At 40.9% G+C, this 72089-nt stretch overlaps 3 protein-coding genes across 8 annotated transcripts; 1 reads left to right on the plus strand and 2 right to left on the minus strand.

The window, feature by feature from the left end:
• Positions 1 to 17843: 17843 nt before the first annotated feature.
• On the minus strand, positions 17844 to 30618 carry tfap2c (transcription factor AP-2 gamma (activating enhancer binding protein 2 gamma)). 3 transcript variants are annotated; one of them, XM_080025375.1, is made up of 8 exons: positions 30558 to 30618; positions 26215 to 26679; positions 25593 to 25644; positions 24338 to 24409; positions 23506 to 23728; positions 21708 to 21826; positions 20149 to 20290; positions 17844 to 19460 (listed from the first exon to the last, which is right to left on the minus strand). In XM_080025375.1, the coding sequence occupies exons 1-8, from the start codon at positions 30585 to 30587 to the stop codon at positions 19166 to 19168; spliced, it is 1398 nt and encodes a 465-aa protein (XP_079881501.1). In that variant the 5' UTR covers positions 30588 to 30618; the 3' UTR covers positions 17844 to 19165. The 3 variants fall into 3 exon arrangements, with proteins under 3 accessions (XP_079881501.1, XP_079881500.1, XP_079881502.1); XM_080025374.1 differs by lacking the exon at positions 30558 to 30618 and adding an exon at positions 27392 to 27811; XM_080025376.1 differs by lacking the exons at positions 24338 to 24409; positions 30558 to 30618 and adding an exon at positions 27392 to 27811.
• Positions 30619 to 32408: 1790 nt separating this feature from the next.
• On the minus strand, positions 32409 to 51767 carry rtf2 (replication termination factor 2). 4 transcript variants are annotated; one of them, XM_080025367.1, is made up of 9 exons: positions 51626 to 51767; positions 51181 to 51275; positions 50806 to 50899; positions 49722 to 49861; positions 49260 to 49338; positions 38573 to 38683; positions 38409 to 38469; positions 37062 to 37115; positions 32409 to 33981 (listed from the first exon to the last, which is right to left on the minus strand). In XM_080025367.1, the coding sequence occupies exons 1-9, from the start codon at positions 51692 to 51694 to the stop codon at positions 33776 to 33778; spliced, it is 909 nt and encodes a 302-aa protein (XP_079881493.1). In that variant the 5' UTR covers positions 51695 to 51767; the 3' UTR covers positions 32409 to 33775. The 4 variants fall into 4 exon arrangements, with proteins under 4 accessions (XP_079881493.1, XP_079881491.1, XP_079881492.1 ...); XM_080025365.1 differs by having other exon boundaries at positions 37041 to 37115; XM_080025366.1 differs by having other exon boundaries at positions 37062 to 37118.
• Positions 42802 to 47198, plus strand: gcnt7 (glucosaminyl (N-acetyl) transferase family member 7; the record flags this gene model as incomplete). Its single annotated transcript, XM_080025780.1, has 5 exons — positions 42802 to 42971; positions 44197 to 44452; positions 44832 to 45573; positions 46206 to 46301; positions 46957 to 47198. The coding sequence occupies exons 2-5, from the start codon at positions 44246 to 44248 to the stop codon at positions 47196 to 47198; spliced, it is 1287 nt and encodes a 428-aa protein (XP_079881906.1). The 5' UTR covers positions 42802 to 42971; positions 44197 to 44245.
• Positions 51768 to 72089: the final 20322 nt, after the last annotated feature.

Consider the following 72089-nt stretch of genomic DNA (forward strand, 5'->3'; position numbering starts at 1 on the left):
TTAATTAATCCTTACAGAGCTCGTCTGCAGGGCCAGGGGCGCCCGGCGTGGAGAGGGGTAAGGAGGGGTTAGGAGAGAGGGCTGGAGGGATGCGGGGTAGTGTGTGTGTGTGTGTGTGTGTGTATGTGTGCGTCTGTGTGCGTCTGTGTGCGTGTGTGTGTGTGTGTGTGTGTGTGTGTGTGTGTGTGTGTGTGTGTGTGTGTGTGTGTGTGTGTGTGTGTGTGTGTGTGTGTTTGTGTGTGTGTGTGTGTGTGTGACGACAAGGGGAGGAAGTTTGACAATGACATCAGTGGCGAGAGAGCGGATAGTATCCCTTAAAGCGCCATGTGTCTCATTGAGTACAAAACAATCTGTGTCTTTTATGAGATCTCCGTTTGATTTCAGATTTTGACTTTTTTCCTATTTAAATTTTAATCACAGCGATGTAAACTTTCTTTTCTCTTTCTTTCTCTCCTTACACCCCCTCTGTGTCACTGTTTCCACCCTCCCTCTCTCTCTCTCTCTCTCTCTCTCTCTCTCTCTCTCTTGCTCCTCTTCTTTCTGTTTTGCAGAGAAGGGTTACACTGGGCTGGAGGGAAGGGCAGCCATGTATAGTGTTTGGCTGCATGATACTCACTGAAAGAGACAAGTATGTAATTTGCCCTTAGATGCAACACAACACATAATCCACTCTTGCATAATAGGCTGGTTGCGTGGGGCCGAGCGAGGATTGTCAAGTGTACGTGTCGCTGCTCCACTCGAGTAGGATTGATACGAAATTGTCCAAAGTCTTTCACTTCACCGTCAATGAGCATTTATGCACAAACAAAAGTCAATGTGTTGATTTCATGGACTCCTGGCCAGCAGTCACTGAGATGGGAGAGCGTTTGTTATAACAAGTAGGGCTTTTGTATGAGCTCATTTTATTTTTGCCTTTGTATTCATCGGTTTATTATTACTTTTGCGTCTGCCTTTTTTTTCCACAGAAAATTGTGTATGGGTTTATTTCATTCTGTTTTGGCCCGCATTTTTGTATTTAGAATAGTACAAACGTCTGAGTATTGACAAACCAACTGCTTTGCGGCCAAGCATCCATAACGGGATTAACAGATATTCCAGAGTGTGATTAATCATGTTTTGTGACTCACTGTGCTATACCACCTAGCGCTAATACCTCTAAAGCAACACGCAGGTGATGTTAGTGTTTGCTGCTCATACCGTATAAAATTCCTTCAAATTCACAGAGAGGGAAGAGGAGTCAACACATGTGCACCTGCACACACATAAACGCACAAACGCTCGGATACACAAACTCACACGCACTGAGGAGAAGCCGTGCACTGCAGAATCAGATGCATACAGGAAGATGCAGCTCACACACACACATCCTTTCTTTGAAACACACACACACACACACACACACACACACACTCATGATTGCACACTGGGGAATGTAGTCTGTACGCAGCCTTGTGTAAGTGAACAGGTTCATTGAATACAGTTAAAAGGCTTTGATGACTGAGGGAGCCTTTGCACACACTCTCTAATCCCATTCACACTGCTGCTAAAACAAATAATGTGAATTATGAGCACACGCAAAGTTTATACTGGACATTGCTGTAGGCAGCATATCATCGACAGGGACCTCAATGTCTTACTAAATTACTGTCATCTATTATTTGTGCAGTGACCAAAACTAAAGCAAAATTAACTCAAATATTAGTCAGTTGGGCAGCTTTTGACAAAATGACCAGGTCCAACAGCTATTGATTTTAGGGTATCCTTATTTTTACACAACAGGTGTGGAGTGGAAGAGGTTAACAGCAAAAATAAGAATATAAAATAAAAGTAAAAAGCAAATTGCTTAAAAGTCTTAAAATTGTGTTGCATCATATTTGTAACTTAAGATCCAGCATCTCTCGCATTTTGTGTCTGTTTGTGTGAGAGTGAGTGACTTGTGGTCGGGTGGGGTGGGATTCGGTTAACAAAAAAAACACTAAATTGCCCATAACAAATGGCGACGCTCACATTTTAAGTCATCACCCAGATCTCACTCTCCCTTTCAGGTTGTGAATGCAGTGTGACACAATAAGCAGCCTGCAGGCCTTGGCACGCTCATCACTGCTGAATCAACGATCACTTTACCACCTAGTACAGTACTGTTTTTAATTTTACGCTCGGGTGAAAAAGTCTTTGTTGGAGGCTTTGGTTACATGGAAAATCTTACTTTGGCTTTACCCTGTGTTTATTTACTCAACTCAAAGCCAGGATAAGAGTTCATATGCAAAACCTCTATACTTTACTTTACAATGTCAGGCAAACAGTTTTCCTTTTTTTTAAATAACTACAATAACTTTGAAATACCAGCTTTTTGAAGAAAACATAAATTCATATATTCTATCAATTAGGTGCAAAGAGTTTAGAATGATTTGGTGTAATGTAGACTGATAGCTTGTAACCCTATAGAGAGTGTACTGGTAGAAAGAGACCGACAACAGAGTTAAGAAAAATTAAACTCCCCTTACAGGAATCAAAGGATACTACACCGTATGTATGACTAGTTATATATATTGATTTTTAAAATATATATCATGCTATGTAAATTATGTAGGGTTTATTTCTAAACTGTTCTTCGAGCCCACTCGTTGTGGTGTGTTGTGGTGTTGTTTTGTTTCACTTCCCTGCATCCCTGGCTCATTTTGGTGTATTTTGTTAAAACCTCTGGGTGATTCCCCCTGGACATTCAACTATAAGGAAAGGACCCTTGTCAGTCAAAGCTGAGATCCAAGTTGAGTTAGGATGAGCCATGGTGGTGTACCAAAATACATGGCCCCAGTCAAATCAAGTGCTTGTCTTGGACGAGTCCACCCTCAGGCAAGGACAAGAGCAGCACCGAGCAGACTGTATGTGACAGGACAGAGTTTCAAATGAACCCAAATGGACACACACTGACTGCCCAAGAAAACTGTTGTTTGTGTGTGTGTGTGCAGTTGTGCACACATATATGGTCATCGGTGGCAGACATCAAGCAGTGAATGATGACACACATGCACCTACTGTATGTTGTATGAAGCCATGTCCAATATATAAATGCCAAAAAACATTGAGCAGTATACAGTAAAAGTATTGCTCCGTCTGTGTGCACTCTGTCCCCTGACAGCCCCTCTCCCTCGGGCCCTCACATAGTGCAGGTCAGGGATGTTAAAGTAAAACACATGTGGAGTAAATAGATACAAGTAAATGAAAGCAAACAGAACAACCAACTGTCATGTTTCTACTTTGGGAGACACTGGAGCATCAAATTTTCCATTGAATTTTCCATTATAGGCACTCGAGCTAAAATGCAAAACATCTTGTCCAATGTCCCCATTTCTCTGTGCACACATGTGTGTTTCTTAAGTGTGTGTGTGTGTGTGTGTGTGTGTGTGTGTGTGTGTGTGTGTGTGTGTGTGTGTGTGTGTGTGTGTGTGTGTGTGTGTATGTGTCCTCTTGTCTCCTCAGACGTCAGAGAACAAGGCGAGGAGTGTCAGAAGTCATTTGGCCACGATGGAGCCACACGGCACGCTGCCATTCACTTCGAATCAGCCACTGAGAGATCCAACACAGCCTAGGGGGTTATGGCCACTACCACACACACACATACACACACACACACTTCCATCACCCCACCTTATTCTGCCTCACAGACACACCAAACACAAGATCCCTACCACGCCTCATCACCCAGCCCCTGGCCACCCCTCTTGACCTGCCTGGACACACACATGCACAAAGGAAATGCACGTAAAACACAGACACCTATAATCTCTAAGCACACACGGCGGCACACAGGGATGTCAAGTAACACACACATTTAATACACTCGCACACGCACCAGACAAGCCCTGTCTCTCCCATTTATGCTCCCTCCGTCCTCCACCTCCCTCTAAGATTTTCTTCCCTTCCCCACCGACTTTGCTACCCCCGCCCCCTTTCCTTTTCGGAGATTTCGGAGAAAATAGCTGAGGGCCAGATTAGAGGTTGGCTGCCTCTTTGCGTTACCAGCAAAGATAAATATTCCCAGGATGACTCCCATTGCCTGGAGGATGTTTATGTGTGTACATGCTGCTCCAACCCCCCACTACCTCCCCACGTCCCTCCCCCCCCCCAACACACACTGACACACGTATGGGAGCACATGTGCAATTTTTAAACACACAAACACTCACTCTGCCGCATTTCCCCTGTGCTCAGTCCGACACAGTAGATTAAGCAGACAGAGATCACCAACATTTGTCTGCCTTTTACCGGCTTAACTCGCTGTTACCTGTTGCCTCAGTTTGAAGTGTGAGTGTGTGTGTGTGTGTGTGTGTGTGTGTGTGTGTGTGTGTGTGTGTGTGTGTGTGTGTGTGTGTTTGTTTGTATTATCCAGGTGAAGGATGCCAACAGCTGAGCTTTGATGTCACTGTCACAGCCTGTGGGAAGAGTATGACAATGAGGTTGAGCGGGTCTGCTGGGTTTGCAGAAAAAGTTCAAATTTTTCAAATTTGATTTGGTCACTTTGAAATCACATTGTTTGCATCAGCAGTTATGATAAATGAGAAACGCAATTAGTTGGTGCAAGATTACTTATTTGACATTCAATTTGTTTATTTGTTTATTCAGGTCCTCATTGGCTGCCTCTATCATATTAGCCACGTTTACTTGGTTCCACAAATAATAAAAAAATAAAAAAAATAAGATAACATCAGATATATAAAAATATATACTCCACCTGTAAGAAGTCTGAATAAAACATACTCACACATTAAAATTGACCATCACAACACATACATTCACGTGTGTTTCCGGATGTTTCACTGATTATAGCTGGTAACTTGTTCAACATTGTGATGATTGTACATAACAGAACTGCTGCATCTGTTCTAGGTTTGGATAGATAACCCAAAGTGGCTTGTCTGGTAGTGTCTCTATGTTGATCTCTCACATCATTTATGTGTGAGTGCAGACAAATTGGTTGTTTACTTTAACAGATATTCCTTAAGATTTCAGGAAAACCTTTCCTCTACCCTGAGCCATGAGGGACTGCCATGCATTCTCTCTGCACTCAAGCCTCACTCATAACAGACAAGTCAACCTCGCAGCTTGATTCTGAGCTATTTGGAGCTTAGACACATGGCTGCACCCATGCACTGCTGAGCAGTAATCAAGGTGAGATATGTAACGGCGAATATTGCATATGATCTCAAATGATAGAATGCTTATATCTGATCTAACTTTCTCACTACAGATACAACTACTGTCTGTATCAGGCTAGTAGTTCAAGTACAGATAAGAAAAAATGAAAAGTAAGAAAAGAAAAGAATAAGTGCTCCACTTATTCCCAGAGGCCATTCTCTACTTAATCTATCTATCTAAAGATCAATTATCAAACTTTAGGTAAATAGAACTTGTGGCTACAGGTTATGAATACAGTATGATGGCGCTTTGAAGTGACATTATTTCTTAAGATACTTACCATTGAGTAAATAACTTCATTCCCTGACAACCTGACTGTGAGTCAGTGGAATGCATGGATGTATATGAACTGGATACTGTACTTGGTATGGTTAAAATTGTTTGCCAAGTAAATAAAGTTGGGATGATGGCTTACATAAAAAAAAATCTATGTTCCAGCCCTAGGGCCTGTTTTGCAAATATAAAGCAATGGTTTAAAAAAGTATTTTAATACACAAGGCAATAATAGACCTTGTTTGCAGATCAAAGTTTCCTATAAACAGGCATCTTTTTAATGGTGGTGGTCTATGGTCTAAGCTTTTTGGGAACTTTTTTCCCCCAGCATTTCCTCAAGTGTCCACTAGATCCAATGGGTAGCAAAACATACCAGCAGTACTGTATGATGTCCTTATACTGTGCATCCATGATGGACACGTCCCCATGATCGGAAAGCCATTTAGAGCCATACACATGTGATATTTCTTTTAAACCCTTTCTTCTCCACCATGGTATTTCCACCAATACACTGGGAGTTCATTTATTACCTTTTTTTTATTTTGGGAAGCACAGTGCAAGATGTTTGTTACATTATCTTTACCAGGGATCCAAAACATGAAATCCTTCCTGGTTTCTACCTCAGAGTATCGCAGAGAAAGAGAATGACCATTTTCTAAGAAACATTACAATGTACAGGCAAAATATTGAAAATACTTTGTTTTTGTACTTTGTGTCCTAACCGCCTTTTTTGATGTGCATCTCAAAAATGTACATTGGGGCTATGTGGACAATAGAAGACCACAAGCACTTCTTGGTCTGAACACCACTTGTAGAAAGGCAAATCTTCTCTCTTTTTCAGTAACACTGGACAAATTTAAATTTCATTAAAGCCCTTACCGGAGAAAATGTTTTTTGCACCGCAATTGCCTCTCTCTATTATAAACTGAACGCGAGCCTGTAAACACTTTGGATGAATAATGAACGCACAACTGTGCCTGATTACACAAAACACCGCAGTCTACAGTCGCATAGCCGTGTTACAACATTTAATGGTTTAAATTCTATGCTCAATTGTAACTTAACTTCTGCAAGCCTTTATGGTGTCACCACTAAAAAACCATGATGTGGAAGAATCATTTATCCTTTGTATCTTTTTGACATCTATAAGGGAATCTAACCTCACTAACCAGCTTGTCCCGAGCCTCGCCCAGGGTGAACCAACATCTTTATCATGGCATCCTCCCAGAACGATAATTACACAGAGGAGAAGGGGCTGGCAAGATTCAATCCACAGCCAGATGCCAAACGGTCTTAACCATTTTTGCCGATTGAAAGTAGTGGTGGGATCTGATCACAGGTCAGCAAGGACACGTGCTGCAGATTGAACTGCTCCACTATTTTTAAGCAAGAGAGGGGTAAACCTAAATGGAAGGTTAGACCTTCAGTTTTACAATGGAGGTCCACAGGCTTAAAGACATTGACACTGACCACGTTTACATGCAAAACAATATGCCGATAACAAGATCACGTACCGAATAACACAGTGCCATGTAAACAGCAGTTCCTGCTCACCTTAATCAGAATAAGCTCATATTATTCAGAGTAAGCAATAATCGCATTTAGACAACTTGAGTGTTCTGATCTTAATCGCATTATGTAGATTATAATCACCCTAATCGCACTTAATAGTCCGACTGGAGTTTTCGCTGCACTTTTCGGCAATTGCTCCAGTTTGCGACACATGCCCTGGTTTATGGTTGCAAAACTAACGTTAACAAAATGAATGCAAGACAATAATGTCATAATGAGTTTGCATTTTTTTCTTGGACGGGACGGGAATTATTGCCGCCAAAGGACAGGCCTACATCTGACGTCATGATGCTTCTTCTATCACTAGTGTGTACAGTGCTGGTTTATTCATAACATGCTAACTAACATGTTAACAGGAATATTCCTGTAGCTGTAAACACCTTATTTGGATAATTCCTTAACCAGAATATGGACATTAATCATAATATGCTGAGCATCTCTGCAGGGGGACGCAGCACTCTGACCCAACCAGAATGCAAGTGAACATACGACTACAACACGTCTCACATTATTACCATCATTATTCCACCACCGTAACATGACCTCAGATTTGACCTCTCACATTGTAAATGACGCATTGCAAAGTACAAACAGATAAAGAGAACATGCACAGGGATAACATAATAAATCCTTAAAGGAAACTGCTTTGGAGGAGACACTTAGAGGAAATTGGTATCAGATGGAGATTAGACAGTTCAGAATATGTTCCCCTCAGAGGTAAAGTAAGGAGAGAGGACGGTATATAGGGAGAATGGGGGGTAGAGACTGCCTTGTTTAGCTCACGGCAGCAGCGACCTGTGAACGGAGGAAATGGCTTCTCTGGAGAGCTAATTTACCTATTTCCCTTTGGACATTTACCTTCATCTGCAATAAATCAGTCAATACTGACCGGTTTTCACTCTTTTTTTTCTTTATTCATTGACTTTATTTTTGTCTCCAGTTTCCAAAAAGACCACCTTAAAACCAAATATGTTAACTTCAACAGATACTTTACAATCACACACGTCTCATATTTCCCTTGCTGAAATGTCGCTGGAGAGGTGTCTGAGCTTTATTCCCTGCTATTTCTTTCACACATGTAGAAACCTTTGGTGTCATATTTTCAATCCAGACTTCTTGTCTCATCTTGTTTTTTTTTGTTGAAAAGCTGAAAAATTGTGCTGAATACAATTGTGTTGACTACATAGCAATGGGAGTAATAATAATCTGTAAGAATAAGATTATATGATATTTTGAAAATTGTTAGCTTTTTGAGATAGTTTTTTGTTGATCGGCTGGTGGGGGTTGCTGCTATGTCAGGCTGTTGAGTACACAGCAGTGCTTTAAGTGAGGTGGTTGGTGTAGAGCAGAAAATGATGAGACGTGTCAGAACAAGACTGATATTTTCAAGCTGCACATTTTTCTCGATGCCTGAGACTTCTGTCTGTCTGTTTGCATAGAGAGCGCTGGATACACACACACACACACACACACACACACACACACACACACACACACACACACACACAAACACATAACTCAAGTGTAGCACTCACACGCATGCTAACACTGAGACTTATACAATTACACAGTGTACACTCGTGTAAATATAAAGGCTCCCATTCTCATGCAATGATGACGCTACTAAGGTTACTAAGGGGTAGATTAATTTTAAGAGTATCCACATTTTTATTTCTGTATTAAATACATTTGTTGCCGATTATTATTCTGCATTTTCGTTTGTACTTTATTCTGAATATAATGTATTTTCCCTAGAATAAATAAAGCATTTCATTTTGAATTTAGTCATCACACTCTATATTACATTTCATGTCATTTAGCAGACGCTTTTACCCAAAGTGACTTACAACTGGACCACACATTCATACACCGATAGCAGCAGCTACCACGCAGGGCGCAAGCTAACTATCGGGAGCAATTTAGGGTTCATTGTCTTGCCCAGGGACACTTGGACATGTGGCGGGGAGACAGGGAATCAAACCACTGACCCTGCATTTGCGGGTCGACCACCCTACCCACTGAGCTACAGTTCCACACTCTACATTGTACAACGTACATTTTCGAATTCCAGAAATGTTGAGAAGATTCTCATTACTGCATAGAGTGTGGCAGTTGTCAAATTGTTGTGATGTTGTATGAACGGCATGTAGATATGTAATGTCTTTTACACACATGCGCAATTGCGCGTACACAAACACCCAAACCGTTTGCACTGTGCCGATTTAAAAAAACTCCCTGTATCTGATTTCCTAAAACTGTAATGCTTCCTTTTTTTAAACACAAATGATGATGTCACCTGCTTTGGTCTTTACCTGCTTTGGCAGCGCTAACTAACTGTTCATACAAACTTGTTTCACATTGAAAAATATCAGTGAGGCTTACTCAGCCTCCCAGGCTGGACACACATGGTGTGAGAGATAGTTGTGTCACAGCCCATATAGAAGCCACACACTGTGCCTATCAGTTGCATCAGTATTTCTAAAGGGATACCAGGGACATTGTTGGTCTGAAGGGTGTTAAGAGAATGTCTCTCAACAAACAATCAGATAGTAAACAGCATCAGTCCTTCGAGTTTAATACGCTGAGATATGAGCTTTATCACCCTCATATCACTGACATCTGGGATCTCTCACTCTCACTCTCTCTCTCCCCTTCTCCCTTGCTTTATCTTCCTTTTTCTTTTTTTCGTTTTATGTACCAGTTTATTCAGCAGTGGTTGCATCAGCAGAAGGCAGTCACGCTAATTTAGCTTCTTCTCTTTTTTTATATCCTGGAAAGCAGGTGCATGTTAGTGTACACACAAACACAAACTTATGTTAAGCTGTCACCCACTTATTTCCCACTCACGAACACACGCACACACGCACTGCACACACACAAACTGCCATACATTAACAGAGGAATACAGAACTAAAGCAGCACAGACCCTGAAAGCTTTTTTTTATGCTTTTTACATACTTGTGTTTAGGGTTGATTTACCATTTTTAAACGCTGTTCAAACATCTAAAACAAGCACATCTCACCTAGTTCAAACATTTGAGATTTTATTCAAATGGGTGTTTGCCTGATTGACATGCAGACACTCTTCACTTGACACAAATACAGCCCGGAGTCATAATTTTTTATCTTTTCATTCATGCAGAGTCCACATCCCATTGTGCCTGTCTAAAACCACATCACAAAAATAGCTGTGCCGTTTCAATCTCTTTCTCCCTATGTCCCTCTCTTGCTTTCTCTCTCTGTCCCTCTCTCTCTCTGTTGTTTAAAAAGGAGGTACGGCAATCTGACAGTGGACACTGACACCTTTCATCACCAACCTTCCCTCTCTATGCATAAGCAGCGTCGTGGCCGGATGCCGAGGGTAGGTACTGTAAACACCACTGCCGTTCTCTCTCTCTCTCCCACCAACACAATAGCGTCCAACATAATTGAGGCATGCAAGTCTGTGGCTGCCATATGCCAAACATGGGCTGGATAAATTGCTGGGAGCGGAAAGAAGTAAGCAAAAGGGAGGGATGCGGCTCGGCATCTTTGATTTAATCGTTCATGAGAGATTTATTAAAACAAAGGAAGAAAGCTTTCCATTACAAACACTTTCTTTATGTTCTTTAATATTGCTTGAAAATGATTTTGCACTTTCTAAAAAGATAAAGATTGAAAAAGGCGCTTGTTGCGATCCATTCATTTCTTATCCAGTAGCAATGAGGCTGTCAAACTTCTATTCCTATAAGTGTTACTACGAGTTGTTTAAGTATGGCCTTTGCCTGTTTGAGATGAGCGCATCTCCCTCTCTGTACACACTGGTTCTGCACACTGCAAACAAGTCTGGACAGCTTTGTATCTCATCCCTCTGTGGATAAACACAGGCAGGAAATGAATGTGGTTTTACAATGATTCACCCCATACTGGAAGCATTTGCTTTCAAAGAAATCCATTCAAAGCAGCTTTTGGCTTCACATGTTTATTATTTGCTCTTGCCTGGGCAGATATGTATCTTTTTTCATTTGGCTATTTCCTATATACCTCTGAAACGCACCTTACCATGTTTGATTTTTTTTTTTGCCCTTAGTTGTGTCTGAGTTTCAGAATGTTTTTTTGCAAGTACCGTTTTCTATAGTTTCTATTCAGTGGAAACTATGCAAAACTCAAGTCTCTCATCCTCTCGCTCTCTGCCCTCTATCTGTCTTTCATTTTGTGTGTCTTTTTTTTTCTCCTTTTTTCATTCTTTCTATTTTTCCTTTGTATCGTTATTTATTTCAGGGAACATGTACAAAATACATTAATCTAAAAAATAAAAAATAAAAAAAGAAGAAGAAGAAGAAATGCTCAGTACCAGATTTGGCTTCTAGCTAATTTCCATCTGCAGTCCTCTCACCGCTTCATCCTCTCCCCCTTTCCTTTCTGCAGAATCCCCACATTGCTACATGCTTCTCTTCTTCTTGCTCTGCTATCTTTTTTAGTGGAAAGTCAAAGTGCCCGAGGCCATAGCTTAAACCATGCAGTACAGCTGGTTAGGGACTGTTGGTCGGAGTAATGAGCTTTACCTTTAGCTGAACCATAAAGGCTGGTGCCTGCCTATGGGCATTCCTGCTCTGGAGTGAGGACAACACACAAACACATGCACGTGGATGTAGCGCTTGACGCCCCCATCTCCATGATTGTTGTAACCATTCTCCATTTTTTTTTTTTTAATTTCCCCCTCATCATGTTCAGCTGGAGACAACAAGAGCGGTGGTGTGGCATTTTTTTTTTGTTTTTTTTTATTGTCTTGGCGCCCTCAGTGAAAAGCTGTGAAGTTGATGCATCTTGACAGAGGTCAGTGTGTGAGAGTTTCAAAGTGTTCTCTTTCCAGAAGATGTTGTGTTGGAGATGTTACGTCAGCACAGCCACATAAATGTGTCCGGTCTGGATGACACACAGTATGAGGTGAAGCACCACCAAGAGCTGTATGTGGGATGCAGTGTGAACATACAGTGAGTTCCGCAAGCAGAGCGTGAACGAAGCGGTGCAACTCTACTGATTCTGATGCCATTACAGTCCAGTCTTGTTGTTGTTCTTTCCAAGCAGTTGCATGTCATTTTTGCACAAAGTATACGCATGATACTCTGACAAGTAAAATAAAACAGAGGTACCAATTCATGTCATACAACAAATGCCATATACAGTATCTAATAGATCGTCTTGTCGTTTAGGCTGTCATGTACTAAATTAATCGATCAGGTAGCAATATGTGCTAAAAAGCTATGTGGCTTACCGCCTCTGACAACTATTTCCAGACAGAAACCATGAATTGTGTCATCCACAGTGAAGTGATGAAGCCAATTAAATGTTGCACACACAGGCAGAGGCTTTCTACACTCACATCCTGTCTTCAGCATTTCTTCAATACAAAAAACTATTACTCAGAAGACATCTGATCATGAGCTCTAAATGCTTCACCAATGGGACGTGGCCTTGACTGTGGCATTAACCCCTACTTTAGCCATGCAGTGACAGGCACACATTCATTGGCCTTGGGAATCAGCCATGTGTGCGCCAATGATGAGGCGAAGAAATGGTGAACAGTGAGACACAGACGGATCAATAATCCCTGCTAATCCCTAATCCCATTAACAGTAACAATAGGCGACAAATGTTACTTTTCTAGACTTATCCCTTTTCTATTGATCCATGTTAGACTTGTAATAATTGTTGTCTGTACTAAAGCTCTTCGGAAACAAAACCGGAGACTGGAGACGCTACGTGGGTTAGGTTATTTTTTGTTGTTGTACCCCTCGTGAATTCAGTCTCTGGTAAACCAGTAAGGAAAAACTGTATGCAAAGCACAGTGCATTTTGTGTTTACAGGGCTGTTTGTTGACCAAACAGCTTGTTCCCATTACTGTGCTCAGGCACTAGGTGAACAAGACTTGCTTGTATGTTGGTGAGCATGGGGAGACAGCAGATGCTTTTCATTAGATAGATCAGCGGCGGCAACCATCCTGTGTAATTTATCTGTTTTTGTGTCAGGGTAAATAAGAAAGAAGAAGGGGTTCCCACTCTGTGTTGGACTTTATGTGTGTGTGTGTGTGTGTGTGTGTGTGTGTGTGTGTGTGTGTGTGTGTGTGTGTGTGTGTGTGTGTGTGTGTGTGTGTGTGTGTGTGTGTGTGTGCGTGTGTGTGTTGGAAATTAGTTTGGCCTCCCACTATAAGCATCAAAGGTGGTCGATAAACTCGCTTAAAGTAATTGATTCTGTGAACGCTTGTTGTCAAAAACACCTTTTTTGTCAAAATCAGTAAATATCTCCTCACGATCTGCTACCTGTCCGTACTGTGTATGCGCTGGAAAAAAATCTAGTGTAAATACACAGCCAAGGCTCTGTAAACGGGCATGTTGCTAGCAACAGAGGGCCCCCTTTGTTTAAATACACTTTGTTAACATACCAGTTTACATAGCCTAGGCTGTGTATTAACACCAAAACATGTATCAGCTTACACACAGAACGGACGGTTCAGAACGGTTCATGAGGAGATATTTACTGATTTTGACAAATAGTGCTTTTGACAAAAAGCGTTCTCCAGAATCGCTGACTCCACCTTTAAATCTCTTTCCAGTTTGTGGCAGGTTTGGCGAGACAGGGGAAGAAGGTTTTACTGTGGCAGAGGCTGCAATAGGCCGACCGAAGTGTTCCCTGAGAAACCCAGACATCTGTTGTCTGTGAGAAGTGAGCACAGGGAGGAGAGAGCAGGGATTGTGAGTGGACCCTACAGTCCTGTCCACGCCGGCAGCGGCTCCACTGCTGACTAATTGGTGAGAGGGGCCTTTGCGTGAGCCAGTGAAGGAGGGGCGTCTGGGTGGCAAGCCAAAGAGGAAGGAAGACAGGCCACCTCATTCCCACAGGATGATGGGGGGGGGAAGACAGAAAGAAAGAAAACGGCGACCAAAATCCAGAAAAGGACAGGAGTAATGGTTGTTTCCCCTCTTCCTCCCGTCTCACCCTCCTTCAACTTCCCTCTGTAGCCCTTCCAGACCCAGACTCCAGACTAGCCTCATCCTTGTAATTTAGATTAATTTCTTCCACATTTTCCTCAGGGATTAGGCTGTGACCTACCCAGTCCCACCCCCCTCTGCCCCCCCCCCCCTCCTCCACACACACACACAAACACACACACACACACACACACACACACACACACACACACACACACACACACACACACACACTCAGCTCACCCCCTGCCATAGTTGCCTAATGCTCTCATTATTGGAACTACGTTCGCCTCACAGCTAACCCCACCCCCCCAAAAACCCTCAACACACACACAAACATGCTCGGGAAAGCAATACTCCCCAGCTTGGATGAGTGTTGATCTTTAAACACCATAAAATGATTCCACTGAAAATATGAATGAAACGACTTTGTCTAATTTCACTAGATTAGAGTGACATTGACATCATCTGAGACATATCAGAGTTATTCTACTTACATCAAACAATAGGAAATATCACGCTCAACTCACCATGAAAAAAGCTCAATAAAGATGAGGACAGCAATCCAAGTTCAAGACTTTATTACTTGCCACACGGACGATTAGGGCCAGACGCCTTTCCTCAGTGTGCAATGGCAATGAATCCAGGTGTTTGCCAGAGAGCACCTAGTCACGCTGAGAGACACAACTCAAAAAAGCCTCTTAGAACTCAACTTCCTTGGCTTTGTCTTTCTTTGTTGATTCGTACGTTCAGTTCTGCTTCCTTTACATTTAGTTTTTGCTGTCTCTCTCAACCCCTTTCACGTTGTATCATTCCTGAAAGGTTTATCATTTAAATGCTTTATTCCATTAGTGAGTGTGTTTCATTATGTAATGAATATACAAGTGCCAAGCCAATTTATAAGGCAAGCACTGTTTAACGTGTGAGACAAGAACATACATTTTAACATATCGTTTTGCATTGCAAACAAAGAACTTTGTCTTCTGTCCCAAACAGTTTGTAATACTCATCCTCAAAGTAGGAAATGTACTGGAAAACTTTACAATTAAAGACAGACCGTTTTTAAACCCTCACCAACAAAATAACAAGAAAAATATTGTTTTAACCTTGCCTTAATCACGTCACAAATTGTTCTGTTTCCCAAGAGACCACTTGCATTTTTCTGTACCATTTCCTATTACTGTTCTTCATTTACTAATTTGTCCGTTCTTGATTTATGTCTTCATCACGTCATATCTGAGAGGATCCAAAATGGAGATCGGATTGAGACACAGATTCTGTATTCAAATCCATGGTCTGCCTCCTGTGTTAACCGAGCTGGGAATGACTCGACCTCCACTCCTGATTTACACATGAGAATCCAGTGTCGCCGGTATGTGACTTGTCGCTTGTGACATGGGATGTTAAGACTATGGTTCAACTCATAAAGTGGTTTCAGTGGTTAGGGACTGCAACCGAGCGATTAGTCTGACTGCAAATGAGTCTTAATTTACAACAGATTTTAAAGGCAGTCGTTTGAAGGGAAGTGGTTGGACTTAATTGAAAGGGTGAAAGCAAAAGCACTAAGTATCTGGGAAAACTCTGGGCAAAATGCTTTGAAAAAATGTTAACGGTTTGGATGTGCACTAAAGTCAATATATTATCAGATTATTATGAGAAACTGATTCATAACGATTTGTCTTCATGTAGCTATCCCTCTTGAGTTTTCAGATTTGATATGATGAACATATCATTTGATTTTGATCATATTGAAGTGCTGTCATTCTGTGCTAAAAGTGATTGAAAAAAGGAGGGAAAAAATGTAGAAAAATGTAAGTCGAGATTTTCCTCTTTGCCACATTGTTCCTCTTTTCTGACAGTTCCGGCCGTGACCTACATAGAAAAGGTCATTCATGATACCGACTACAGTTCAGTGAATCTGGAGTTGACAAGTGGCCCTGGGCTTCCTAACGAGATCAAAAGATCACATTAGCACGTCAGATATAATCTCCGAAAATAAGAGAAGTATATGAGTTTTTTTTCTTATTTTTTTTTTAATTTAAGAGGCAGAAGCGAAGGAAGCAGGTGAGCCCAACAAGTCTGCGCTCGCCTCCTTTTCCCAGCTTTATTAGGTGTGTCTGCAGGTGAATTAGTCATAGCGTCTCACAGTTGATATGAAAATGTTTGACCCGTTACCATGTCACCTGTGTTTTGGTAAACAAGAAAATTGCACAAATTAAACAGGTGCGTTGTGGTCTGACTAAAAAACATTGTCTGATAGGGTATGACTAAATCATAAATATTAGGGTTAAGGTTAGGGTTAAATTTGCGCTCAGCTGTGTCCAACCTCAGGCACTCTAGATTCTCATATGACAAGCTAGGCACACATGCTCCGAGAGGATCCGCCACTGACAATACAGGTGAGGAAAGTGAAAGGGACATGTGCGTGTTTGATAGCTCACGGCTGCCAAAACAAAGCCACGCGAAGTGACACTCTGACATGAAAGAGAGCCGAAAGAGAGAGAGAGAGAGAGAGAGAGAGAGAGAGAGAGAGAGAGAGAGAGAGAGAGAGAGAGAGAGAGAGAGAGAGAGAGAGGAAAGAAAAAAAGAGAGGGAGATAAAGAGAGACACAAGGGACAGGGTGAATAACCTCCAATCAAAGCCTCAGATGCTGGGAGGTGTTGTCACAACCATGTTCAACCGGTCATCAAAGACACTCATATCCACCTCCTCTCTCACCTACCCCTCCTCCTCCCATTATCTACTCTCTCTCTCTCTTTCTCTCTCAGGCCCAAGTGCAGAAGCTAATAACTGAAAGCAGTTAAAGTCAACCGCTGCAGTGGGACACCAGGTTGACAGGTCTGGTTGAACAGGTTCTGAGGGGAGAGGCTGATACTTGTTTAACTGCTAGGTCTATGGCTCACTGCTGCTGCTGAAAACCTCCACATACAACACGGTTTGCGAAACACTATAGTTTCACCCTACTGACCTCCAAAAGCAGGATCTATGGACGTAGAGAACATGTATGTAGGTGTAATACATGGTTGTGGATTACACATATGATGTTATGCTCATGAATCCAGATCTGTGTCAGAATGTGAATGCACTGCTTTTAGTGTTACTATGGCTCAGACCCTTGCCGTAACAGTGAGCACCTGAAACACACAACAGACAGAGCACATGAATCAGCAGGGACTGGCTAGGCAAGTGATGATTAAGCGAACCTTGCGTCACATGTAAATCCCATCTGCAGTTTTTCTACCACTTCTTTTGGGTCACACTCACATCGAAGGTTTTGTCATGTGTTGAGTGTAAATGTACAGCGCCAAATACACCTTGAAACTAAAGCAAGATTGACACCTTATATGGTATGACACCACCTGCTCCAAAATCAGGAAGTACAGAGGGAATAGGAAATATCAGTGAGCGAGGGGGCATACTGAAGCGAGCTTATGAAGGGAGGATGTTAAGTTGTAGGGGCTCTTGAAACAATCCATTCAGTATAATGTCAATAGTTTTCTAAGTTTAAACATTAACAAGCTGTGTGACCGCTCTCAGCTGCATCTTTGTTCATCACATGATGTACTTTTTTGACTTGACTGAGCCCCACAGCCTATCTATGTGTGAAGTTAAGTGAAAACAGATAATGATGGCTACTGTTCCCATTAGTTTTGGGTGCGGCAGGGGGTGGGGGCTGTTTATTAATAGGAAAATCTTCCAACACATGACTTAACCGTCGCCTGTGAAATACGGCTGAGGACGAGGCAACAAAACTGTGTGTGTGTGTGTGTCTTTGGTGTGTGTGTGTGTGTGTGTGTGTGTGTGTGTGTGTTTCACTGACTCACTGAATCAGGCTTGAGTCTTTCTTTTTATTTTTTCCTGAAACTTTTGAAACGTTTTTTTTTTTTCTTTTTACATATTTTCAAAAAAGTATATCATGCCCACTTCCTAACCTTCTACTTTATAAAAAAAACTAACCCATTTATAAAAGTTTAACACATCATAAAAAGTGAAACCGTACACCAGAAGGAAACCATTATTTACACAAGCCCATTAAATTACAACATAAATTAGAAAATATTTACATCCAGGACAAGACACTGGATAAAATTCTATGTTTGGAATTTAATGTCTAATTAAAAACATATTTAAAGAAGGACATATATACATTTACACATCACATTCTCACAACATAGGTACATACAGTACACTCTGGCAGGACTGAACTGGTTGGTAGGTTAATGGTTACTTGGGTTTGTTTTCTTTTTAAATACAAAGAAAGATGAATACCTAACGTGGTCACAGCAATAACGTGTTCTTGCTTCCGGGTTTGGAAAATCGAGCAACAATGGAAGCATTGCTACGCCTGTAATCCACATGAACACTGAAGAGGCTTTCAAGTCTCTGGTTTCTGACAAACCAAAAAATGGTATTTTCTCATCCAGGCCCTACATAAGATTCAAATCATCTTTCATGAACAAAGCACAATAACACTGGAGCCATTTTGAAGTGGTTGTACAAATCAAGCACACACACACGCACAGAAAAAAAATGATTTTCTTCTCTCTCCTTCTCATATAAAAAAAAGTGTCTTTTGCAAGTCCATTGAGACACAGGAAATCAGTGGATTTGCCTCCAGACAGAGCAGGAGGTGGAGGGAGGGGGGGGGGGTGGGGGGGGGGGGAGTTGAGAGGAATTCACAGCCACAGCAAGTCATCTTGAAATGATGTCCTCCAGGGAGGAAAAGAAAAACAATATGCACTCTGTTCTTTTCCTTCTCTTGTCAACTGAGTGCAGGTCCCATGGTTGTAGCATCAGCTCATTGGCGACTGTATGGAACTGCACAGTGGTTAGTTTGATACGGTGTGTGTGTAAGGCCCTCACAAGGAGGGCTCCCATTAGGACCAGGAGACCATGCGTGCCAACGACGACTTATTTGCAGCCAGCTGTCAGGAACTTACTAAATTGTCATCTTCTCTAGAAAGATGTGAACACACACACAAACACACACACTCGCACCCCACAAATTCAGCTCTCCAAATAAAAACACTTATCAATTCATATTGATTTTTTCTTTTTAAAAGTCCAAAAAGGTCAGACAGGGGCGGCAAGATTAAGGGAATCGTGGAGTGGGGGGGGGGGGGTTGTCAAGTTCATAAGGATTCTCCTCTGAGCTCTCATTTCCTGTGCTTGTCCATTTTGTCGGTCGATTTGCTCCCACTGTCTGAGGAGCCCTGGGTGTCGCTCCCAGAGCTCATGTACATCTTGTCCACTTGTTTGAGCGCCTCGTTCAGGTAGTTCTGAAGCGAGGTCATGGCGGCGCAGATGGCCGGAGAGCCGAAGCCGTGAGTGATGAGGCTGAAGTGTGTCAGGCAGCCCTGGATCCCTGGCTCCATGATGGGGGCCGGCCGGGAGTTTCCCAGAGGTGAGCGGTCCTGAGTTAGTAGATCCGTGAACTCCTTGCAGATTTGCCTGAAGGTAGAAAAAACAGAAGGATTTAGGAAAAAGGCAATATTGAATCAAAAGGCCAAAGGCTATGTCTTTTGATGTGCAACAATAGGAACACTAGGGCTGTAACTTGCACTTATAGCTCAACTCATCAACATTGGTTAAAGATGGAGTCAGTGATTCTGAAGAACGATTTTTGTCCAAATTATGTTTTTGGCAAAATCAGTGAATATCTTCTCACAATCCGCACGTGTCAGTTTTGTGTGTGCGCTGGAAGAAAATCCAGTGTTTATACACATCCTAGGCCCTGTAAACGGGCATGTTGCTAGCAACAGTGGGCCCCCTTTGTTTACATACCCTTTGTTTACATACCAGTGTCAAGAGCCTATAGGCTGTGTATTGACACCACAATTTATTTCAGCGTGCACACACAGTATGGACAGGTAGCGGGTCGTGAGGAGATATTAACTGATATAGACAAAAAGTGATTAGACGACAAAGTGTTCCCCATTATCGCTGACTGCAATTTTTAAATGACCTACATTTACTATGTCATCGTGCTGAGAACATAGTCTTCAATCTGCCAGTCCTTAATGAATACTCACACCCACAAGCCACAAAAGATCTAGATGTGTCACATTGCTACATCGCACTTTACCTGAGGTGTATTTCTATGCAAATTAAAGGCAATCATCCAAGACAAGACACTTACTTGGCAGCAAGGAGCATGTTCTTGCGAGAGTTAACCTCGTTGCGTTCTACGTGCGGCCTGCCCAGGTATTCAGCAATTGCCTTTGCGGGAAACTCTGTCTCACACACGTAACCAAAGTCTCTTGCTAAATGAACAGCCTCACCTAGGAGAAGAAAAGAAAAGAAACGTCGTAAGAAGGAGAAGTCACCTGTAAATCTGAGTAAGACAGCAATATAGTTTAACACTTGGTTCTTGGTCTCAAACTAACATAGTATATTTATAATGTCTTTCTTATCTACACAGACATTAGCGCTCCACATGCCCTATGATACACTAGTGAAAGATCAAATGCTAAGCCGGTCGCAGCGATGTATCAATTCATAGCATAATACTAGCATCCTCTTTACATACAAGCATCAAGGCACTTGAAGTGAAGCAACTGAACTACAAAATAATCAGCTGTGCTCAGTCGTGTAGCCCAGGGGAACAAGAGCTAGTGAGATGAATATTTTTTTTCCCGTCTTGAGGCTGGTTTGACTTGCATGGTCATAATGGGCTTAGTGGATAAATTAGCAGAAGAGAGAGAGAGAGAGAGAGAGAGAGAGAGAGAGAGAGAGAGAGAGAGAGAGAGAGAGAGAGAGCAAGCCCGAGGTGCCAACAGCAACCGCTTATTGATAGTAACGCACAGCACTTCAGGACATGGACAGCTATTCAGAAGCACAAGATTTAAGGTCAGAAGGCCCTCCTGGCGAGCCAAACACGAGATAACAAGGCTTAATTCAGCTTTGAAGGTCTCTAAATAACACCAGCCTCCAGACATCCTCCTGCACACAAGCATCAGACCATTTATAAAAAAAAATTAAAAAAAAAATTAGGGGAGTACGGAGCAAGATAGGGGGAAAAATATTCTACTTTAGCCCGCGGCAGTTGGATGAGATTAAAGTGATAATAACATGATCATGGATACAGTGTCACTGTCTGGCAAAGGCATCAATGATGATGTTGTTTGAGTATGCCAGGCATTGACAAGGGAAGGTGAGGGCGTTGTGCTGTTTCGTCATTGAGACTACGTGGCCACATAACGTGACGCAGAAACAATATATCAGACCGTTTACAGCTTTATAGTTGAAATATAGGAATTTTAAATACAATCATTGCAATATTAGTTTTATGCAGACCCTTACTAATTCACAAATATCAATTTTCTTTTTGACAGATCCAGACAACCAGCTTGCAGACAACATGTATGTGCCTTCTGGTTTTGGCCATAATGGATATAATCACCACGGCAACAAAAGGACAATTAACGTGCAACAGTGAGGCAGGAAATTAAAATATAGTTCTTTTAAATAGTTATTTTAAGAAAGTAAAGGAGATTTCACCTTTACTGAGGAACTTTGTCTTTAAAAACGGGCATATGGGTTTTTGGAGTGCGGCTTGAGATACTGTATGGTGCTTAAAACGTGCATATGATGTGAATACCACTGACGTTCTCACACTATTACAGCGACATTCCAGCGTCTCCAAACAGCAATTACACCTGACAATGTGCTATGCAACTACTGAGTGAAATGTCATACCTTCCACTAGTGAGGTAAGTAGAGTGACATTGGCTGCCTTCCGTCTTCCCGCGGGCAGGTTGAGCCCAATCTTATCCAGCTTTTCTCTCAGAGAGCGCCCTCCATTTTTCGACTTGGCTCTGCAGACGGACGAGAAGAAATGACACATTCTACATTAGTCTAGAGTTGAGAAGTACAGTAACTCAGATAATACATGATTACAACCTTTTCTCACACAATGTGTAAATGGAGGATTAAGCCATTACCATGAGCGTGGCCTCTCTCTTCACTCATTATCTCGTTTATTTACCTTCATTTGGTACCCACTTCAGTACATTTTACTATAAATAAATTAGGAGTAAAAGAGTATAGTTGTATGATTATTATTAAAAAAAATGATTAGTTATTCTCGTGCTTTCACACAATCCAGAGCTTGCAGAACATTTATGCCTAAATAAACTGTTATGTCGCTCCTGTAGAAAGTCTCATTGTGCACTCTTGATAGCAAATACATAACACAAACACGCTCTCTTCTGACCCAAAAAAACACTAACACAATTGACGCTTCCACTTGAAAGGCGTAGAGGACAGATCGCACACATGCACTTTTGCAGAAACACTTAAACTCCCCACTTGCCATCATGGGCGATTCAGTTTTCTGCATGACTGGCGGGCAAGCTCTCCCTCTGCATGGCGGGTGCATCTTTAGGGAGGCATGTGTGTGTGTGTGTGTGTGTGTGTGTGTGTGTGTGTGTGTGTGTGTGTGTGTGTGTGTGTGTGTGTGTGTGTGTTTGAGGGCCCCCCACCCCTTCATCCCCGTCTCCCCCTTGTCCCTCTGCTAACGATTCCCCTCCTATTGCTATATGACCTACTTAAAAATGTCTGTGATTGTGCATGTGTACGAGTGTGTGTGCGTGTGTGTGTGTGTGTGTGTGTGTGTGTGTGTGTTTGCGTGTGTGTGTGTGTGTGTGTGCATGTCAGCATTAACACAGGCACATGGGAAGTGGCAATCGTGCACTCCCAGCACAAAATGCTCCGGTTAAGGGGTGTTGAGACTATACGTGCTGTAAGCTGGCAGTCCCTCAGCAGACTGCCACACTAACATATGTGCCATAAGGTCAACTGCTCTGCCACAGATACAACCTACCCAAGCCCCTGACATACACACAAACACACACCCACAGAGTCTTTAGATTGGTACTAACTGTGTTGATGTAACCTCTCCCCGGAGGAAGCAGAGAACCAAAATTGCAGACCACACAAAGAATGTCACGAACTTCACGCAAAAAAAAAACTGATGAGCCAGAGCAACTGAGCCAAGCTGTGCCTTTAGAAAAAGACTTTCCCATGGGCTGCTGAGCTTTAGTCTACAGATCGCTAGAGCTGGAATGATTATTTTTTTTTATGATTATTCATATCTGAGACAATCAGACATAACCTTAACAAAAGCTTGCAGATATGGATATAAACCAATGAACCTAAAGGAGCACTATATGGTTATAGGGGATTTGTTGACATTTGCAGAGCCTGCAGTTACTGAACAACACATATTTTCTCTACATGTAATTCTAAGCATTGAATAATGCTGTCATCATAAATCAAAACTAAATTATTACGAGGCACCTGGAACCAAACTCTGTCTGAGACACCCAAGTTGCATAGTGCACCTGTAATTATGTTTAAATGAGTTACCCTATTTATTTATTTTTTCACTGCTACTGTATAAATGTGTAATGTACAATACAATACTTTTACAAACAGCAAAGGTAATAGTATTAAATCCAGCCGGCTGTCATGTTGAATGAGTGTGAGCTCTGACCTGCGTAAAACCCCTCCGAGGAGCGATGCATTGAGGCACTCAGGGGGGGACAGGCGTCTCTGGACCTCGGCCACGGTAACCTTGTATTTGGATGTGGAGCTCAGCAGGGAGAGGCGGCCCGGTACGGAGCAGAACACCTCTGTGGGGTTTGATACCATGCCCAGCAAAGACTCCTTCTGGAAAGGTAGGCCCAGTGCGTTGCCTTTGGGAAGACTGACAGGCCCTGGAGGATGAAGAGAAGAAAAAGAAGAAGAAAAAAAGTGGGTGAGCTAAACGGTGAAGGAGTATAACAGAAAATAAAATAAATAAATAAAGATTCTGGTTTTGCAATAGAATTTGTTAATATGTACACTTTTCCTTGTGTATGTACGAAAGCTCTAATCATCATGTTCCTTACCGGGTAAAAAAAAAAATCTATGTTTTCTTGTACGTAATCACAAGGAAGAGTGTGTGTGTGCATCTCTGCACAACTGGGAAAACCAGTGTCTGCTTAAAGCTTTTGAAGTATTGTGTGGTTTTCCAAAACACAGGATGGTGAAACAGCTAAAAATGCCCTCATACCAGACACCATCCACAAACAGGTACACACATACAGACTGTCCCTCGTCTAAACCACCTATACACCTGAGTGTTGTTTTAATTGGATGGTCTCACAGGCTATTCTAGGTATTCTAGACATTGTGTATGTTTTTTACTGGTTCGTAAGTAAGTAAGTTAGTAAGACAAGATTTTTTGTAAACCCCCACCCCACAAAAGCACTGACAAGCACCGGACAAACAAAAAAAATACAGGACAGCACACACTACAATACATATGCTAACTTCATCCTCACCGGCAAGTACGCCCCCCTGATAATAAGTCCTCTGTAAGCGATCAAGGTTCCTGCCACCACGTAGTCCTAATACTGAGACAGAAATCACAAGAGTCACATGGGTACTTTCGCTCCTCTGGGGCACATGGCTGGGAATGACATGCCACTGTTTACAAGAGGAAAACCTAGATTGCCCACAGCGTGCCCTTGAGCATGGGAACAACATAATGAGCCACCACCACTGATTTCCGTGACAAATGACGTAAACTGGTTGGTTGTCTATCAAGCTGTGCAAATGTTTGTATGTTTGTGCTTGCAGCAATGCATCATGATATTGTAAACAGTTTTTATTATTCATTTGAAAGAAAACTAAAAAAACATTTATATTTTGCAATGAAAGGTACAAAAAAACTGTGTACAGTATGATGGAAAATTTCTTCCACAGTTTTCTAGATTTTTACCAAATATAATAAATGAATGTGTCTGGATCAGTTTTCCTGTGTATGCATTTAGTAAATGTAGCAAGCTAAGCAGTGGGATAACGTTGCTCAGGCTGCTCTTTCTCGGACTCAAAGTCTGTTTTAATGGAGCCATGATGACAAAACAGCGGGAATACGTTCTCCTTCAAAACAGTTCATGTCCCGACAAATTACTAAACTGTCCTTCACATGCAAACCCTAATGCCACACCCCGCCAAGAGCTGGTTCTGCAGAGCTAAACACTGATGCAAGATCAACTAGCCTACATAATTTCCTGCTATAACGTGCGCTTGAAAAGAGCTGCAATTGGAAGCTTAGGCAGCCTAAAGATGATCCAAAGCTTTCCCTCCTTCTCTCACAGTCAACACAGAGGTTTTTCATGTCTTGTCAGTGGCCTGTCGTTTTTTTGAAAGGGGATCTGTTCTTTCCCACTGGGCATCCATTCAAGCACCTTCACCAACAGAATAAGCTATGGATCATATCAAGATTAGATAAGTGCATCTCATGGCTACGAGGATTATCAATGTATGCAGTGCAAGAACAAATACAAGGCTCCTCCTTTGCTGTACTCTCGCTCTGAGTGCCCTGACATGCCACTATAGAAGTAATTGTTATGACAATTCCGAGTATGTCAAGAAAGGGGGGGGGGGGGGAATACACTCCTTACGGTAAATTCCCAGCTCTTGCCAGTAATTACTCATTGTGTTGTCTTTATTTGGTTGTACAATGGCAGAATTTTCCACAACTTTATATTTTTTTCTAACTTTTTTTTTGTCATAAACATGAATTAAACTCACCTTTTTTGATGACTGTCTGATCTGCCATAATAATACTGTGGTCATCTACATGCTGATAAAGAAAAAAAGAAAAAACGATCAGCAATGAGCAATCAAATACATTGACAAAACAGCAACACCAATAATAAACACATAGCAAGCAACCATTTTTTATTTTTTTTTATGTTTTTTCTCTCTCTTTTTCCTCTATCATGCAAAACAAATACAAATAAGTATAAAACAATAAAGCTGTAATATTCCAATATGGGAATTACATGTATACTGAGATAATAGTGTGGAACTTTATTTTTTTTATATAGTTTTATCTCATATGTAGTTTTTTTTATCTCATATGTGATCAAAAAAAATTAACTATTTCAAACAACTTATTGTCTGCATGAATGCTAAAATGTGCTGTGGTATTTTGGCGACCTGTGTAAGTGGACACGCACGCAGCGGACATGCACAATTAAGAAGAGCACAAAAAAAAATATATGAACTCTGTAACTAGGCTATTTAATATCGTCTGCTTGAATGCTGCATGTTCTGTGATGTGTGACCTGCAGCAAAAATGCACAATTCACACGTTTAGCTCTACAGTGTAGGCTGCTGATCTAAATCATCCTAAATTAAATCCACTCACTTGAACATCATCCAGTCCGTGTCCCATGTGGTCGTGCATCCCCATGTTATCCCCAATAACCGATGAATCTAAACTGTGCCCGTGTGGGGACATGAGCTCCGGCCGGCGGAACCCTTCCCTCCTCACCCCGGACGAGCCTCCCTCCAGGCCGAGGATCTGACTCGCCAGGCCGGACCTGCCGTGAGCGCTCAGCCCCTCCTGGCTCTGCCGACCGGGCCATGGCTGCTGCTGGTTCGACAACTGCGACTGGTGTAGCGAGTTGATGTTGAAAGGGTCGCCGAGGTGCGAGTAAGGGTCACCGGACTGCGGGTAGGAGATGGGCTGGTAAGGCGGTGGGAAGTACGGGGGCTGGAAGTCCGAACTGGCCGAGTGCGAGAGGGAGGGAGACGGGCTGTATACGTGCTGACTGACCGCAGGCAGGTGAGGCAGCCGGGGGTTCCCATTGCTGCTGCCGTCGTGCCTTTCCTGAGGAAGACGGGGAGAGACATGGCAGCTGAGACAGATGACAGATGGAACAATATGGCAGGTATGGTGACACTGTCCCTCAAGGGAATGAAGTGTCTGTTAATGATAATGGTTTGTAGAAGAGTGTGAATTGTATCAGCCTTATTTAATGTGATTAAATATTAGGCTACTGACGAATATAATTTAGCATGGCCTATTTTCTTTTTTTAACGCGGGAAATAAAAGTAGGGTAGAGGAACTTCAGACTATTTTTAAATTATTATAATTTAAATAGAAACCGAAACATATTGCCTGCCTATTTATGTTGGCATAAATCACTTAAACAGCGTAATAGGCCAACATTAGCCTGCCTATGTTGCTTTGAAAAAAAAGTTATAATTGGTAATATTTGTTGGCTATAATGGTAGGCCTATGACTATTGAATTATTGTTGTATAAATAATAATTATACATAAGCCTTTATTAGGAAAAGTGAGGGTTACTTTAACAGTTGTAAAACTTTTTTTTCTTCTAAATGTAGCCCACTTTTTGTCCCCTGTTGGCTATTTAGGATTTCCATTTTATCTTGCTTTTTAGCTTATCTGATTTTACTTATCTTGTGATTATCATCAGCATGATACACATCAATCCACTCTCACTCTCGCCCTTGAATGGCAAACTCAAAAGAAACCTTTCCCCACCTTTTTTTGTATAGCCTATCTATCGAAACTCACCTCGCAGTCATCCTCATATTTCACGTTGTCGGCTAATTTCCACAACATTGTGACAGAGAAAAAGGGGGGCTCTCCTTTACAAAAAAAGAGTCAATGGGGAAAGAAAGAAAAAAATACTGCCGTCGGCGCGTTAATCCAGGTATAAAAAAGTAAGATCTTCCTGGTGATCATGAACCCCCTTGTTGTTCAGCTGAGGCGCAGAGGCGAGGTTGTGGCTGAAGGCTGAAGCGGCGAAGTGACAGACCGACAGACTATCCAACCACAGATATGAGTGTCCGCTGCCACTATGAGAGAAAATAATCGTTGTCAAGCAATAATTCCCCCTTCTCTCTCTCCGGTCAATGTGCGCTGGAGTTGTGTGTTATGGAAGAAGTGGGCGAAAACGTTGCATATAAGAATGTTGACTCCCTCTTATGGACAAAACAGCGATGTTCAGTCTTATTGGGGCAGTATCTGCACAGTCGTTCCGGGTGGGCGTCACCCCGCCCGATGATGTCAGCGAAAGGGGGTAAAATGAAAAGCTCGCTGATTGGCGGTCCAGCGGTCCAATCAGATTTCTGTCCGTATGTTCGGCATCAGACTTTTAAACCCATTGACTTTACTGTAGCCCACTTTTCGTGGCTTATGTAGCGAGTGCAGCTTCTCCAGCACCATTCGTTTGCTTTTACCGTGTTTATATTTTAACCAGTAACTTTACGACAGTGCTTTTACATTTGAAAGGCACATAGGTTGGGTTTATGGATCAGGCTAATAGGTCTGATAGGCCAGAGATGCATGGTTGACGGGGAGCTGAGAAACAGTCCTGTAAATGATCCTTTATTATCACACAACTAAATATATAGCCCTAACCTGTTGCCAAGTTAAAGTATTCATCTTTGTTTCTTATTTGTCTTAACAAAAAGTCTGAAGCAATTTATTTCACAACCAACAGGTAAAGTCGCGGTGAGGTTTTGACGCTCGGCCAATCACATTTCTCGGTCTGCTGCGAAATTCAGGATTTTTGATTGTGTTCTAACTAATGCAAGAAGCGAGCTGTAGGCCTATATTTTTGACAGATGTTCCACCTTTTTCACAGAGCGCTTATGAATTTTTAAAGAAAATTAATCACAACAATGCTTCTTTTTTTAAAGTCTGTTAACTTTAACAGGGGCTATAGCCTCCAACAAACCTATAAGGTCTACATTTGCATTTTGTATTTATTTCCACATGTTTTAAGGAAACCTATAACACCAAGTAGGCTATAACACTCGTTGTTTTAAACTTAGTGGGCCTATTATTATTGTAATTTGTAATATTAGCCTACTATAATTATTATTATTACTGGCAACGGTGGCATTTGCATTATGCCTATCTCAGAAGCAGTAAGATAATAGCCTACTGTATGCTCTGCATGCCGCTTAACTTTACTAAACCCATGTGTGCATCGTGTTTACCGATTCAAAATGACCTTGTTTACATCTTCAAGACGAATATCAAAAATACAATAGCCTACAACTCTTTGATTTGAATAGGCTATGCTATACCTCAATAGCGTCGCGTAATTACGCATACAAATAAACCAGTGGCCTTTTAATGTCGGTGTTTCACAGTGGTGGTTAAGTGCTTGTTTCAAACCGCAAGAAGCCCGAGGGGTTTAGCTGCATCACTCTCTCAAAAAACCTCTAAAGCGCCAAGGATCTCAACAAACAAGTCCTTCTTAACTTCATTTACATTTTTGGTGGAGCTCTGCAGTGTCCAAAACAAGGCTGCTTTGAAGCTTTGATACGTATCAAATCCCAGTTTAAAGGACAAAAGGTGTTTTTTCTTTCTTTCTTTAAAAAATAACATATAGTCTATTTTGTTTGTTTGTCTTATTTTGTTAAATTGTTGTCCCTTTAATCTTAGCCGTTAAATTGAGTTCAGCATTAAGTTGTAAAATATAGGCTATATTCTTCATCAACAGAATTTTTTTTTAGCCTATATAGTTTCGCCCATTTCCTTTAATTGAAGTCATTTAAATAATTGGTTTCTGTATCATTTGAGTGGCCCTAAATGTCAGATTATAATTTGTGAGATTATTGGACAGACCTTTGTCTTTTAGGATAACAGCCTGTGGCGTCCTGTCCACCCACGCTGTCCATGGGAACAACGGGACGTGGGCGACCGAGGAGGATTATCTTTTTTTTTTCTCTCTCTCTCTTTGCGTGTCGGTCTTTGGCCTGTTGGGATGCGGAGCAGAAGTGAAATGCGTTCAGATTAAATGTTGTTTTACGTTATAGCAGCCAGCGTCACAGAGCAGACCTAAAGGGAGTTAGTCACGCTTGGCCTGGCGTTGGTGTTTTGAACAATCCTGATGCTCATCTAGTCACTTTAATGACAGTCGACTGCGCTGACAAACCTGCTCATCTGATAAAAGTGTCAGGTGTAAAGACTCAATGCCCGGTCAATAATAAAAACACACTAATTATGACGATTTCTGCTGCTGATTTTTGTTTGTCATATTTAAAGACGGACATGGGCTATATGTGACTTTTCACCAAAACAAAATCCAATTGAAATCCAAGCTCTGCCTTTTATTTACTAATTACCAACAGATGCATGCTATTCATATACGCTGAAGGCCTAAAGGATTTGCATTATGTTATTCAGTAGGCTACTGTAGGCTATGCTAGAGTTATGATTGCAGTAGGCCTACTCAGTGGTTTGGATACTGACTTTAACCATCCCTTATGATTTCCCTCCTTTCTAACCGGACCCAATATTTTGTCATTTGATTTTTAAAAAGCAAGGAAAAAGGTTACTTTGAGTAAAAACCATAAAGTCTAGAAATTCATATCAATCCGGAAGAAAAAAAAACAAAACAGAAATCGCTAGATGCCTAACTATTTTTTTTATTGGAAACCTATTTCAGCTTCGACCATAAACATAATCCCTGCTTTGTGATCCAATGGCCTCAAACCAAATTATTCGAATATTTTTCAGAGGATAAAAACCTTGGCCCTATTGAAATTAATCACGGGTTATTTCCAATGCGCGCACTGCACGGCGCAGCCCGATCACAAACAGGTGATTATGGTGGGAAGTAATAAAACAAATAAAAGCTCAGCAGCAAAAAGCGATAAACATGATGCAGGTTGGATTAAACTAAGTCAGCTGTAAGAGGAACACACACACGAGGGCAACTCACCCTCCAGTCTATCCTCTCCAGTAAAGACATCTGCGAGGCTCCAGTCACAGCAATCCCACTGAGAAACAGCGAATGACTGAAACCATCGGAGGTTTACATCGCCGACTTCACCTGGCTGGCGCTCGTGCAGTGCGCATGCGCCACCCAATGTAATTCACCTGAGTCAGTGGGATAAATCAAAACAATCTAGCCTTTCCATAGTTCCTCGATGAAAACCCGCATTTATTACATATTCTATATAAAAGCAACGTGCATATTGTAATTGTCTAATGTAAGAAAAGGACCACACAGATGTAGCCTATTTGAAAAAAAAATGTATATAGCCTAGGTCTATTTTTGAATAATGTAACATTATGCTATGTGTACAACTCTCAATATATGGACAATGAGCCACATAGTTAAACTCATAATTATCTGCTATTAAAAGAGAAACAATGTCTTACAGGTTAAAGTTTAAGAAAAGGTGGAAAAAAATACGTGATGACATTTCAAGATGAGGTAATTCCACCCCCAAAGCCAGATCGCCTCAGGCTGACCAAAAGAATCTGCTTTCAAAAGGCACTGAATCTTTTTAAGGCCTGAAATGGCTCTTGTTATCTGATCTTCCAAATACTTCAGCTTAAACTAATGAACAGATCAAAGTGTCTCCGCTATGCGCTCGAGAATGTAGCTTGCCTTACATATCTTGTTCTGAAAAAATACTCTTCTGATCTGATCTGCAGCGCGGACACCTGTCTGCCGTTAAATGTAGAACATCATTTCCATTTTAAATGTGTAAGAGCGAAATAGGCCTAATGGAAACAACCGCGCGTCATACAGCCCAAATTTCATATTTCTAAAATTATTTCATATCCAATACGAATCTATTGCAAAATACCAGCTTTAGGCCTAAGAACAATTTCTTATTGTTTCTTTGGAGAAAAAGAAAAAAAAAGATCGAACAAATGACCATATGTTTACATCATCTCCAAATGTTTATGCTGTATGGGCCAAATTAATGAAAGTCCAACATGAATGTTATGTAAATATCATTACAATGTATACGTTATATCAATGTGGCACCTGCAGGGTACATTTATCTTCAGCAACAGCCACTCAGATCAGTAGGCTAAATGCGGGGCCACATGGAGCCAATACTTAAAAAAATAAAAAATAAATGCTACTTAAACGCAACAGCAAACGAAATGGCTGTTGTAAAATATCTGCCTTTTGTCTTGTGCAAAGACAAATAGTTAGTAGTTTGAATGTGACTAATAAGATGTTCATTATAAAAACTTGCATGACCTAATATGATTCTTCTCAACTATTTCTTTGTAAACCAGCTAGTCATGATTTACTGTTCCCAGAGAGAAATAAAACTAAAAAATACATAAAAACATGTCAGACTGCAGCTGGTTGAAGACAAGAGGATGAAATGTTTATTTAATTTTTGGGCCACAATGATTGGATTATTTATGGTGTAGCTTGTATTTAATGAGAAGCAGGCACACTCCCTCTTTGCGTGTTCTGTTTTCACTCTGACCATAGTTCGGGTCTATAAAATCAGTGGGCGTGATAAGCATGCATATGCTGCAACCTAGTGGCTGCATCCCCACATTACCACAGTCAATGTCAATGAGTCTTTGATATAAGCACGTAACACGTAAGGTGTAAGGGTATGTAATGATGATAGCTTTTTATAGTTAGTTCGTAGAGTGAATTCTTTCCCTTGAAGGAACAAGAAGTTATTGCTGCTGCTGTCGTCAGAGGTAAGTGGTATGTAAGCTATTAGAGGAAAACATTGAAAGCATCTTGTTGGGCTTTTCCTTATAACAATAAAGACAATACTCAGCGAGGAAAAATTCAACTTAATAGGAATGAATATAAATTTATTTCGACATTTGCTTGGAACTTGCAAACAAAGACTGTCCAATTGCAAACAGGAGGAACACAGTTGTAATCTCCTTTAAAAAAGAAAAAAGAATTGTAGAAAATATGATTCAATTTCACTACACTGCTAAAAGCCAATAAAACATATTTATGTTATTTTCCATGTCAAAGATCTTCCCAAAAAGAGAAAACATATATAGCACAAAGAGTCTTTGAAAAAAAACCAATGTTGAAGTTTATGACACTCAAGACAGAGGAGGAACACAGAGCTAAACATATGTTTCCTAATGGCCTGTAACATTAGTTACTTATGTTTGTCTGTTATGCGTGCACTTTTGTTGATTTATGAGCTTGTTGTACCCGACATTTCAAGAAAACAAATAATGAATATGATGAATAGAAAGTGACTTGAAAGTCCTCTGCTAAATGTGTTAAATATATGCTAGAAATAAGAAATGTGGGTCAGGCTTACCCTAATAGAGCTTATACACATTGAAACAAATATGTGATCTTTATGTGTTCATTAATAGGAAAAAATTAATGAAGATACAAATAACACAGTAGGACCTACTTCTACCCAAAAAATCTGAAGCTGTTGTAATTTTTCACCCCAACTGTTAATGAAATCAAGGTATGATCTGATACTACTCTTGTGATAGTTTGAACAATGTAGAGATCACTTTTAAACATTGTTCTGTGTCCACTAGGAGACAGCAGAGTGACAGGGATGGAAATGTCACCCTAGCATCAATTCTCAGAGCACCTGTAACTTGGAACAGGGAGAAGCTGTGGAATACACGGGGGAGGAATTAGGTTACAAAACATACAGCTTGGGGAGCTATTAACAAAGTGTTCACTACAAGTAAACACCCAGCTACTGGGGACCAAAGAGACATGTTGTAAATGAGTCCGCACATTGATAGCATTATATAAGGAGGAGTCAGCGATTCTGGAGAAGGCTTTTTCACAAAATCAGTTAATTGTTAAAATCAGTGAAAATCTCCTCGCGATCCGCCATCTGTCCATACATGTGTCTGCGCTGAAAAAAATATCCAGTGTTAATGCACAGCCTAGGCTCTGTAAATGTTGCTAGCCATGGTGGCATGTAGCATGATGCTAGCTATGGTGGGCGCACACATGTACGGACAGGTAGCGGATCCTGAAGAGTAACTGATTTGGACAAAAAAGATTGATTTTTACAACAAACATTCTCCAGAATGGCTGACTTTGGGTGGTTTCCATGCACCTTGGGAGCTGGGTTATGTAGATCTAGGTGTATCCTTAATGGGGCTTTAATGTCTGGAGAAATCTAAAAAAAAATGATGATCTTTGCTGCGAGAGATAAGTTACTAGAAGTGATACGGAGTGTGAGTGACCCAGTTGGATGTCTGATCTTTGGTTCGTTTGGCAGAACTGTGGGTGGTGAAGAGGGATTTGAAGATCTCAGACTTCTCCTCCATCTGTTGGACCGACCTCTTGGTGGTGGAGGAGGAGGCTGCTGCAGAGGACTTGGAGTCTTTAGAGGAGCTTGTGGATCCGGAGGGGCCAGCCACATCTAGGTGATAAATGGGAAAAGCAGGTCAAGGACAGAACATGTTTTAGAAAGATGGGAGTAAGACAAATAATGAGGGGAAATTATCTTACTTATGTAGTATATAACACAGGCGTTTTTATCAATCTATATTTTGAGTTGTTGCTTCTGTTTTGATATAGTTTGGTAACTGTATGTATATTTGTTTTCCTATAATAAACAAATGATCTCACTGGAGTGGTGTAGGTTTGCATGTGTGTGTCAAGAGCCAGAGGCCAACTAGGCACCTCCGAAATCAAACTCAACCCATTTGAAAGAGAAATCATACTAGTTTGCATAAGTTGGTTTAAAGTTTAAACCAGCTTATGCAATTTAAACTTTAAACTAACCCCAGCTGTTAAGTGTTCAAGGTCCTCGTTGAAAACATCACTCAATGTCCCAATGATTACTGTATATAAACTACAACATCTTTTCTTTAAATTATTATTATTATCGGACAACATTCAAGATACAAAAGTGCTGCATTTTAAAACAGTTCTCTCCAGAATTACTGCCATGTTGTTTGAAGGTGGGGAGGATTCCTTAACGCCTTGTTTCCACCCAGACATAGACATACTACTATGACATACAATGCTTAGGATGAACAATTAAAAGTCAGCGCACAGCTTAAATCTGTTATGTTAGAAAGCACACACCAAGCTAGAAATCTTGGAGTAGTCATAGATTCAGACTTGAATTTCAAAAAAACACATTAAATCAATTACTAAGTCAGCCTACTACCACCTTAAAAATAGATCAAGAATGAAAGGGCTAATGTCTCATCAGGACTTAGACAAACTTGTCCATGCATTTATTTTTAGTAGACTTGACTACTGTAATAGTAAATTAATTAATTTAATTAATAATAAATTGTTGTTGTCTGTGTGTGTGTGTGTGTGTGTGTGTGTGTGTGTGTGTGTGTGTGTGTGTGTGTGTGTGTGTGTGTGTGTGTGTGTAAACTTGTTATGTATTCTCATTGTACATCTGTGGCCAAAAGTTTTGAGAATGTCGCAAATATTCATTTTCACAAAGTCTGCTGCTTCAGTTTTTATAATGTCAATTTGCATATACTCCAGAATGTAATGAGGAGTGATCAGCTCAACTGCAATTAATTGCAAAGTCCCTCTTTGCCTTGAAAATGAACTTTATCAAAAACTTCAAGGAGAAAGGTTGTTGCCAAACAGGCTCCAGGGCACCCAAGAAAGTCCAGCAAGCGCCAGGACCGTCTCCTAAAGTTGATTCAGCTGCGGGATTGGGCTGCCACCAGCACAGAGCTTGCTCAGGAATGGCAGCAGGTAGGTGAGAGTGCATCTGCACGCACAGTGAGGCAAATACTTTTGGAGGAAGGACTGGTTTCAAGAAGGGCAGCAAAGAAGCCACTTCTCTCCAGAAAAAAACACCAGGGACAGACTGATATTCTGCAAAAGGTACAGGAATTGGACTGCTGAGGACTGGGGTTAAGTCATTTTCTCTGATGAATCCCCTTTCCGATTGTTTGGGGCATCTGGAAAAAATGTTGTTCGGAGAAGACGAGGTGAGCGCTACCATCAGTCCTGTCTCGTGCCAACAGTAAAGCATCCTGAGACCATTCATGTGTGGGGTTGCTTCTCAGTCAAGGGAGTGGGCTCGCTCACAATCTTGCCTAAAAACAAAGCCATGAATAAAGAATGGTACCAGAACGTCCTCCGAGAGCAACTTCTCCCAACCGTCCAAGAGCAGTTTGGTGATGAACAATGCCTTTTCCAGCATGATGGAGCACCTTGCCATAAAGCAAAAGTAATAACTAAATGGCTAGGGGAACAAAACATAAAGATTTTGGGTCCAGGGCCAGGAAACTCCCCAGATCTTAATCCCATTGAGAACTTGTGGTCAATCCTCAAGAGGCGGGTGGACAAACAAGAACCCACAAATTCTGACAAACTCAAAGCATTGATTATGCAAGAATGGACTGCCATCAATCAGGATTTGGTCCAGAAGTTGATTGACAGCATGCCAGGGAGAATTGCAGAGGTCTTGAAAAAGAAGGGTCAACACTGCACATATTGACTTGTTGCATGAACTCAGTTTAATTGTCAATAAAAGCTTTTGATACTTATGAAATGCTTGTAATTATATTTCAGTATACCATAGACACATCTAACGAAAATACCTAAAAACCCTGAAGCAGCAGACCTTTTGAAAATGTTATATTTGTGTCATTCTCAAAACTTTTGGCCACTACTGTATATTGTGTAGTTGTACAAACTCGACGTCATTGTAAAAGAGGGTCACCCCTCAATTGATCTTTCGAGGTTAAATAAAGGAAAATGAATAGTGTCTTTGCAGGCCTTCCTAAAAAATCAATCAGACAGCTTCAGCTAATTCAAAACGCTGCTGCTCGAGTCCTCACTAGGACCGAAAAAGTGGATCACATTACCCCAGTTCTTAGGTCTTTACACTGGCTTCCTGTCACTCAAATAATTGATTTTAAAATATTGATGTTGGTCTATAAAGCCCTAAATGGTTTAGGGCCTAAATACATCGCTGACCTGCTGATCCCTTATGAACCAGTCAGAGCTCTCAGGTCGTCTGGGACTGGGCTATTGACAGTCCCCAGAGTAAGGACTAGACAGGGAGAGGCAGCCTTCAGTTTTAATGCACCCAAGCTCTGGAATAAACTTCCAGGGGACTTGAGGTCCGCTTCAACACTCGGCTCTTTTAAATCAGGTCTGAAGACTTTACTGTTTTTGTTTTAACCTGTAATTTGAATTTTTTATTTATTTTTATTCTTTTTAAATGTTTTAATTATTTTATGTTTATTTGTATTCATGTTTCTCATTCGCTTTATTTTTATTTTTATGTGTGCTCTATACTTGATGTATTTTGTTCTTGCTTCTGTAAAGCACCTTGAATGGCCTTGTGTCCGAAATGTGCTTTAGAAATAAACTTGCCTTGCCTTGCCTTAGACATACTATGCTGAGCACTAATGCATTTTTCAAATATAATAGATTGAACATTTAAGCTTAATTTTGTCTGTAGTTATCAATGAAAGTGTGGTTAGATACCTGACTGGCTGCTTTCATCACCATTTTGTAGTGAGCTTCCTGCTTCTACATCCACTGGTGGAGATTCTGTGTCCTCTGCTGGAACAAAAGAGAGAAACGGACTTGATTTTATGTACAATCAATCAATAAATATATCCATCAATCCATCCATCCATCCATCAGATATATTGGTTTGTAATAATTGTCCTGTTTTGCAATGTTTCATCTAAACAATCGAACAAAAGCACATAGTGCTTCAATCTAAAATAAGCTTTACACAAGCAGGAAAGGAAAAGGCCTTTTTAATTTTTTCATTGAGACTTGAGAATTGAGGTTTTAATCCTAGTGCCATAAATAATGCAAACTGTTTTGCAGCCAACACCCTGCTGGCTTTTGAGGCGAAAGCCCTGTGCTGTTTTGGAGAACTAAACAGGAAACCACGCCAATGCTATCTGAGGACACAACACTGGAAGTCTCTGATCTAAAATTGAGAAACACAGGGACATACTGTGGGACCACTGTACCCTTTTCCAATAGCACTATTTATAGAATTTGCTTTTCTTTGCTTTTCGTGTACAGAGCCAGAAAGTTGACAGGGAGATAAAGAAAACAAATTCATACTTTTGAATTAGTAATTTGTGCCCAGAGATGACATAATTTGTGCTCTCAGTTTAAAACTGGTTTCGGTGTTAGACCACATATTTCAAGCTCTGTTTTCCTGCCCTTTGGCCATCTGTTCAAAGCCACTACTCCAATGAACCAGTACTATAACGCCTGGCAGTTCTATGGCTCCGCGAGGCATACTGTACAATTGACGAAAGGTGAAAATACAGTGGCGGTAGGTAATGCTTTAAAGAAGGTAAAGCTCCTGAGAAGCTAAAATATGCTACAAGGTTGCATAACCAAAATCTAATCAGTTCCAAATTGGACAAATACCCCTCAATGCATTCTCAAAATATTGTGCTCAGAAGATTTGAGGTCAGAGTGATCTTGACCTTTGACCTCCAAAATGTCAAGAGTTCATTCTTGAGTCCAAGTGTAAGTTAATGCCATGCTTCCCTCAAAGCGTCCTTGAGATATACAATTCCATGAGTCTGACCATCAGATCATCTCCTGACTAAAATTATCATGAGATGAGATGTCTTAACCAGGTGGCTTACAGATACGCATCATCAGCTGGTCGTAGCAAAGTGTAAAGATGGCTGCAATTGCTGCAATGGGATGTCACTCGAGTTAAAGGTTTGAAAAATCTCAACTAACTCCTCAACAGGGCATTCAAAACATTATACAAATGAAAGAGTAAAAGTCCTGGCATTCTGTTTGGTTTTGTTTATGTAAATGCCAAACAGATGCGCGATGTATGATGTTCCTACCGGGCTTTACACAAACCTTTTGATTCTGATGGACATGGCACAGACACAGTTTCAGCTGCTTTGCCCTTCTTTGATTTCTAAAAAAAAGGAAAAAGGGAAGGGGAATGTATTAATCACAACATTTAAAAAAAGAAATGGATGTTAAAATGTACCTGTGATTCTGCTTAGATTAAAACTCACCTTAGTTTTGGCTTTAGACCGTCTCTCTTCCATCTTCTCCCTCAGCTTCTCCACCTCCTCCTTAGTGCCATTGAGCACAACAGCATCCCCTGCTTTAAAGGGGTCCCCACACTAAAGCAGAAACACACAGCAGCCCAGGTAAGAGACACCGACTGACTAACACATTCATGAAAGGCAGTTCATAGTTCATACTCACCAAACATCTTAAACACCTGATGGCTAAGAAAAGCAAGGCAAGCATGATGTCGATCTCACTTGTACGACACATAATATAACTAGTCAAATACTATTAAAGGAGCTGTAAGCCGAATGGTTCTTTAGCTAACTTCCTGTCAGTTACTGCATTACGGCTTGGTTCTCCAATTGCACTGTGGCGGACAGAAAGAACCTGCAGAGGGTCATTAACACAGCGCAACGCATCACTGGCAGTCCCCTACCCTCGCTTGAAGACATCGCCAGCAAGCGGTGCCTCAGGAGAGCTAGGGCAATCACTGCAGACCCCTCACACCCAGGACAGCACTTGTTCAATCTACTGCCCTCGGGCAGGAGGTACAGGTGCCTCAACAGCAGGACAAATAGACTAAAAAACAGTTTCTTTCCCTGGGCCATCAGGTCCTTGAATTCATGACGTGTGTGTGTGTGTGTGTGCTATATGCTGGATAAACAAAGTGTATATATTGCTATGTTTCTCCTTTTATTCTTTGCTATTTAATTAATTAACTTATTACTGTTTTCCTTTTTATATATATATATATTATGCACAGGTCGAAGAAGCACTGCAATTTCATTGTATACCTGTTGTGCAATGACAATAAAGATTCTATTCTATTCTACTGCAGTTAGCAGTCCCCTCGCTCGTCCCTACGTCACCACGTTAATGCACTGCGGTCTTCGAGCAGCAAGTTATCTAGCATCATCTCAGATCCATAAGTGTGATAAAACATGATAAAAACCATCAAAACAGACATTGGGAAGGATTTTTACCTGCTCGGCCATTGTATGCGCATAAACATTCACCCATGTGTCGCTCTGGCGTGCACCAGAAGTGAGACCATGAGTGAGACGGGTGCGGACGGGTGTCGGTTTGTAGCGTTCTCTCTCGTGATTGGTTAACATTTCGGGATACTACATAAAGTTTAATTGCTTATTACATGCAGATCCGCTGACTAAGAGATTGGCTTTATGAAACCCGCACATCGTGTAAGTGATTACTGTATGAATAAAGAGCGATTTAACACTTATATTAACATAAATAAACCGCTTACTTCACCTTTAATATGTTTACCACATCAGAGCATATCGATTTATTTCAAATGTTTTCTATCTACTAGTGAGTGAAACAAGGTTCCAATGCAGGCTTATTTATTTGTGTTATGGGGAATGCACTACTGATCTTATTATGTCTGGTAATGTTTTTTGAGTATTCGATACATTCTGCTAAGCTACTTATTTACACAATTTCACTGAGATGGACATGTAATGTGGTGACTGGTGAGAGCTCTTCCCCTGTTCCCTACCTCAAAACATTATACAAATACATATGGGCTAGTCAAGTGAAGCTGATATAAAGATGTAGTGTATTTATCTGAAAATATTAAAGCAATCCCTTAAAAAAATACATCATCCAGATACATGAACAGAACATTCAAATGTGTAAGTCTCTATTCAAAAGAAAACGCATCAACTCATCACATGAATGACGTGTGACCAAAAACCAAGACCAACAAGGTGCAGGTGCACAACAGGTAAGGAAATGTAGTCCCACTTTGACTTGCAAAGCGATGCCTGGTTCAGCCAGCTTAATGAAAATGTTAATACTTGTGTGTGAGGTAACTGTGGCTAGGATAAGTGGGCTGAAATGGCAAATAGTAAAATAAGTCAAGAAATGTACACACAGGACACTCACATTCATCTTTTTCTGTAAGACAAATTATTTACATAAACATACAGTCCATTGTGCTGAACACTTTAATCAACACTAATACGAAAGATCAACATCCAACCACTTCCCCGCTCAGTTTTTTTGCTTGCAAGTCACATTTGGTCGAATCTTTCAAGCATTACAACATTTTGACTTTAAAGTCTCATGAACAAAAAACAATGATGAGGATGTTTAGTGAAAAAATATTGGCAACTCTAGAACATTTTGTTTCAAAGGTGCAGCCGCTCTGCATGAAACCCACTGGGAAAAGCCCTCTCAACTAAAAAATCATTAGGGGAGAACGGGGTAAGTAGGCACACTTTTTACTCTAGTGAGAATTGCTCATCACCTAAAAATCTTTCGATAGTCATTCCAACAATAAATTGAAGCTTAAGGTGTTGGCTTGAAATGTGTACCCCTCACTTTTTCTATCTTATTGTAATAAAGAAGAAATTAATCATCAAAGACACCCTTACACATTGTGACAACCAACCCCATCAAGGGGTTGGTTGTCACACACTATGGGGTTGTTTGTCACAATGTTATCTTAATGGGAATAATCTTAAAAAGAAGGAAAGAAAGTATAACTAAAATTGAAAATGTAATTGCATTGTCAAGTTGACAAATAGGCCTACATAATTTACTGTAGCCTTGGCAGCTGGTCTAGTTTGGGATGCACTGGGTTGTTTTGATTTTGTTGCCCTTTTTTCTTTTGCATGCTAGCTGCCTTTTCCTGCTCTATTCTTTCCTTCTCTGGGGTGTCAGTGAGGATACAGCTTGACAATTTATTTCGTTATTGTGTTCCTTTTCTGGCTGTAGCCTTTGGATAACATGTGACAACCAACCCCCCCAAAAATGTGACGACCAACCCCAACTTGAATTTTTTGCTAGCATCAATGCCAACAACCATCTGACAACTAATTAGCTTGCTAACCACAATCTAAACTATAGTTTACCCTTCACACTTTTTATGGGTAACAAGTGTTTTGTTATAAACCCATTGTGTAAAAGCCTAGAAGAAAAATACTGAGGAGCTAAATATTTTCAATTTGACATGAAACACACAAACAGTCCTCTCACCTCAAATTCATCAGTCTAACTCCAAGGAAGACTATGTAGGTGACATCTGATCCCAATTCTGGATATTTACATACCAAAATTTCACAGACAGCGCCTTCTGGTTCCGAGATATAACGATTGTGACAACCAACCCGTGTGACAAAGTACCCCATTCTCCCCTACACATCATTGCATTTCTAAATGGACACACTATCGCAATAAAGGATCTCAAAAACCACTAATCCATAAATGACGTGCCACTTTAATATCACACTGAGATAAGCAGCAGGACTGTTCCAGAACAAGGGGAAACACACCCATATACAAAACACAAATATTAAACCTCTGAGTAACCGGCAGGATATCTATTGTGTTGCCTCGCTGCATGCTCATTGGGTGTGAACTGCGGCCATGTGCTCTGTTCAACACAAGAGGGGATAATCTCAGAAGCTGACCAAGCAGCAAACAAACTCTGTGCTCCGCTGCTCTGAAGTCAGTCACTCTGCGCTCGCCATTTACCACACATGACACACAGGCCGCTGGTGAGATGAATACCTTATCATCAAGTCTGTGAACAAGTCATCAGGAATCCTACTCTAGCGCTAAACCTGCCAAATGACAGGCAACAAGACAGACAGACAGACAGATAGCACCCAGTAAAGAGACAATGTGGATTATTCAATTGTGTGCACCTCGAACTGGGGCAGATGCACTGGTATTAAAGGCCATTTGAGAGAAAAAAGAAAAAGAAAGGAACCGGAGGTAAAGAGGTTTTGAGAACAAATAATGGGAAGCAAAGGGACAAAAAATAAAGATGCCACACACCTGCGGGTAGGAAACTGTATGGGGGAGGAGAGTGGAAAAAAACCCACGGCAGAGACAGTGCACGTGTGTGAGGGAGTTGTTCCTATGTGTCAGGTGTGTGTGTGATGTTACTGCTGGTAACCAGGCAGGGACAGACCTCGTCTCGTGGGGATGTGGAGGGGGGAGCGACGCAAACAGCAAAGAATACAACTGGAGAGGGAGAGAGAAATAGAGAGAGAGAGAGAGAGAGAGAGAGAGAGAGAGAGAGAGAAAAAAAAAGCAACGCACTCTGTCTCGCTCCGACAGGGTCTCAAGCTCAGAGAGCAGGAACACACAGCCAGCGCGGGTCACTCGATGCCAGAACAAACAACAGCGCAAGCCTGATAACAACATTCAGCTCAAAGATATAACAGAAATTGCTCCTCCTGCTGTTTTTTTCTTCGCATCGGTGCCCATAATGGCGCCACTGGAAATGACTTGTGCCCTCTGCCGACTCTGAATGGATTTTAGCAACGAGCTCAGAATATCGGTCAAGGAAACGAGGATCAAAACAGGCACCGATGTCTGATGTTTTACTTCCTCCACATCGGGCCTACAGACTGAACTGCCTCGAAGGTAACTAGCCGACTCACTATCTATCTGCATACTGTATCCGCGGGTGTGTGTGTGTGTGTGTGTGTGTGTGCGCGTGTGTTGCATTGACAGAAGCTTAGATGTTTGATCTAGAGAGCACATAAACAAAGAATATATATAAATCACAAAATGAACGTTAAAAATATAAAAATATTACCTAAAGCAAAACACCTTAAGGCTTCTGACTGTGAAAATACCAATACTTTCAAACTATGACAGCAATCAACCAGCAAGCCATCCCTTATGTACATGGCCATAGTTGTATTTTCCATCAGTTTTAGTGTTTCTTGGAAGGTGCGTGCGTATGAGTGTTTGCGTGTGACATAAGATTAGAATTGCACACATTTCCATGGGAGCTCCCCTATGAATATCTGTATCTGTGGAGCAACAGGGCTTTAACGGCAGGGGGATTTACCTGAGGAGGCTTCATTAGAATGGGAACAGGACATGATGCTGTGCCGATCAGTTTAAAAGGGGTATACGGTCATTTTTTTTTTCGCTCTAAAATCTTCTAGTTTGCTCAATAAAGGACATGTCATGCACTGACCAAACAGCTCACCGATTCAACTATACCCTGCAACTATTCAAAACATATTCCATAGTATTAAGTCAAATGAGTAGAAATAAGCAAAAAGAAGACATTCACAAGTGTTCTAATGAATGCAAGCTGTGATCGATGGCATCGATTGGAAAAACTCCCAAACATCCCTTTAATAAAACTAAAATGAAAGAAATCTTCGGTGGGGGAAAAAATAGAAACATATTATAAATGAATGAATGAATGAATGAATGAATGAATGAATACAGAGAGAAAGATTCCCTTGCATCCCAGAAATTATCCTTTGGGCAAAAGAAAAACATGAAAATGTGTCATGCCAGAGAGGACTGTTTATTTTTTTTATTATCAGTCATTTATTTTCAGTCATTTCAGCACTAGTTTAAATTCACGTTCTTCGCAGGAATAAAAACTATTATGATTAAAAAAGATAAACAGGCAGAATTACTTCATGAATGCTACTTTTATACATTGTGTTTCAGCAAGATGAACGACTGAGTTCCCGGTTAGGCGTCAGATCTCTGTTAGCATTTATTCAGTAGCTGACACAGGTCTTGAGCTATTAGTGCTAACCTACTTATTTAACCCTATTTAATATCCCTCTGGGGTACAGGACCCTACTGCAAATAACCTAAATGTCTTCCTTTGCAGGAGTTTTTTCTGTGCTTGTGCCTTCTCTTTACGGGGAAGCAGGGCTATTATGCGCCAGCTTGAATGGACAAAACGCAGCTTCCTGTTGTGCCTGGGGATAAGTGTTCTTATCTGTTCAGTCATCTACTTGAGGGCAAGGATGCCAGCACAGCCCAAGCCCCAAGAGCCTCCAAGATGCAGGACCTTCTGCACTGAATGCAAAGCTCTTCTGCCCGTCTTGGAGGAAGGATTAGAATGGTACCGCAGAGACTGCCAGGTATGATTTATACACATATATATTGCATTTATAAACAGTGCAGTGGGCCTAAAGTCATCACAAATGAAAGTATAATTATCCAAGCAATGTAATTGCATTAATTCTGGATTCAATTTCAGCCACATATTTGTGTATTGTGTTTGAAGGCTGGGGATCACAAACCAGATTTTGTGGTGGTTATATGCTGATTACGTATGTATAAATAAGATATTACAAGAATGAATCAACAAGCCAAACAAGAAATGTACCAGATACGTAAGCTTACACTGGGGTTTCTGACCAGCCTCAAGACCTATGCCCAAAACTGTGAGTGATTCCACTAAAAGAAAATGTTACAAGGCTTTCCATGTTTTCATAAAAAAAAAAATTCTGTCTGCAGGTGGAAACCTATATCCTGAAAAGCCGCATGCAGTGTTCGGCTTTGACCAGAGAGCTACACTTCATCACAAGACCTCTGAGCCTTGAGGAGGAGGACTACCCTTTAGCGTTCATTTTGACTATCCACAAGGAGCTGGAGCTTTTTGTGCGCCTGTTGCGGGCCATTTACATGCCACAGAATGTCTACTGCGTTCATGTGGACGCCAAGGCTCCGTGGGAGTACCGGGCAGCTGTACGCAAGATAGTGAGCTGCTTTCAAAATGTCTTTCTCTCCAGCCGCAGCGAGACAGTGACTTACGCTGGGTTTTCACGCCTGCAGGCAGATTTGAACTGCATGAAGGATCTGTCAAAGTCCAAGATAGGCTGGAAGAAGGTGGTGAATTTGTGTGGACAGGACTTCCCCATCAAGAGTAACCTGGAACTGGTGCAGTACATGCAGGGAAAACAGTGGAGGGACAGAAACATGACGCCCGGGGTCAAGCAGCCGCCGGCAATGAGCCACAGGACACAGCTCCAGCACAGGGAAGTAATGGGCTCACACGTAGCACAGAAAGGGCTGGGGCTGAAGAAAGGTCCTCCTCCACATGATCTGCAGGTGTATTTCGGAACGGCCTACTACGCTCTCACGAGGGCCTTTGTTGACTATGTTCTCCTAAGCCCAATAGCCCACGACCTCTTGGAGTGGTCCGAAGACACGTTCAGTCCAGACGAGCACTACTGGGTGACACTCAACCACATCAAAGGTGAACTGCCAGATACAAGTGGGCACCCAGGCACGCAGCTACAAAACAGCCTATTTGATCGTTAAACTCTTTACACGGTTTCATTGGCTATGAATTATTAGTTTTTTAATGATTCTTTTTTAAACTTTATAAGGCTTTATTCTTATTTGGAAAACTGCAGCCAAAAGGTGGAGTCAGTGATTCTGGAGAAGGCTTTTTGTCAAAATTAAAAAATTTGAAAATTTCTCCAAAACCAGTGAATATCTCTTCATGATCCACTACCTGTCAGTACTGTGTGTGCGCTGCAAAACAAATCTGGTGTTGAAACACAGCCTAGGCTCTGTAAACTGGTATTTAAACAAAGGGTATTTCAACAAAGTGGGGCCAGCGTATCTAGTAACATGCCTATTTATAGAGCATAGGTGTATATTAACACTGGATTTGTTTTCAGGGCATTGCGTTTGTCGATTGCACATCTAGTTAACTTCCCCACATCTTAATTAGAGCGCTACACAGCTGCTTCCCTAACCGTTTCTAAGAGAAGCATCCGGAAACCGTCTCCTACGCAGTCCCGAACAGAGCTAAAAAAAAATATTTTAAATTCAATTTGGTCAGATGATAATGATTCATTTTGTCTCTTGTTGTGTGTAAAGACGCTCCAGGCAGCCATGTTAATGGAGGTTGGGCAGGAGAAATCCGGGCAATCAAGTGGAAGGATCAAGAGGGATGGGCACACAACGGCTGTGAAGGTACAGTACAGAAGTGTATGTGTATGTCTAGAAGAAAATTTCAACAATAAAGGGTAATGTTCTGTTGATTAATGTAGAGGATCGGAGTATGCAGTATGGTCCATCTTAAATGTTACAAGCCCTGCTTAACTGTGTATTGTTAATGCTTGATACCGTGGAAACAAATGATCACTAATCCTTTTATGAAATATCTTAAGTAAACTTCTGTGGCCAAACTCACTACAACAAATGCAAATGAGTACTAAATATTTTTTTCTTCTTCTTAACATTAGCCTACCTCTGTTGGTCCTATGACTTTCATTTGTTCCCCTTATTCCTTATCTTGTGTTTGGCTTTTTGACTCCAGACAGGTTTACAGGAAAAATTTCGGGTTTAGCCACCTTAAGATTTACTCAACAACAGTTGATAAGAAAACTCATACAGGTTTATGAGATACTGTATGATAAACTGTTTAGTCTGTGTTTTATGACCTCTAACAGTCAGCAAGTATTTCCATGCAACAATAAAATGCACAAATCCAATCATCCAAAATCACAGCAGTAGGACACAAACCTACCAATAACACAAACAGCAAAAGGTTTGAATTCACAATCCGTGGCAAAACAGTATCAGGCCTTGGAACTTACAGACCACATTTCTTGTTGTCATTTTCCAGGGCGATACGTACGAGACATCTGTATCTATGGAGTGAAAGACCTGCAATGGATCATCAACACAAACAGCATGTTTGCCAATAAGTTTGAGAGTAAAACCTTTCCAGAGGCACTGGACTGCCTGGAGCAGTGGCACAGAAACAAGGTGTTGAACCAGGCAACTGTAACTATAGAGCCATCATGGCTGCTGGCCACAACGGTCCACTCAAACAGCAGCAACTTCAACAGCAGTGCTGGAACATGATCGCTGTTGATAGCCTCAACAAAAGTGGAGCTATGTGCAGTTCAAATTATTTGCACTCTTTTAGTGGCTGTGAATTTTAATAATGTGAGTAGGAAAAAATTAAATGATAAAGGCAAGATGGTACACTGTGCACTTCCAGACTATGTATCAGGGCTACTGTACACAGATGTATTTATCTATTTATGAAACTGTAAGAATGCTGTTCTATTTGAAAATGTGAAGATACTGTATATGCCAGGGGTCACCAACACAGTGCCCGCGGGCACCAGGTAACCCACAAGGACCATATGAGGTGCCCGCAGGCCTGTTCTAAAAATAGCATAAGAATCTGTTTCCCATCTTTTTTAAGTCATTGTTGATAATCATTGTGAGAAATCATTAACCTGATCAGTGTCTTCACATAGATGAATATCATTAATCATTAATAATAATATATAACTAAAGGCAAACTGAGCAAATTTGTTATTTCAGGAGAGTGTATCAAACTGGGTGCCCTTCATATGACTCAGTACCCATGAAGTAGCCCTCAGGTTCAAAAAGGTTGGTGACCCCTGTATGCCATGGGACTATGATACCACTGACTAATGTTGAACTCGTATAATGTTTACTCTGTCCAGCATCATTTGAGTTTAGGACACAAGCATAGAGCTGAGGCTTAGTGAAATGAAAAGTACAGGTACTTGCTTTCTTTTTCCTAAAAACTTTTAAATCCTTTCCTAAGTTATTTGTCATTTGGTTGGGTTATCTATCTAGTAAGTTAAGGTCAACAAATCCCGGCACTTTAGCAGACTGCATACATTTTTTGGTGTTGTTAATTACCATGCCCACCCAAACATATAATTATATTTAGGCTTTCTTTTACTGTAAAGCACTTCTAGTAGTCAGTTTTAGTTACAGTTTACTGGAATAAATGCATGTATAAGTGGTTCTTTGAATGTGAGGAAAGATAAACACTGGTCAAAAAAACAAATAACCATGGTTGATTTCTGCTTTATCAGTTATTTTGTGGTCATCATTACTTAGAAATGTGAAGTCAAATGCCTGTATTCTCACATGCTTATCAAAATTGATAAAAACGGTTTACTCTACACTATGGCAGCGTAATGTGAGGTTAAGTAAGTAGAAGGCAATGTCCGCCTAAATGTCAGTGGCTATAAATGTGAGGGAAAATGTGTATTGGGTTGATAAAACAATGTAAGACAGATGGGATTCATTTCTCACAAGAACCTTTTCTTATGGCCAAGATGCTTCAACTACTTCCACAGAAACAAGTCCCGGCAGTGACTGGAAATCCCCTACTATGTCAAAATAGCCTGTCCATTAGGAATTCATCTCGGCAATAGCTTTTAATTTCCATAAAAGCAAATTTAAAAAATGGTTCATGCTTTGGTGAGATTCCAATGTGGCCCAATTCAAGTCATTGTCAGTAAGGGTTTTGGCACTTAATATTTAAGAAGATAAATCCCTATTCTTGATAAAATTAAATTGAGAAAAATACTCAAAATATGTAATGTTTAAGGTTAGCTGTGTATGTGACCACATTTTCGATTTGAACAATACAAGACAAACTGAGCTATTCATCCATCAACCGTAACTAACAGGAAGATTGGTCTTGTACACACATTTTCTTTTCAAGTTAGACACATTTTCTTTTCTTTTTAATATATTCAACTATTGTACACTATTTCAAGAAGTCAAAATTCCCCCATGGGAACTTAAAGAAAAAATATAACACTTTTTAACACACATCCCCCCTCGCCCGAGCAACTGGTGCATCTGAAACCATGCCAACGTGCCAACTGCTAGTATGCGTTATCTACATTGATATCAAGAATGCATATTTACCAAGCATTAGCAGTGAGAGCTCTCTGTGTTTGTGAATCAAATAAAGCATGGTCGGTGCCAAACATTTAGAGGTTGGTAATGTAGAGCAGTTTATTAAGGAAATATGTAAAATCCATTAGGAAAATGGATACAGATTTTTACTGTTGGTAAAAATCATTCTTCCAACAAAGACTGTTAAAGTAGAGTGACTTGGGAATATGATGAAATAGAGCTCACCTTGTGGCAGATTTCTGTCTTGACCTCCTTCATGGCCCTCTCAGAAAAGACACAGCCGCAGGTCTGCAGGTAACAGAATCTGAAAATGGATATATTGGTGAATAGAATATACAGTTACATACATATTCTTTAACCTTTTCGGCGCTTTCCTACACAAAGTGAACCGACAATACCCATAAAATGTTTGTATAAGATGTATTGCAGGTGACAGCGGAGTATCTGTATGTCAAATGTTTTTGCTAAATATATCAAAACATATAAAGAATGTAATAAAAATGGGAACTTGCCAAAAGTTTAGTACGTCTCACCTAATGAGTAAATAAGAACTAGAATACAGTAAACGTGATGCACCAACGTGCTCTTTCTATTGAATGGAGAACTTTTAACAAAATAAAGTATAATACTTGACACAGTGACACACCAGCCTATGTATACACAGTTTGTGTACTTGTTGTCTGTTACCTGTGTTTGCCATTTGCCTCCAACCCGACAACTGGGCAAATGAACAGACCGCAATTCATGTCCTCGTATTTGTCTCCTTTAGCATTTCTGCTCTCGCCCTCCCATGCTGGGTTGTCAACAAAGTTCAGTTCCTTTATATCCTGCAGAGAGAGAGAGAGTACATGGATAAACAGAAATCCATAATCAGAAATAGGTTTATTGATCTCCAGGGGGGAAATTCGGTTAGTAACAGTTGCTCCAATTTTAGAATAGAAATATATGTAGAAAAAGAAAATAAGTATCTAAATGGTAAAAAACATATGCTTTGCTTTATACTACAATATATACTGTAGGCCTAAAGATAATAACAAGTCTATAAGTATGTACATCATACTACAAGTAACACAATGTAAGCAATGAATACAAATGTGGATAGATGGAATATAGAATATATACAAATATTTACATCAGCAATTGATAAACATGTATGTACACCTATTTTATTTAAAATGTACAATATCAATAATGCTGTAACAGCAATGTAACGCTGCACTAATAATTCCATGTCTAGTCTAATGAACCAGAGTGTTGCTTGCTGTGGTGGTCCGTGGGGCATCATGTGTATGTGTGCAAAGTAGCAATACCGACTTTAATACCGACAAGAATTATTGTTCGTCTCATTTTTCAAAGAACATGTATTATCTTGGAATGTGTTAGCTCTAAACAGGATGTTAGTCAGACGCTGGGTTTTTCCATGTTGCTCAGGGCTCAGTGCTTTCCCTCTGTGCACATACATCCGCTGACTGTGATCTTTTGACCTTTATAGCGCAAAGGTCAAATTTGCTAACAGAAACAGATATACAGGAACAGAGAATAACCACAAGATATTTCCAGTTAGGTCTGTTGCTATGAGATACACACTTCCACACAATTCACATGTATCTTATCATCCAGATCTGATACACACGAACAACTGGTTTCAAACCTGAAAGCTACTCTGTCTTGTTCTTGGGCTTCCAACTAAAAGGATCGGGTTTTTAACAAACATCTAGGGGGAAATGTCTGTGTTTTTTAAAACAATAGTAGACAACTACATTTCACATACCTTGATCCCACGGATGTGAGCTACAGTGTCAACATTGGGCCTTTCAGCAGTTTTATCCAGAAGGTATTCGATAACAGCATCTTTGTTAAAGAGCCTGAAACATAACAGGAACCGGACCGTTAGAACATACTGTGCTGTAATCAGAATAAATTACAGTCAGTAGAATTTTTAAATCATCATTAATATTAGTATTGCTAGTGAAACAACACAATAGTTAGGAATACAGTAATTATCTGTCTATCTCTATTTAACAAATATAAATAAATAAAAATGCATTGGTCTGTGCCAATTACACACTATGTAGCCTATCGGTTCCCCATCCTCAGACCATTTATACCACGAAAGCTACAGATAAACAGAAAACCCAACGCTCACCTTCCCAGTTCACAGGATACAATGGGGCGTCTGAGTCTCTCCTGGCTCAGGGCACAGTATTTCCATTTGGCGGCCAACTCTGCATATCTATCGACCTGGACACACGAACAGGTAGGTGAGGGAACAGAACACACGAATTATGATAATAAATTAGTTCAACGGAGTAGCTAACTGTTTTTTTGTTTGTTTGCTAACGCTATCTGTTGAGTTACGCAACATATGTGTACATAACACCTTAGAATAACTATTCGGTAAGTAGCTACTATATCGTTACAAGTAAATAACGTACCTTAAGTACTAGAATGTCACCTAAACGTCTACTACACAAATAACCGAAAGCAACCAGTGACTGTTGTTGTTAGCATGTTAGCTGGCAAGAAGTTAGCATTAGCAATCTACAACATCGCTACCAGGAATGGATTCTAAAAGTAAGAAAAAATCAAACCTTCACGACTTTTTTGGGACCTTTCACCAACTCGTGTCTTTTGGGAATAGTACCCCCGTCGCATCCCATCTCGAAAGCTGAGTAGTAAAGCTTAAATTGCCAAGTTGACCAACTGTGGTGAAAGCTACTAGCAGGCAGGAAGTTAACTGTTGTAAACAAACAACGAGAGATCTCGCGCGATGTGCGATTAATTCTACATCGCCTTCTAGTGGCTGAATGTACGCCACTTTCAGAAAATCTCCAGTGGTGTATTTCTTAGCCTCAGCCACAGTGTGGAAGCATCACTCCAAATATCAGTTTAGTAGTTTCTGTTCAGCCCAGCAGCCCAGGTAAGGTCCGCAAATAGTTTTCCATAAAAATAACAACAATGTCCATTATGACAAAAGGTTTTTGAATGGGCATACTAATTAACAAGAAGAATATTTTTTCATTAATGAAATGTTATGTTTAACAAGTGTTTTTATCAGGTTTTTATTGGTTCTTCAAACACTTTACACTGTTGTAGCCATGCACATAAACAACGTCCCACAGATGACTTCACTCTGCCCATCAATCTATTAGGCAGCGTTCAGTCAGTCAGCCATTATACCCAGAACTAGTAAGTGACATTAGTCTGGCTTTCAGGCCCTTTGTCAGAGTGGTCTAAAGATGAAAGTTTCCTTGGAAGATAGTTCAATGAGTGCTAATGAGATCTGTTTCCTGTGCCTTGCAGCCTGCAGATTAGTTTACTATCGACAGTGCTGTCCAAGAGCAACCATTAGTTTGGGGAATACCTCAGCGGAGACATCTCTGGCGGCATGACCGATAATCTGTGTTGAAAACAAGACTGGATAAAAACACAGCGTTGGACTTCATTTTGGCTGAGGAAAAAAAGCTGTTCACCTCTTAACCCTCACAGCACACAAGCAGCAGCTGCTGTGCTTCCCTAAAATATAGCAACAATTTACATAAAACAAGCTAAACCAAAAAAATCTCCATTTTGCCTGTTGGTTCGATTGGCCTTCCTGTAATTTCCTAAATTGTGTTACGTGTCTTATTGAATTTCCCCCCTCTCTCACACAGAGCTAAATGTTTAGTATGGATTTTCATTAGAGGCAATGGAGTGAAAGCTCTGTTAGCAAACTATCTTTGAGAGAGAGGAGCGCCCTAGGCTGATGAGTGCAAACCAACACCTCAGGAACACACAATGCACAATGGCCACTGGACAAAGGGTGACTAGAACAATGCTCTTCTATCCGTGTCTTGCCTGTTTTGCTGTTTTCAAACCCACAGAGCCAGATAGTTATTTCCCACAATTCATTATACAGTTTTCTGTGTTCGAGCTGACTTGTAACTGATGCTGATGATCATAAAAAAAACTACAGTGATTTGTTTAGAGGAGACTGACTCAAGTCTTTAAGTTTACTATTTTAGTTTGCTCGTGTGTTGTGAATTTTCAAGTTAAAACTTAGCTATAAACACAAGCTAGTAGTTTCCAGTTCATCAGCTAAACATCCAAATATCTACAAACACTCTGGACACACCCCACAGTATTTGGACAAACCAAAGGTAATCCAAAAAAGGCCTGTGTGTGGTAACACTTTGAGTCACTTGAGCTTGATGGATAAAAGTAATTAAAAAATTAAAAGTAGTGTTATATTAGTTACAGACTAGTTGTTGACAAATGAAGATTGCATGAAAATGAAGATAGAAAATGTCTTGTTTTCGTTATGGGTTGCAAAACATTTAGAGATCATTTCACACTGCTTGCTGCATTTTATTTTTTTATTAATAATCACCCAAATCAGTACAAATACTTAGACACTTAGAAAAAAGGGACAACAGTGTAAAAGAAGTCTGTTTGAACAGATGGGATTTAAAACCTCTTAAAGTAGCAATAGGCAAATAGCAAAGTTACCTGTGCTATTTCACATCTGACGTGACTGCAATCCAAAGCCAGAATGTGTCATTGTCAGTAGAGCTCCACTGTTCGGAAGTCATACGGTTGAATGTGAAGAGTTTGCACTGTTGAAATGCTTCCTCTTTCCCCAAATTCCCCCCTCCGATTGACCTCCTTACCACACATATCTTCCTGGCCTGCTGTGGTGCTACCCAGCACGGCTGACCCAAAGAAAACCCCAGCCACCGAGTGCCCATCCAACCTCATGTTTATACTTCCATGATGAGTCCAACCTGCCCAATCAGACCTCCGCTGACTGGCCTTGAACTGAAACTGTATACATCTTAACCATCCCAGCCATCCGAAGCAGCCAGTGGAGGCAGAGGCTGCATTAATTGCACGGTCCGGCCCTGGTAGTGCACCGAGTCCAATGCATTTAGCGTTTCTAATTGGGAAGGAATTGCTGTGTTTACATTGGCGCTAGTTGATAGAGTTGGACCCTTAGCCCTCCAGCCGACCGAGCTAAAGCCCTCTGAAGGAGAAAAAACAAAACGGCCTGGTTCTTGAAATCTCTCTGGACAGAGCTGGAAGGAATTTATGTGGAACAAAGTAAAGGGATATTTACTTAAATGTATCAAGGGGGGGAGGCTGGTGGTGAGGAAGTTAAACTTTTTTTGTATGTAAGATGTCAAATCTTAAATTTATAGGGCACTAATTTGATCAGTGTTGTTAATGTCCATATCATGTCCGAAATAGTGAGAAATGTCCACCACAGTTTCCTAGAGCCCTAGGCTGTCTTTAAGTTGCATGTTTTTTTTCCGACCAACAGTCCAAGACTAAAATATACTTTTTTATAATATTACAACACAGGAAAGTCAGGAATGCACATGTACACATTGGAAAAGTTAGAAGAAGCATTTTTGCTCAATCAATCTGTCAAAATGTTTGTCATCGCTGTATCTTTCCAACCTCGACGTTGCATCGCATTCAATTTAATCAGTATGATACCATCCATGATGCCAAAAGGGTTAAAATAATGTTTTTGCTGTCGTGAAGACCGTTCAAAATGTCCTGTTACAACTAAAGTGGATGCAGTGACACCATCACATGTGCAAGAAGTCCATCCCATGTTAGGAATTTAGGTGAACATTTGAGCGTTGCCACAACATTTTCCCTCAATAAAACGCCTCCTATATCAAAGATTATTTTATTTGTGTTTTTAAGTTAAAAAGGGAACGCAACTGTACTAAATCAGCTCTAACACCATGTATCAGGCCATATGCAAGTTGATGTACCTAACATATAATGAGAAATTCAAAACCCTGGAAAAAGAATACCACATCCAACATGAAGACTGCAACGGGTTACCACACACACCAGTCGACCACAATTATTTTCTCGTTCCTTTTTCTGTTTACGTTTAAACTTGCATAGCTAAAATCATGTCAGTTGGAAGCATTTCCCCATAACTAATGTTTCTATCCACTTGGTCTGAGCAGTATGACTGTGATTAACCCACTGGAGATTTTGCCCAACACCGGTAGAGATTTCTTTCATAGCCTGTAGCCTACTGTAAAAAGAATATATATGTACATATATTGTACATATATATATAGGCTATATATATATATATATATATATATATATATATATATATATATATATATATATATATGTATGTACCAGGAATTGAACTGCACCACTGTAAATATATATATATATATATATATATATATATGTGTGTGTGTGTGTGTGTGTGTGTGTGTGTGTGTGTGTGTGTGTGTGTGTGTGTGTGTGTGTGTGTGTGTGTGTGTGTGTGTGTGTGTGTGTGTAAAAAGAATAAGCTGGTTCAATTTAAAAACAAACTAAGAATCAGCAGTTGAACTTGTTGCATACCTGTGTTTATTAAACTTAGATAGTAAATTGGGCTGACAAAATAATCCCATCAATTGTATATTTTAAATTGAATCAAGTTAAAATGAAAAAGTACAACATGAGGTTAATTTAAATTACAGAGGTTTGGAAATCTGAAAAGTGATGAAGTACAGAATGAGACCGTGTGTAAACTATGCCATCGATTAGTGCCAACAAGCAGCAGCTAGCAGCACAAGCGAGCTTGTTCCAAAACAGCTACATGACAGCTCTGCTCGCGCTGCCAACAAGTGGAAGGACAATTGACAAAACTTGTTGTTGTATTTTCACACTTTCTGTTTGTTCACTGGGATGCTATCTTTTCAGATGATGAAAATATTAGTTGTGTTTCCCGTCCTTATTTGCACCGGCCGACGGTATAGTCCTGTCTAATCTGTGCTCCATCACTTTCCAGATATCCAAACCCATGTGGTAGTCACAGCTTTATTCTCCAAGTACTTCCCACATTTTAGTCAAACTGACATAGGAAAATGAGCTGAGGTAGCTAAAACTAAAAGCTAAAAATTATTTCCATTGTCATTGTTTATAATATGGTCATAATAAAAAATAAAAATTTAAAGGATTAGGATTTCTTATTTTAGGGGATTCCAATTGGATTTGGAAACACTGTAGATGAGTCAGCAACAAGGCAATCAGGGTTTGTCTGTTTCCCTCAGCCTTCAGGGTATGACTTCAAGAAAAACATGCCCAATGTTGCAATGATTCCACCAGCAGATGATTGCGGGCTATTTTTCCTCGTTGCACCAGCCTGCTGTGTGACAGTTTTAATCCGTCGGCACTGTGCTGAAGTGTACAGCTCAACAATTTATTTACCACAAACTTCATGAAGCAGTGGGACCTTCTATGATCCCAGCCAAAACAAGCCGAAACACAGACCCATGTACCAGAACACACACACACACAGTCCACCTGGACACATTTTTACCATCAGCCAGTTTATGATTATCTTTTCCACTGTGGCATACCAGTTCTGAACACCCGCAGACACAGAGCTCCTAACAGATACATGGATGTATACAGATACACATAGATACATATGTGTACATTCAGAGACAACCATATGCCAAACACACACACATGATACTGGGTCCCTCCTTGACAACTCCGACATGGAAAGCGAAGTCTCCATACATCAGTGGAGGCTATATGAATGGAAGAATTGCTTGTGCGCCTGCAGCACTGACTCAGTCACGTCTCATTAGGTTGACGGGATACCCGAAAGGTTCTGACAGCCTCCTGGCTGTGACTGGTGTGGCCGGGGGTGATGGGGACATACCTGTGGCTGCCTTGTGTATTCTGTGGGCACGTGGGGAAGATTGAGCACACGTAGCAGCTGAGGCCTGGCAGCGACGGTAGCTAAGGTTTTGGGAGTCCATGCCAGCCGCCGCCTCACCGTACACGTTCGTGGCAATAATAAAAATCACTCTCACTTATGGCTTTCTTTTTCTGCTCTTGCTTTCACCGTCTCATGCCCCCTCTTGCTCTCTCACACACACTCACGTTACACAGCCATGTGGGTGATTCTGTGTAACGCTGTGCCACGATGAGCTCAGCGCTGTAACTTTGAATGCTAACCAAGAACCACTCCATTTGGCGTAAAGTTGTTATAAGTTTAATAACATGATTTCATGGTAAAAATTCTGAGTTGTTAGTCTTTAAAGGAACAGTGCAATAGTTTAGTGAAATAGCCTTAGTCGCTTTTTGAAGTTAGATGATGGATACCGCTGTCATGTCGGCCCTGTCAATGTACAGTATGCAGCTACAACCATCAGCCAACTAGCTTAGCGTTAATACTGGAAACTGGCAGGTATGGCTCCGTCTCCGGCATTAACACAATCCCCCTAACAGCACCTCTGCTGCTTACTAAATGACCCGTTATATATTTTTAGTTCATACTGTTCATAGGCTAAACCATACAATCTGTAAAAATGACAAATTGTGGTTTTACAGGGGGGTTAGGTGCCACGAGCAATGACTTTCTAGAAATCTTGTTGGTTGCCGGTACTAAATAGCAAAAATGTCAGGAAGTTATTTCTACTGGCCAAGAAATTGTCCAGTACATTACCTTCCTTAAAAATGCAACAAGATGTTTAAGGATTAAATAAATTAGATCTAACTTTGTAATTAATTACTTTAAAGGCGCTAACTCTGCTTCTTACTGAGCTGAGAGATATAGCCTATCCGCAAGATAGGTAAATAAAGTGTATTTCCCCAAAATGTCGAACTTTTTATTCCCTCAAAACTGTTCCATTTTTATTAGAAGACTCGTCATCTTGAGCTACTACGTTGCTCTGTCTAACCACCAATTATTTTCTGCTCTAAAGAACGTAGGATTTGGCACGTCTGGCATATCTTGTTTAGGACAACGCACATTTCTTCAATGATGTGCTGAAAATGAGCCTCCTGTCTGCAGCATTTTTATTCAATGCCCCCCTACTATATGTCTCTCAGAGGGGTCTTTGGAAGAACACATGTTTTTAATAAGGGTCTTTATGTCTGGCCTTGTGTAAATGTTTAGCAGCGTTCCTTCTGGGAACTGGGGCCTGTCTTTACAGTGGAGGCTAATCAGCTGTAAATTCTGTTTTAAAAAGGAAAAGGAAGGCATGGAAGGAGTTAATCTCCAAGGCCTATTGCACTCCCCGTCTCACCCTTTATTCTCTTTTTTTTCTCTCTCTCTCTCTCTCTCTCTCTCTCTCTCTCTCTCTCTCTCTCTCTCTCTCTCTCTCTCTCTCATACACACATGTACATAGCTGACGCACACTCCTCCTTCCTGAAAGTGAAAAGAGGGGATGATAACACATAAGAAAAGAGAGAGAAAAAAAGCTTGAGGCTTTGACAAATGATCTAATAAACGGGTCGGGAGATTACAGGCTAGGTGCCCGCTGGGAGAGGAAGTGGGGCAGTAAATATTTTTTAAAAGCTGTCAATAAATTTGTAGTGTTGAGTTGAGAGAAGTACTCATGGCCAGAGCCAAGAAGATTGAGCTCCTGTGCTGTGTGCTTTTCTGTGAGGGAGGGGCTATTGGTAATTGCCTATAAGCCTGGTGTCAAAACATTTAGGTTGACTGCTGGTGTAAGTGACAGAAATGTGCAAATTAAAAATCACTCTGTTTGACAAGTAAGCTATATTAAAATCAAATGAAAATCAATCTTCATTCTGTCGACATGTGGACAGACATACAGTGACGGCAATATCTCAAAATATCTTGAGTAAGATCTGTAATGTATATGTCAATACAATTAAGATCATACAGTAACGGCTTACTGCATCAACTGTCATGCATATTTTTTTCTAGATGAAAATAGAACAACATATAATTCAAGTTTACATTTTTTAGGAAAATAGTTTATGTTTCGGATGGAAGTTCAGTGAGTGACAACGTCCTCGAATGGGTAATCCACTTTTAAGTTTCATTATTGAGGCGAGTTTGCGAGTGATGATGGATAGACTATTATGAGTGGCGCTGCCTCCGCAGTTGGCAGGGAGTCTGTCAGAGCCCCGTAAAGTTCACTGACACCAGTCTCACTTTCCCACACCTTTCAACCACGCTTGTTACTCAGCAGCCCAATTAAAGCTGATTTAAGGGTTCACCTGTGTGCCTATTGGCAAATGCTCCCCTTAGGGCGGTGCTTCCGTGTGACGGATGGGTTGATGAGATAATGACAGACAGCCACAGGTCTCACCTGCGGTCACCTCTTTTTTGAGTGCTCCAACATTGATTGGCTTATTATCTGCAAAAGGTAGATCCTCCAGAAACCTTTAAACGAAAAGTCCCGACTGACAGTAAGATAACATGGAAGAAGGACAGTGTTGAAATGAAAAATGTTCATGGTTGTGTCATTTCCAGTTGCGATACACAGTCTGGGTTATGCGGACATTGTTACCTTTTCACCCAAATTGTTCTAATTATCAGTTTTAGTGGTCTTGACAGGAGGTCTAATTCGCTTCTATTAGCATAACAAATGTCAAGTTGTCTTTACTGCACCCCATTTTCACTCTTATGAGGCAACATAATACGTCTAAAACAATAACTGTACTCTAGAGTTGAACCTATTGCCACCTAATTCCTTTAATAATAATAGCCAAGGTAAATTGAAATTTTTAGACTTCCCAGTCATCAGACATAACAATAGAAAAAGTGGATTCATCCTCCTTAAATCCCTCCCCCTCACTTGACAAAAGATCATCATTTGTGGTCACACTGTAAAAATAAAAACTGGCTCTGCTTTGTGCTAGCCATGATGGTCGGTTTATAAAATATTTTTCTAGGACCAGGAAATCTGTCTCTTGCACACACACACACACACACACACACACACACACACACACACACACACACACACACACACACACACACACACACACGTGCACGCAGGCTCACACACCACCACAAGCACAACAGAAGGCCCTGAAGATATGGGAGAGGTTCCAGGATATTGATACTTTTTTTTAACACCTTCCTCCTCACCCTTGGAACAGATCCTCTTGAGTTTCTGTTTGGTAAGCAGAGAGAGAACATCCTCCAGTCGCTCCTGTTTTCTGCTCCCCAGCTGGTTTCCCGTCCTGTGGATAGTGTTACACTGATCCCCTGACACACTGCACTGCTGCTGCTGCCAAGGTGTGGTGGCCAGAGGTTCGAGACCCCCTAAGACAATTGAACACAGCACAGATAACGAGCTTGGTCACCGTCTTTTTTAGGAATCAGCTCTTTTGTATGTTAAATGTACTGTTTAAATATAATATAATACAACATAATATAAATGAACACAGCTATTCAATGTGACAGCAATTGTTGGAATCCTAATGTTGTTACTATATTTTGGCATGGCCATGAACCGTAAAATTTGCCACTCATTGAGTTTTGAGTGTTCTTTGAAAATTCCCCAATTCAAATGAATGGAAGAAAAGTTTTTTGAAACGATTTCAAACCCTTACTACTCATTCACATTTCGTTCTATAAACTTTATTCAAACTTCGAAAAATATTCAGCAACTTTATACACTTGTGGTCTAATTCAACTTTCTAATCACATTCATAGTTTTCAAATTATTCAGCCTTGTTTGAAGGTATGTGAAATTCATCTTTTTGGATTATATAATGGAAGCGGATGGGCTGGGAATGTTTAGAGCTATAGGGGGACCTCAAAGAGTGTACAAGAGATGAAAAAATAAACCAAAACATACCGCTCAACTCGCTCTTCCTTATACAAATGAATTTCTGTGCCAGTCGTATACATGTGACTACTGAACTAAACAGACATACACATTGGTAGCTGGGAGCTTCCAAATGAAAGCGTGTCCGACCAACAGCTCAATTTTCAATGACAATTTTCTGGAAAATATTGTTTGCAAATGTTGTTGCAAATAGATTAAGCATATTGCAACCATAACCTTCCAAATTTTGAATTCAGTTAATAATAATATTGCTGTGAAAAATGAGTTCAATCCAATATACTTTGTCAAAAATGAAGAGAAACATTGAGTTACTTTCTTCGCATCCCAGCCAGTTCAAGCTTGGTCTGACGCGGTGTTAGGAGTATAGCAGTTTTACCTGGTCGCCCTTCAAGACAGCATTGCCTAATAAACGCCACTCTTAATCAATCTTCCATCCCCTCGAACACTTTGGGTTTTCTAAGTTTGCCTAACTGTGCCAGAGACCAAGGTTCAACCTCCTCTGACATGTATGCAGCTGCCCTTGAAGCAGAAGCAGCAGCTACCAAACACACATCACTTCCAATCATCATCACACAACCCCAGAGCCCTCAGAGAACACGCTGCCCGAAATCCAGGTCTCCAGTTTCAGCTGAAAAAAAGAACACACCAGCCTTACCAGTATTCCCTCCCCATTCCCTCTGACCTACAGTATCTCCAATGCATGTCTTCTCACCCTAACGATAACTCAGAGAGCAAAAGAAACAAAGAAAATCACTGCAGGGATTTTTTTATTCAAGCCATTATCTTTTTTTGATGGGCAATTGACTTTGGGAACGGGGGTCTATGGCTAAGGGAGGGGAGGTGGTGGAGTTTGTCTGTGCTTGCCAGTAAAGAGCTCCAGGGCCTCCTGAGCCTGTTCTGCTGTGATGCCTGCGTGCTGAGTTTGGCTTGGCTCGCGTCTCTGCACTTGATGGTTTATTCATATTCAGCGGTGCAGGACGCTCTGCCATGAGGTTCCTCTCGCACTCAATATGTCTGCTGCAAAGAGGTAACAGAAAGGAGGTCTGAATCACAGGTTTGGGCTTTTTTTTTGCTGCATGGGCATTCGAAATGTTTTGCTCTCGTTTAAAAGATTGGAACACAATCATTTTGGCAAAGTCTACCAACACCACACATTTTCCTTCTCTCCAGAAAAGCAGACGTTTTCCAGCTGTCAGACAAGGCATTTTAGTGTAACTCTATTGTGTTCTCCACATCTAGTCATGAAGTTTTAGCGTGTACTTCTGAGTCTATTTTTCTTTCCCCCCTTTTTTTTGCTCGATCTCTAACAATTCTATTCTTTTCTGTTCTGTCTTTCTGTTTCTATTCTATTTTGTGGAAGTTTAGTTTATATTCTTCATTAGCATCAGCTTCCTGAGTTCCTGTGGTTTTGTTGAGCTTCTCAGAGACTGGAAAAAGAATTGTTAACAAATATAGCTCATGTCTGTCTTCCATCAAGGACGGCATTGGCGAAGCAACTCTGAAGAAAGTTTTGTCATTTCAAGGAAAAATGTATGCTTTGTATATATTCCAGCCTGGTCCGCAGGCATCATCCATTCCTACTAATACATGGAGTGCTTGTACGTGCACATGCACACACTACAAGTAAGTGTACGCAAATAGGCAAATAGCGAATGCCTGATCTCTGCTCTGGGTCATTGCATGGCTCGTGTTCATCAGTTAACAAGCCACTTGCTATTCAAAAACAAACAACATCAACTTCCCTCGAAAAGCCCAGTCAAAACAAGCGGCAAAGGCTGGCTTGTCCACATTGCCCCACTTAATCAAAGCCAGATGTCTCCTCAAAAACTATTTCTCTCTTTTTCCTCACTGCACCCCTTTCTCTGATCGTTCATTCTCCCCTTCTCTTCCCCCCACATTCCCTTTCCTGTCTGAGATTGTGTAGACGGCTGGTCCTCAGCAGTCGTGATTTGGCACTCTAATCCGCTCTGTCTGTCTTTTTCTCTCCTTCTCAGGCGTTCTCTCCCCTCCTCTCTCTTCTCCCTTCTTCTCTGTCTCTAGAATCGGCATCTTGTCAAGCAGGCATGGACCTGCGTTGACCCTCCACGCCGTTCACAATCGTTCAAGGTGAAAAATGAGACCCACATGGCGGATGAAGAAGTGCCTCTTGCAGAATAACTTCCAGTCGATCTGGCCTGCCCATTTGATGTGACGATGAAGATTCTGAAGTGCATGCCACGGCCTGCCTGTCTAACTAAGAGCTCTGGACTTCTCTCTGTTGACTTTAGCGTGAGCCATGTCCCTTTAGTTACAGCTCTTTGAAGAGAGCAGTACTGTGGCTGTCGACACACCATTCTCACTTTTTCAGAGCCGGAGCCAGGGCACAGAGTGAACGCTAATTTACTTTTCCACCTCAGTGCCGAGAGAAAACACACTTTCCCGGAGATGCTAAACAATACGGGCAGTCCTTTTTCTGCTAAATGCTCTTTAGGGGGGGTGAAGCCTCTGGAGCTTGTCTCACTACTGCCGCTGATTTTTCCGCCGGCTATCTTGCTCAACCTCTTTAATCTGAGAAGCAAATAGCCCCCAGTGTTGTCCTTAGAGCTCAGGCACAACTCTGGACGGCTCAATGGGTCCTTGGAGAGTAACAACAAAAGCACAAGTTGGTGTGTTTGAAGTCCGCCTCGTGATTGGCACTAATATACTGGCTCCTTGTCCCCCTTTGTACTTTCATATTACAATACGTTGCCATGCATTATAGAATTAGCTGTGATTTTATTCAGCTCCGGAAAAACAGGAACTGCTTTGTCAAAAGTGTCAAATGTTCTGCTCTTAGGTTAGCTGAAGAGTAGTTCATTTTGGAAACCACAAAAGGGAGATTTCCTCGTTTTTGACCTTTTCTACAGTAGCAAATCACAGCAATGACCTATTGTACTAATATAGTTATGGCCTTAATGTTTGAGATAAATGCAATGATTTAAGGCAAGTCTTCTTTAGTATAAAACTCAATAGATTTATGTCCATGAAAGTAGGGGAGACCGGGGATAGTAGGCACACTTGTTACTCTAGTGAGATTTGCTCATCACCTAAACATCTTTCAATAGTCATGCCTACATTAATTTGAAGCTTAAGGTGTTGGCTTGAAATGTGTACCCCTCTTTTACTATCTTATTGTAATAAAGAATAAATTAATCATCAAAGACACCCTTACACATTGTGACAACCAACCCCATCAAGGGGTCGGTTGTCACACACTATGGGGTTGTTTGTCACAATGTTATCTTAATGGGAATGATCTTAAAAAGAAGGCAAGAAAGCAGAACTAAATTTGAAAGTTTAATTGCATTGTCAAGTTGAAAAATAGGCCTACATAACTTACTGTAGCATTGGCAGCCGGTCTAGTTTGGGATGCACTGGGTTGTTTTGATTTTGTTGCCCTTTTTTCTTTTGCATGCAAGCTGCCTTTTCCTGCTCTATTCTTTCCTTCTCTGGGGTGTCAGTGAGGATACAGCTTGACAATTTATTTCGTTATTGGGTTCTTTTCTGGCTGCAGCCTTTGGATAACATGTGACAACCAACCCCCCAAAAAATGTGACGACCAACCCCAACTTGAATTTCTTGCTAGCATCAAGGCCAACTGACAACTAATTAGCTTGCTAACCACAATCTAAACTATAGTTTACCCTTCACACTTTTTTAGGGTAACAAGTGTTTTGTTATAAACCCATTGTGTAAAAGCCTAGAAGAAAAATACTGAGGAGCTAAATATTTTCAATTTGACATGAAAAACACAAACAGTCCTCTCATCTCAAATTCAGCAGTCTAACTCCAAGGAAGACTATGTAGGTGACCTCTGATCCCAATTCTGGATATTTACATACCAAAATTTCACAGACAGCGCCTTCTGGTTCCGAAATATAACGATTGTGACAACCAACCCGTGTGACATATAACCCTGTTCTCCCCTACCTTAGTTTAGTGTTCTGCAACAAGGATAATCATGAATAATAACCCCATTACTATAATAGTTTCATTGTTAAGTAGTAGATCTCCACTTGTCAAATGTGCCCTTCGATTATTTTTACCTCCCATTAAAGTGCATCTTGACTACAGTATATTACAGTGTTAGCCTTGGAATAGGAAACAGGCTGATGGGGGCCTTTAAAATACACGCAGAGTGGCTTTCTCTAGCATATGCCTCTTTCCAGACTCTATTTCCAGACTATTTTTTTTCTCTCTGCATAGCGTAACAATCATAACATTTTAACCAAACCCCACTTTTCAGTTAAAAAAAACTCCTATACTATGGAAACATTGGTGAAGTTAGAAACTAACTGGCAAAGGCATAAATTTCAAAATAATTATTTTGAGTATTTTAATACTTAATATTTTGCAAAAACACCATAAAACCCTCTTCTGAATTAAAGCATTCGCATATACACACTTAAACACACAATATTAATTCTCCATTACTTCGCACCTACATTATCTCTAATACTGGCTTCTATCAGGCCGGGCTGTATGCCTGACTTGCTGGCTGTGGCCGGTGCTTCACTGCTTCACTGGCATTGAGGGGATGGAGGAAGCGGCAGCGGATTCTTGAAGGGGACACTTGTGGGAAGGAAAAGGGTTTCATTGCGAGAGATCAGCTTGTGTAAACATTCAGGTTAATGAAGCTCAGTGGGCCTAATCCTCAGCCCTCTTTCTCACTCTCCCTCGCCCTGGCCTCAAACCCCTTCAGCCTTCCCCGGGACCCCCACCCCCCGTTTTCCACCATAATCCCTTGCAGGAGCAGGCACTGTCAATCAAAAGGACCCCAGGGAAGGAAGGCACGGGGACGCTGTGTGTGTGTGTGTGTGTGTGTGTGTGTGTGTGTGTGTGTGTGTGTGTGTGTGTGTGTGTGTGTGTGTGTGTGTGTGTGTGTGTGTGTGCGTGTGTGTGCGGGCACTTAGTGTGTTGGTATATGAGTGTGTTTGAATGTGCAGTGTGTGTGAGATAGGATGTATGCTTGCGTGCAGAAAACACAAACATCATGTACCTGTGCACACACATGCAGTTGCAGGGTGCTTTAAGGTTGGAGTCGGTTGGGGGGGGGCGAGGTGGGGTGGGGGGGGGGTTAGAAGGCTGCTTCAAACCATATGAGCGGAGAAGGTGGAAAACCCAGGGTCCAGACCTGGACTTTGGGGTAATCAGCAACACATGAACCGTATATGAGGAAGGGGAAAAGGGGATGAAGGATGGAGCAAAGAAGGTGGGGACGGAAAAGCCTGTTTCCAGTCTAAGCTCTCCCAACACTGACATCACACACTGTGGTCAGGCCATCAGACCAAACACACAGAGTTGGAGAGCACATGTTTTTTAATACTGCAACAACACAACATGATCACAATATGTTGGCCCTGTTGAGGAACATGTGTTGTGTACTTAAAACTCCATATAATTACAACATTTAAGCTATACATTAACAAGTTTGATTTAAAAAAAAATTGGAATATAGGCCTATTGTTATAATTCAGTTATGATTTTGATGAATTAACCATGGACAATTGATTAGTGACTGTCAAATTATCTAACATCTGTGATAGACACAGCGGGTCTGACAAGTTAGCAACTGTGAACTGTTAATACGGTTACGGTTACTCGTCATGACTAGCACATCAACTGTGTGTTTCACTACTGTGTGGACACTACTCCCGGGTGCTGTCATTAAAAGCTCTGTCATTTTATTGATTTGGGGAAAGGTTACATTCCAGCAACCCAACCACAATTAGCCATGCAAGATAGTATGTTTTCCAAACACACCTCTTTAGTCCTCATCTTATGAACCCTTTCTTTTGTAAATGTAGAAGTGAAAACATACAATTAAAAAATGTAATCAAGCAAAATAGATAGATAGATAGATAGATAGAATGATAGATAGATAGATAGATAGATAGATAGATAGATAGATAGATAGATAGATAGATAGATAGATAGATAGATAGATAGATAGATAGATAGATAGATAGATAGATAGATAGATAGATAGATAGATAGATAGATAGATAGATAGATAGATAGATAGATAGATAGATAGATAGATAGATAGATAGATAGAGTTTTGCCCTGAGGAACAGTAAACAGTGTTAACTAACTTACACCTTCTCTCCCACCCCTTCCTGAGCGGTTAAACCAGCTAGGTGGCCATCGTGAAACAGATACCCGAGAACTACGTGTATGAGTTGGTGTGTTGGTTAATATGGTATGTACAGTTTGTGTGTGGATGTTGTTTTCACTTCCTCCTTGGCCAACTCCCTGTACTGTCTTCACAACAACAATACAATCACAGCCCAAGGACAGAGCCTGAACCGGCCGTTCAACTCTGTTGCCATATCAGTTCCAGCTCTGCATCAGGGAGGGGATCAGTAATTATTCACTGCAGGATTTCTTTGTTAATAGATTTTAAAATGTGCTTACTCAAAAGTAAGAACTTGCCTTATTGTCAGGTGGTTGATCACATCTCAAGCCTACAATATTTAAAATCTGGACAGAATTGAAATTACTGACATACCTTGCACCTGGTACCTCACATTACTGGTTTGGTATCCATTTTCCTGTGAAAAGCTCAGCCTCATACAATCCTGCTTCCAGGCTTACTACGTATTCCACTTTTGAGTTCAAATTATCCTGATTAACCCGCTGTTGCAAGAGGACTGAGCTCGCTGATATTGTATCTGCATACTGTAGTTGTGTGTAGTGAGGAGAGATAGAGATACCTGTTGGGAAACAAATCTAATTTGTCAATGCAATCTGATTCTGACTATATATATACGCAGCAAAATACTTAAAACCACACTGGCATATCTTCAATTGATACAGAGAGTAGATTACAGAAGCATTCAATTGCAGTTTGTGTCTTGCCACTGGCTGAGTGAAATTCTGATTTATTATCAGTTTGGCTTCTTTTTTTTCTTAAGTTAGAATCTGGTTAGGGTTAGGAATTGGTTTATCTTCTAAATTCTCCATTTTTTAAGGGCCTGTAAAAACTAAAACAAAGAACTGAAAGGCTCTGCCCTTTTGGGAATTCAAGCAAAATTGCACTTAATTTTGAATTTTAAAAATGCACTACTCCAGTATAGATAGGTGGTGTGTAAGGCTTTCAGGGTCATTTTTCGAAAAAGGCCCATCGACCGCATGACTAATCATGGCAGTATTAGTTTCCTGGCCATATCTGGTCCTTCGGCCTCTCTCCTTTTTCTCACAGTTCTCATTTTTCTGTCGTCTTTAAGGATTTCCCTTTCGCTTTGCAACCAAAGGTTTGGCTGCCGTTTTATGATGCCGTATAGTTATTGTGATGATGGTGATTTATGTTCTAATACGCTTCTCTCTCATTTATTCCTGCTCCCATGGGTTCCCATAAATCAGGACGGATAAGCTTGGCTACATGCCACTCATTCTCATGCCCAAGCAAACACTCCTCAAGGGACTTTTAGCAGCTTAAAAAACACAGGGGGCATAAAAGACAAATTAAACGGTAGGTGAATAGCGTCACGAGTCCAGTGATTTCCTATTACTTTAAATTAAATGACGATCTAGTAATTTGTATCTCTTAATAAAAAAAGCATAAAAAAGAATAAGAGTCTGCAACTATTTTTTGCTGACCTATGTATTGGCAAAGCAGTCATAGGAGTTGTTGTAGTGAGATTTGGGGGGCGGGGGGTAAAATGTGTATCCTTAACACCGCACAGACCTGTATGACTGAGCTGTCTGAGTGCTTCTGTCAGAGGTCTGTTCCCTGAAGCCAGGTGGTAGAAAGAGAGAAGGAGGGAGGGAGAGAAACAGATGACAGAAATGGCAATGAAGTTGGTAGGAAAAGGACAGGATGAAAATCTGGGTGGCTCGGGATTCCCCTGGCATTCTGCAATAAACTGGGAACACAAACATTGCACACAAGCCACACACACACACTCACAAATAAACCCACGTATAAAAGTATTCAGACCAGACTCTGTATCCAACTGCTGGCTCTGGACCAACATTAACATGGTACAGTCCGTGCCCACGTGTGGCAACATGGAGTAAGAGCCGTGCCAACTTTCTTCTTCTGCGGTGAAGAGCCGGTGTGTGGCACCAGAGAGACTTATGCCAGCAGCATTCAATTCAATTCAAAAAGCTTTATTAGCACGACTATTGTTGAAAACATATTGCCAACGCATTAGAGATATTACAAATAAATAAAAACAAATGAAAACTATCAGAACAACCCCCCCCCCCCACCCCATCTCAGGATTTTAAATGTTATGTACATACAGTATAATATAAAAAAGAATACAAACAATATTACATTAAATATACTAGTTAACACATATCATACAATTGAATAATGGTATAACAAATTAAATGAAATAAATAATTATAAAATAAAAAGTCCCATATTGTGTGAAAACAAATAATCGTAAGAAAAAATAAGAAAAACAGTGAAGCATCCCACTGTCCCAACCAACTCTTCTTCTGTGGTGGTGGAGCTAAGGGCAGCCTCCAACAATGCAGTGAGGGCCCCTCAGTTGACTGAATTATCTCATCAGGGTCCCTTTATTAGGAACTCAGCAGGCTTATTATTTTTATTATTAACGGCCTGTGTTTTCATCCTCAGGATGCCAGGCTTCAGTGCACACAGCTGTTTCTCCTCAACTACTATGTTTTCTTTACTTAAGAGGTGCTTTTGCAAAATGCCGTTGCGATATTTTTCTTCAGCATCCCCCCCCCCCCCCCCCCGCTCCATGGCTATCTTTTCACTGGTCCGGCGATGCTTTTTTTCCCCCCTCTCTTCCTAGGACGGGATTAAGCCAAGTTTAACAGCCATGTCTCCAGGCTGGAGTGACAGGCTAGTAAAATTATGTTGAATATAGCGAGGCCAGATAATCATTTAAGTATGAAATAATAAATCCAAGTTTGCCTGGTCCGTCTCAAACAAAGTCACATCAATGTTCTTGAACATTCAAAGTGACAGTAAGAAAGCAAAGCTTTCTCAACAGTATATTAGCTGAAGCCTTTGCTGTGAATTCTTGGTCGAATTTGCTGACATCAATTATGTAATAATGATTAAGTGGACAAGACGAAAAAGGAATAAATGGTCACTTCAGGAGGAAGGTTAAAGGAAGTACTGGTCATGAACTAGAAAGTATTTAAAGCTCACATATTATGCACTTTGCTGTCAATTTTATATGGTCTAAGTAGTCCCTAATACTTATTTTTTTAGATGTTTGCTGAAAAACCCGTTCAGATCATTTATTGTAGCAAGCCTCTATACCCTGATTGTCCTCTGGTCTCAGGATGACCTATATTTGTGCGATCTGGCTGGCCCCTCCCACCTCTGCCGGGCTTTCTTTATATGTCCATGGGGCTCTCCCACCGTCTCTGCCGTGCTCTCGCGATACTAGAGAGACACTGCGTGACTGCGAACACAGTGTTTACCCGGAGCTAAGCCATAGCTGGTTGCTTGTCCCAAAGCTAATAGCTATACACCAGTCAGGCAAAACTACCAATAAAAACTATTATTTTAGTTTCACCGTTTAAAAAAAAGCACAGGTAGCTTCCTATCCGTTGTGTTATTAAAAACGAGGCATTATTAGAATGCAAGGGGAAAGCTAAGTTAGTGTATTAGGAGCAAAACTTGGTGCTACAACCGAAGCTACATGGGCGCTAACGCTAAAAATAAGACTCAGACGATTTAAACCAGTGAAAACAGTAGCTTCAAAGTGTGATTTCTACAGGAATATCTTCCCATCCTTTGTCATGTTAAAAACGAGTCATTTTCAGACTGCTGTGGGGAATATAAACAGCGTGTTATGAGCAAAAGCTGGTTGCTTGTCCCAAAGCTAATAGCTATACACCCGTCAGGCAAAACTACCAATAAAAACTATTATTTTAGTTTCACAGTTTAAAAAAAAGCACAGGTAGCTTCCTATCCGTTGTGTTATTAAAAACGAGGCATTAATAGACTGCTGTGGTTAAGATAAATTAGTGGAGTATGAGCAAAAGCATTCTGTGTTGGTGTATGTAACATTCAGGCTGTACTAAGGGCATCTTGTCGCTTAGCGGGGAAAACAACATGGCTGTCGCTCGGAAAATTTTCCATCGGATCTCGGGGCCGTGGACCAATAAGAAATGGGGGGGTGGGGTTATCATAGACTAGTGCACGGTGGACGTTTCTGGGGGGGAAGCATGGACATATAAAGAAAATATGGGGATGTGGCTGTGCCGACTATTACGTAATAGTCGGCGAGAATTCTGACTGGAGTATATTGGGGGGGGAGGGGTGGGGGTTTCAGAAAGGGGGAGAGTGAGAAAAGGAGAGATTGTTATTTTTTTTATATTTTGGCAGTCTCTAGGCACACCGTGGACCAATGGATATGTTAGAACACATTTAAAAAGTGCATTTAGCATAATATGTGACCTTTAAAGGAGACTCAGCTCATCGGAGAGTGCAGATGCTGAAATCCTACTGGGAAGATTTATGTATCATATATTTGTCTATCATTCATCACACCCCCACTGTCTTTTAAGAGAGGGTCAAGTGAACCTGGAGACATCAGGCTGCTAGCTAATTACCTAGCAGTGGAAGTCCGATCAATAGCACAGCTCAGGTTTCCCAGCTACATCGCAGAGAGAAAGTGTAGCAGCAGCTGTTTGGAGCTTCAATCTTGATATGAACGGCAATGCTCACAAAGGCATTCCTTGGTGAGGTTAAACATATGGACACTGTGTTCATGTGAAAGATGATAATTTGACAAACATGCCATACTGTTACTTTCTTTGGAGGAAGTAGACAGTCCGACAGACATTTAAGATTAAGACTGGTGATTGTCAAACATTGTGTATAAAAAGGTCAGTTTTTTGTACAAATACATTTCATCCAACTTAAAATGCAAATCTTTATAAAAAATGCATCACATATATACTTTCTTAATTGTTAAGGCATATATGCTTACTTAAAGCCGGGCACACAAGGTTTTAGCAAAGGTAACTTCTCAATACGTCAAATGAAATGACAAAATACGTAGGTCCTCCATGCATTCTAAAATGCCATAGAGTCTTCTGATGTGAGACCCCAATCTGCAGGACATCATTTGTCTTTATCTATCACTTAGTGTTTCGGGTCTCTTGATGAAGCAATTGATCCTGTTGTTGACCAGCCATGGATTACAGTAAGTGTGTTAGTTTTTGAAAAACAAGTAAGTTGTGGCACTAACCCCCTAACTAACCCATTACAGTCACTGCAAAACATGCAGTTTTCAAACAGTTCTGACCATACAGCATGAGAGTAAAGATCCCTGTGTTCATGAGCTCCCTAACTCCAGCTGAAGGCTACAATAAAGACAATGACAACCAGAAACATTTCTCGCAAATGCAAACCGTACAGTGGAGCTCAAGCTGCGTTCAGAGGCAGAAAACATGAATCACACATTGAGACATGCAGACACCCCAGCAGCCTTCACTTTTTATGGATCCCAAAAGTCCC

The sequence above is a fragment of the Ammodytes marinus genome (assembly GCF_949987685.1).
Source record: "Ammodytes marinus genome assembly, chromosome: 4".
NCBI classification, from domain to species: domain Eukaryota; kingdom Metazoa; phylum Chordata; class Actinopteri; order Uranoscopiformes; family Ammodytidae; genus Ammodytes; species Ammodytes marinus.

Bases quoted from the DNA above. Each gene is read 5' to 3' on its own strand.
- tfap2c (XM_080025374.1), bottom strand. From the start codon at position 27,439: ATGTTGTGGAAATTAGCCGACAACGTGAAATATGAGGATGACTGCGAG. The intron at 25,645-26,214 runs GTGAGTGGATTT...TTTCTTTATCAG, and splicing joins ACGGACTGGATGATGTTCAA to CATGTAGATGACCACAGTAT. The intron at 23,729-24,337 runs GTGAGGATGAAG...TTCATCCTCCAG, and splicing joins TCAGGGGGGCGTACTTGCCG to GGCCTGTCAGTCTTCCCAAA.
- rtf2 (XM_080025364.1), bottom strand. From the start codon at position 51,694: ATGGGATGCGACGGGGGTACTATTCCCAAAAGACACGAGTTGGTGAAA. The intron at 50,900-51,180 runs GTGAGCGTTGGG...GTTATGTTTCAG, and splicing joins GTATCCTGTGAACTGGGAAG to GCTCTTTAACAAAGATGCTG. The intron at 38,684-49,259 runs GTGAGCTCTATT...TTTCTGCTTTAG, and splicing joins AGACAGAAATCTGCCACAAG to TGTGGGGACCCCTTTAAAGC.